This window comes from Nicotiana tabacum, chromosome 11 (assembly GCF_000715075.1).
Source record: "Nicotiana tabacum cultivar K326 chromosome 11, ASM71507v2, whole genome shotgun sequence".
Taxonomy (NCBI): domain Eukaryota; kingdom Viridiplantae; phylum Streptophyta; class Magnoliopsida; order Solanales; family Solanaceae; genus Nicotiana; species Nicotiana tabacum.
Window position 1 is genome coordinate 71,014,195 of NC_134090.1, and position 72,089 is coordinate 71,086,283.

At 40.3% G+C, this 72,089-nt stretch overlaps 2 protein-coding genes across 4 annotated transcripts; one reads left to right on the plus strand and one right to left on the minus strand.

Moving 5' to 3' along the window:
- Positions 1–22,070: 22,070 nt before the first annotated feature.
- On the minus strand, positions 22,071–25,090 carry LOC107759278 (uncharacterized). 3 transcript variants are annotated; one of them, XM_016577164.2, is made up of 4 exons: positions 24,894–25,090; positions 24,346–24,386; positions 23,162–23,829; positions 22,071–22,678 (listed from the first exon to the last, which is right to left on the minus strand). In XM_016577164.2, the coding sequence occupies exons 3-4, from the start codon at positions 23,721–23,723 to the stop codon at positions 22,305–22,307; spliced, it is 936 nt and encodes a 311-aa protein (XP_016432650.1). In that variant the 5' UTR covers positions 23,724–23,829; positions 24,346–24,386; positions 24,894–25,090; the 3' UTR covers positions 22,071–22,304. The 3 variants fall into 3 exon arrangements, with proteins under 3 accessions (XP_016432650.1, XP_016432649.1, XP_016432647.1); XM_016577163.2 differs by having other exon boundaries at positions 24,346–24,542; XM_016577161.2 differs by lacking the exon at positions 24,346–24,386 and having other exon boundaries at positions 24,894–25,087.
- A 4,356-nt stretch (positions 25,091–29,446) lies between these two features.
- Positions 29,447–29,797, plus strand: LOC107814072 (uncharacterized). The gene has a single exon (XM_016639402.2). The coding sequence runs from the start codon at positions 29,447–29,449 to the stop codon at positions 29,795–29,797; it is 351 nt and encodes a 116-aa protein (XP_016494888.1).
- Positions 29,798–72,089: the final 42,292 nt, after the last annotated feature.

A 72,089-nucleotide genomic window follows, 5' to 3' on the forward strand; every position in this document is an offset into this window, starting at 1 on the left:
TATAAAAATAAATGATAATAATAAAAGCGGTTTAAACTTAATAAAAGCACGTAAGTCGTAACATGTATTTAAATCAGATATTTAGCCATTATAACAATTTAAGCGACCGTGCTAGAACCACGGGATTCGAGGGTGCCTAACACCTTCCCTCGGGTCAACAGAATTCCTTACTTAGAATTTCTGGTTCGCAGACTTCATTTGGAAAAGTCGAAAATTTCCTCTATTTGGGATTCAAGATAAACCGGTGACTTGGGACACCAAAAGTCAAACCTTTCCCAAGTGGCGACTCTAAATTAAATAAATAATCCCATTTCGAATATTGTCACTTAAATTGGAAAAACTCCACCCGCGCATCTTACCCTTCGGGCGGGGCGCGCAAAAAGGAGGTGTGACAGCTCTGGCGACTCTGCTGGGGATTTGTGACCCAGAACCACTGGTTCAGGGTCCAAGAATTCGAGCTTAGAATAATTGTTATATTTGGCTTTATTATCTGATCTTTATTACATGTTTTGCATAAAGTGCTAAATGTTGTCTTTTACCGCTTTTGATATTATCTGAACTGTATATAAACTGTGCCGAAACCCTTCTTTTCTTACCTCCGGGGAGAAGCTCGCTGGTCGAGACTCCCTATTCTGTTAGTGTCAATACCTGAAATAAGAAAGAGGTCGGACAAGTTACAAAGCCGGACGATCTCGCGGGTCCCCGGTACGTAGCCCCCTCCTCGACTCGAGTTGTCCGCTCGGGTACACAGTCTAGAACAAATACCAAGGTATAAACCTAGTATAACGAAACTTCATGCCGGATCCCTAGTAGGAACGCTTATTTGCATCATATTGCATTTGACTTAGGGGACTCAACACAGGGGTTGGGTCCGTCTAGGACAGGCAACCTGAAATGGAAAAGACCATCATGCTGCATTCCTATCTGTGTTATGCATTTATTTGCTTCGGTTCCGCATGTCGACCGGTTCCTAAAAAAAAAAAGAGGAAAATAGCAGCGTATGGGAGATAATTGCTTATTTTTGGAAAATAAAACCAATGTCCAAGTAGTGTCAAAACCTCGCCGGAATTTTTCTAAAAAAAAAAACTGTCTTGTTTATTGAGAATTATTAAAAAAAATATATAAAATTTTTCTTTTATCACTTTCAAAAAAAAGGGGTATTTATTTTAAAAGTAAAAAAAAAAATCGAAAATTCATAAAAAAAAATGTGTTGTTTCTTTCGTAGTACCCCTTTTATGAATTCAGACTAAATAGTCCAAATTTTTCCAAAAAAAAAATAATATAAAAAAATAAATAGTTTCTTTTAATCTTTATCTCTTTTCAAAAAAAAATGTAAAAATACGCATTCCTGATTTCTAGGTTTATTCAATTTTTTCCTATATGCCCGAACTACGCCGGTTTGATTCTCACTGGATGCGAGATACGTAGGCAACCCTCGTCGGGTTCAACCCCATTTTTCTAAAATAGCCAAAAATCAAAAATATGTTTCAAATTTTTAAAGAGTCATAAATAAGTCAGGTGATGCTGTTTTGTCATAAATAGCCGAATGTTCCCGAAAGGGACGCCGGAAGGCTGACTTTGCATAAATAGCCACTTTTGGGTTTTGTTTAGCATTTTTAGACCCACACAGCCTTAAAAGCTTCGTCTTCGAAGTGCTTAAAGGCCGCGTTCAAAACTTGGTCCCCTCTGTAAAATATTTTGAGTCAGTCATTTTTGTTAAAATCACCTTAATAAATGTGCAGGATGAGCACGATGCAAAGTGAACATTTTTCGATAATGACCAAAATCCCTGTCAAGTTACGGCTATGGTGGAACGATCTAGGTGTTGAAGGACAAAATGAGGTTAAGAAATATCTGAAAGGTCTTGTGGGTCTGTTGGAAATCCAGCCTCGGGGAGATATCATAAGAGCTTTGGTTACCTATTGGGACCCGGCGCACAATGTTTTCCATTTCTCTGATTTTGAGCTCACCCCAACTTTGGAAGAAATGGCCGGATACATCGGGAATACTGAACTTCCATTAAAGGAAAAATACTTGGTCGCCCCAAGAGTCGTTACGGTACATCGGTTCCTAGATTCATTGAAAATACCTAGAACAGTCCACAACCCGGATCTAGCAACCGGATTCTGTACTCCATGCTTCATATATGATAGGTATGGTCATGAGGGGGGATTCAATAATCCAATCAACAAACTGTGCAGCAAAGGGGTTCGTCAGAAGTGGGACGAGCACAGACGGGTAGCATTCATGATGATGTTCCTGGGCCTTCTGGTATTTCCAAGGAAAGATGGAAACATCGATTTGAAGATATCTGGGGTCGTCAGCACTTTACTCACGCAAAATGACAGTACTCTCGCGCCAATGGTGGTATCTGACATCTTTCGAGCTCTCACAGCTTGTAAAGCTGGGGGAAATTTCTTCGAAGGTTGTAATTTGCTCCTGCAGATATGGATGACCGAGCACCTCTGCCATCATTCCGAGATTTTGAGCCATGGTTCCCCGGGAAAGACCCGCATAGAAGAATCTTACACGAAAACCAAAGAGATCATTTGGCCCAAAGGAGTCCTGGCATGGACCTCGTTCTTGCAAGCTCTTCCTGTCAGCCAAATACAATGGACGTTGGGATGGTTGGCTGTTGATGAGATCTTATATATGTCGGCGGCTAAAACTCATTTCTTGCTGATGGGGCTTAAGAGCATTCAACCTTACGCACCCGGCCGAGTTTTGAGACAATTCGGAAGATGCCAGACAGTACCTCATGAGGAAGATCTTAGCGCTCAAACAGTTGAGATAAGTCCTAACGGACAGTTCCCAGAAGTAAAGATTCACCAAATCTGGAATGAGGGTCAACTTTTGAAATCAGATACTTGCGTACGGGATCGAGCCAAAGGAGAAACGGCGCCAGGTTACCTTGCATGGTATAGAAGGGAACTCGAGCATGAAAGGCCAGCTAAGAGACCCCACATCCGGGATTTCACCGAGTCATCGCAAAGGCATTGGGATTGGTTAGCAAAGGAAAGAGGTTATTATGCCGAAATCAGCAGATTAAAGCAACAAGTAGAAGGCATGAAATACGAGCACAGCGTGCAAATTGCTACCGATCTGGGAGAGCGGAACAGGTTAATTCAAGAAAATGAAATGCTCAGAGCCCAGATCAAACAGATAAGGTTGGATGCAGATAGACAACCAAGGCGTCGATCGGACGAGCAGCTGATAAAAGGGCTAAAAGGTGAAATCAGGGAATGGCGAGATGGTTTGGAGAAATCTGAAAACATCGTAGCAGAGCTCAGGGCACAGTGGGATACAAGAGCAGATAAGCATCGTCGATACCTGAATCAATTGGAAGGCGACCACGAGAAAACTGTTGCTAAAATAAAGAGAGAGATGGCTGCACTTGAGATCAAAGCAGTTAATCAGGCCAAGGATTTCCAAATTGAGAGCAGATACTGGTACGACTCGATAGCCCAGATGAAGTTGGAAGTACGGCGACTGAAGCATCAGCATGTACAAGATACTCAAGTCTTCAAGATATGCAGCGATCAGATAAAACGCCTGCTCGCAGAGAAGAAGCAAACCAGAGATAGGATCAAGGCCATTGCCCATGCCATCACCAGACGATGTCTACGATGTGAGAACATGTCCAGTGTTACCTTCCTCTCAGCAGTAATGGGTTATGTCAAGCAGACTATGCACGAGCTGGAGCAACTTGAGAGGGATCTCACGCCTAGGACCGCGGCGAGGCCGAACGATGCCCCGCGGAAACCAATTTTTAAAACCATAATGCTTTCATAGGTCAAATCTGTATTTTAGCATCTTCTGCCTGTTTTTTCATCAAGGTGATTTTCAGTCTATTTTGAGTCTAGGTTCATTTTCCAAGTTTGCTCTTTCTTTTGCAAAATGTAGCTTGTAATAGAACGTTTCAACAATAAAGAGGTTGTTTCTTTTACGCCCATTTGTGTTTTTCGAACTACGTAATGATCTGATTCACGTAGGCATCGTGATACGTAGGCAATCCTCATCGGATCCGGTCGCATTTCTTTTACTACAAAAAAAAAATATATATAATATAAAAGGAAAACAAAAGAGAAAAGGAAAAGAAAAGAAAAAAAAAGGGAAAAGAAAAGAAAAAAAAGGGGGGGGGAAACTAATAAGAGAAAAATGCCGGAATGACGCATGCTCTCGTAGAAAATATATAGTAATCCACTTAACTGTATAGGTGCATCATGCCCAACGTGAGATTAACTATCTGTTCTTTGCTACAAATTAACCGTGCGTTTGTCATTGAGCATTTTTCCAGGGTTTTGAAAGGACGGTTGGTTTGGTAAAAGTCTGGCCTCGCACTCATATTTCACGAGGTCAAGGAGAAGTGTTCAACTACCTGTTGTTAGGGCCAGAAGCAGTACTCACACTTACTTCACCAGGTCAAAAGGAAGTGTGGAAATGTCTTCAGAAATTCCATTGCAAACGATCCCTGTTTCTGAGGAAAGCTCAATCTCAGCCGTCCTCACACCTGAATCCGCAACCGCGGAGGAAAATAGAATCCTACGGCTCCGCGTGTTGGAAATGCTGGACGACTGGAACAATGGGAAAGAACCGCCAAGTGTCGTCCCCGGATTCCCTGAATTATTCTCCAGGTCAAGTGGGACTTCTAATGTCCCCATAAATTACCCTGCTACCCCATTCGGGTACCCAGCCACCTCGGCCTTCGCTGCTGAATCGCCTTCTGAGCCTCATCCCCGAATGTCGGCCACTGATGCAAGCATGAACATTTTTACTGCATCGCCTTGCCCGGTTACAGCACAGCCTACCACGTACAAGCCAAGCTTTGACTCATCCTCTTTTACATTCCAAGCACCATCGTTCTCAATGGAACCAACTAGGTTCGCTACCAGCACTAATCCTCTACCGCCTCAGTGCGAGCTCACACCAGGGCAGGATCAGAACCCCAGAGTTGTAGAACAAAATGAGATGGCCAAAAGGATGAGAAGCCTTGAGCAAAGTCTGAAGAATATGCAAGGATTGAGCGGGCAAAAGAGCGTCTCTTACGCCGACCTATGCATGTTTCCTCACGTACACCTGCCAACGGGTTCCAAGACCCCCAAGTTTGAGAAATACGATGGGCACGGTGACCCCATTGCACATCTTAAGAAATACTGCAACCAATTGCAGGGAGCCGGCGGAAAAGAAGAACTGCTAATGGCATACTTTGGGGAAAGTTTAGTAGGGATAGCTTCGGAATGGTATATGGATCAAGAAATGTCCCGATGGCATATATGGGATGATCTCGCCAGAGATTTTGTAAAACAATTCCAGTATAACATCGACATTGCACCAGACCGAAACTCTCTGTCGAATTTGAAGAAGAAGCCTTCGGAAAGCTTTAGAGAGTATGCTATTAAGTGGCGTGAACAGGCGTCGAGAGTGAAGCCTCCCATGGATGAAGTGGAAATGGTTACTACTTTTCTCCAGGCTCAAGAGTCTGACTATTTCCAAAACATGATGTCGGCCATGGGTAAGCCATTCGCGGAAGCGATCAAGATTGGAGAGATGGTGGAAAATGGGTTGAAAACAGGAAGGATTTTGAGTCAAGCAGCCATAAGGGCAACCTCTCAGGCTGTCCAAAGCGGGTCTGGAGGAACGACAAGGGGGAAGAAGAAGGAAGAAACGGCTATGGCAGCCTCTGAAGCAAGGGAGTATCGTCATCCCAGGCCCCATTTTCCGGAAAGGGCCCCACAACACTACTACCCCCACTCAAATTTGGCATGTGCTCATCAACCTTATATGGTCATGAATGCCCAACCTTATAACCATCCACCGCAACAAGCCAACCGAGGCCCAGCTCCACTTCCCAGAAATCAGCCTCCTTACCGCAACCGCTATAACCCGCAACCCCCGCAGAATAACTACCGCCCCCAGGAGCCACCTCAACGGCGGACTTTCACGCCCATCGGTGAGCAATACTCTACTTTGTTCCCTAAGCTAGTCCAATTGGGTTTCTTGCAACCAATTCCCCAAACAAGGCAAAACCCAACATCGCCTTCTTACAAAGCCGGAGTCAGATGCGCCTATCATTCAGGGGCTGAGGGGCATGATACAAACGACTGCTGGTCATTGAAAAGAGTGGTCGAAAATTTGATAGAGCAGGGGAAAATAGTGCTAAGGGACGAAGAGATCCCAAATGTGACTAACAATCCATTGCCCGCTCACAATAATGGGCCGCTGATCGGCATGATTTGTGAAGACAAAGAGTTCGACCCTGCTTTGAAAGCCATAATTGCCATTGTCGACACAGGGAAGAGGCCTGAAATAGACCAGAAATCAGAAAAAGGGGAGGAGGCCAAGGTTGCAGAGAGCAAGCCTGAAAAGAAGGTGGAGAAGAAAGTGGTACCAGCAAAGGGTGGAGTTCTTTACATACCACGAGGTCGAGCTGAGAAGACACAGAACTTCGGGATCAAAAAGACAAAACCTATGTACGTACCAAAAGGGGCCTATGTGGTCCGGGGGAGATTCAACCACCTCGGCTGAATGAGCCAGTGGTTATCGGACGCGTGCCACAAAAGCCAATGACCAACCCGTCCACAGTGCCGTGGAATTATCCAAAGACTTTGGTAATGTACAAAGGTAAGGAGGTCATGGAAGAACTTCCAGAAAATAATTTCGTTGGAGGGTACTCAAATACCCAAGAACTGAACAACGCCACGCAAAGGCGCTTCCCTCCAAAGAAGCCCGTGAGTGTTGAAGAAGCGGAAGTGTTCTTCCAACAAATGAAGATGCCGGATTACGAAGTGATAGATCAGCTGCGCAAGCACCCTGAGCAAGTATCCATGCTGTCATTATTAATGAGGTCAACCGAGCATCAAAAGATCCTGCTGAAAACCCTGAATGAAGCATATGTACCGGTCGAAACCTCGGCGGAGCAACTAGAGCGGATGACAGAAAGATTCTTCGCCGTCAACCAAATCTCTTTCAGCAAGAATGATTTACCCCCGGAAGGAGCAGCACACAACAAGGCCTTGCACTTAACAGTTAAATGCGAGGATTACTACGTCAAGCGGGTAATGCTGGATGGGGGATCAGGTGTTGACATTTGCCCGCTCTCCACGCTACAAAGAATGGAAATTGGGGCAGGAAGAATCTGACCCAACAATGTCTGTGTGAGAGCTTTCGACGGCATCAAGAGAGATACCATGGGAGAAATAGACCTGTTGTTGGTCATAGGACCAGTCGAATTTCGAGTAACCTTCCATGTGATCGACATGGACACATCCTACAATTTCCTCCTTGGCAGACCTTGGATCCATGCGGCAGGAGCCGTGCCTTCCACTCTTCACCAGATGGTGAAATTCGAGTACGAAGACCAAGAAATCGTGGTCCATGGGGAAGACGAACATGCCATTTACCGGGACCCATCCATCTCGTATCTTGAACCGAGAGAAGGGAGCGAACATACGGTCTATCAAGCTTTCGAGGTGGTACTGGCAGAGCAGCACGAAGAGGGAGTACCTTGCCCCCAGCCTTTCTTGTCTAACGCTTCGATCATGGTGGCAAAAGAGATGATCAGGCACGGATTTAGGCCAGGGAAGGGACTTGGACGAACCCTTCAGGGAATAACAGAACCCATTACTTTACCAGTCATCAAGAAACCTTTTGGACTAGGTTTCAAACCTACTCCAGCAGACGAAAAATGGGCAAAGAAAAGGAGAAATGAGGGCTGGAAGCTGCCTCAACCACTGCCGGATTTATATGCGACTTTCATCGGACCAAGGTACGCTGAAGAAGAAGATGATGAAGTCTTCGCAGCTGAGGAAATCGAGGAAATATGTGGGGCGATGAGAAAAATGCTTTACGAGGTCCATATGGTTCAACCAGGCGAAGGCACAAGCACTGCTGAGATGATGTACATGGGGCCAAACGCCAAACTCCAAAACTGGGAGGCCACGCCATTCCCGACTAGACGGAAGTCCGGGTAGACCTGTCCTACCACCTTTCCTGTATCACAAGTTATCTCCGGGACATAACTTGAACGTTTTCTTCTTTTCAATTGTTGTTTTGAATTCCTAGTTGTAAACATTGTTGTCTTCCAACTTTCCAAAGAAAATATACAAAAAAAAAAACTCTCATCATTGCTTTCCTATTCTTTCTTTTGTTCTGATTTTTATTACTTTTCCTTTTATCTTCCTTTTCAGTCCTAATAATGCGGCTTTAAATATGACATGCTTGCGGATTTCACGCCCAGATCACAACGAGTTATTTAACTGCGAATTAACGAACCCAGAACCAGAATACGATGCGGAAGAGGCTTTTAGGGAGATAAACCGAGAGTTGGAATATTTCGAGAATAAACCTAAGCCAAATCTGAATGACACTGAACCGGTAAATTTAGGAACCCCGGAAGAAATCCGGGAGACCAAGATAAGCATTCACACGGACAAGAAAACGCGAGAGGCGATAATTCAACTTCTTTTCGAATTCAAAGATGTGTTTGCTTGGTCATATGATGACATGCCGGGACTAGGTGTTGATCTGGTGGTTCATAAATTGCCGATTCATCCTGATTGTCCCCCAGTTCAACAAAAGCAACGAAAGTTCAAAACTGAGGTCAGTGACAAGATTAAGGAGGAGATCACCAAGCAACTGAAAACAGGAGTGATCCGGGTAGTCCAATATACAACATGGTTGGCAAACGTGGTGCCAGTACCAAAAAAGGATGGGAAAACTCGGGTATGTGTAGATTACCGAGATCTGAACAGAGCAAGTCCCAAAGATAACTTCCCGCTGCCCAACATCCACATCCTCGTCGACAATTGTGCCAAACACGAGATACAGTCTTTCGTAGATTGTTATGCTGGGTATCACCAGGTATTGATGGATGAAGAAGACGCCGAGAAAACTGCCTTCACCACGCCTTGGGGCACCTACTGTTACCGGGTCATGCCATTTGGTCTGAAGAATGTTGGGGCTACTTACATGAGGGCCATGACTGCCATTTTCCATGACATGATGCATCAGGAAATAGAGGTGTACGTGGACGATGTGATAGCCAAGTCCAGGACGCAGGATAACCACATCCAAGACTTGAGGAAATTCTTCGAGAGGCTAAGGAAGTATGACTTAAAGCTAAATCCAGCCAAATGCGCTTTCGGAGTTCCGTCGGGCAAACTTTTGGGCTTCATTGTAAGCAGGAGAGGTATCGAGCTAGATCCAACTAAGATAAAATCCATCAGAGAGCTGCCTCCCCCGAGAACAAAGAAAGACGTGATGAGTCTGTTGGGCAGGTTGAATTACATCAGTCGGTTCATTGCCCAGCTGACAAGCACGTGTGAGCCCATATTCAAGCTGTTAAGGAAAGATGCGGCGATCAAATGGACACCTGAGTGTCAAGAAGCCTTTGATAAAGTCAAAGAATACCTTTCGAATCCCCCAGTCTTGGTCCCTCCAGAACCAGGGAGGCCACTTTTCTTGTATCTGACAGTCTTGGAGAACTCTTTCGGTTGCGTCCTCGGGCAACACGACATAACCGGAAAGAAGGAACAAGCAATCTACTACCTGAGCAAGAAATTCACCAGCTACGAGGCCAAATACACTCTGCTGGAAAGGACATGCTGCGCTCTCACATGGGTTGCTCAAAAGCTGAGACATTATCTCCAAGCCCACACTACATTCCTCATAAGCAGGTTGGATCCCTTGAAGTATATATTTCAGAAACCAATGCCTACTGGGAGACTGGCTAAATGGCAAATCTTGCTTACGGAATTCGACATAGTTTATGTCACTCGCACGGCAATGAAAGCCCAGGCGTTAGCAGATCATTTGGCCGAAAACCCGGTCGATGAGGAATACCAGCCATTGGATACCTACTTTCCAGATGAAGAGGTAAACACCGTAGAAGTGATCTCGGAAGAAGCTCATGTTTGGAAGATGTTCTTTGACGGAGCCGTGAACGCCAAGGGTATAGGGATTGGGGCAATTTTGATCTCGCCTGCCGGTCAGCATTATCCCGCCACAGCTAGACTTCGTTTCTTCTGCACAAATAATACAGCTGAATACGAAGCCTGCATTATGGGCATGCATATGGAAATCGATCAGGATGTCAAAGACTTACTGATTATGGGAGATTCTGACCTGATCATCCGGCAAGTTCAAGGCGAGTGGGAAACTCGGGATGTCAAACTTATCCCATACCGACAACATGTGGAGGACCTCAGCAAGCGCTTTATCTCAATAGAGTTCAGGTATATTCCGAGGTGTCACAATGAATTGGCAGATGCACTTGCTACTCTGGCTTCTATGCTACCCTACCCGGGCGACGCCCACGTCGATCCTTTGGAAATCCAAATCAAGGAAAGACACGGTTACTGCAGTGTAATCGAGGCGGGATCAAATACGCAGCCTTGGTACCATGACATCAAGAGGTTCCTGAAGACGCAAGAATACCCAGAGCATGCTACTAGAGATCAGAAGAAGACCATTAGGCGACATGCAAGTGGTTTCTTTCTAAGCGGTGAATTGTTATATAAGAGGACCCCGGACCTCAATCTCTTACGATGCGTCGATATCGAGGAGGCAAGAAAGATCATGCACGAAGTACACGCAGGTGTGTGTGGACCTCACATGAACGGGTATGTCTTGGCGAAGAAAATCCTTCGAGCAGGTTATTACTGGATGACCATGGAAAAGGATTGCTTTAGTTTCGTTCGGAAGTGTCATCAGTGTCAGGTGCACGGTGATTTGATTCATGCACCTCCCACGGAACTGCATCTCATGTCCGCACCATGGCCATTTGTCGCCTGGGGCATGGACGTCATTGGACCAATTGAACCAAAGGCCTCAAACGGACACAGGTTTATACTAGTTGCCATAGACTACTTTACGAAATGGGTAGAGGCTGTCACTCTCAAGTCGGTCACCAAGAAAGCTGTAGTGGATTTTGTACACTCAAATCTTATCTGTCGCTTCGGTATTCCTGCGACTATCATTACAGATAATGCGGCAAACTTGAACAGTCACTTGATGGGAGATGTGTGCGAGCAATTCAAGATAACACACAGGAATTCCACTCCTTATCGGCCAAAAGCCAATGGTGCTGTGGAAGCTGCAAATAAAAACATCAAGAAGATTTTGAGGAAAACAATACAAAGTTCCCGACAGTGGCATGAGCAGTTACCTTTTGCATTATTGGGGTACCGCACTACGGTACGCACATCGGTGGGAGCGACTCCTTATCTTTTGGTTTATGGGACCGAGGCTGTAATACCGGCAGAGGTAGAGATTCCTTCGCTTCGAATCATTGTCGAAGCAGAAATCGAAGACAGCGAGTGGGTTAAGGCTCGACTGGAGCAATTGACGTTGATTGATGAAAAGCGAATGGCCGCAGTTTGTCACGGACAGCTGTACCAACAAAGGATGGCCCGTGCTTACAACAAGAAAGTCCGACCCCGGAATTTCGAAGTAGGTCAGCTGGTACTGAGGCGTATTCTGCCGCATCATGAAGAAGCAAAAGGGAAGTTTGCCCCAAATTGGAAAGGCCCATACATCGTAAGGAAAATATTGCCAAGAGGAGCATTGTATTTAGGTGATATCGAAGGAAATGACCCCGACACAGCAGTAAATGCAGATGCGGTCAAGAGGTACTACGTCTAAATCATACTCCAATAGTCCTGACACGTTGAAAATGGCGAAGGTGTTTATTCCCCACTACTCCCCAAAAACTACCCAATTCTCTTTACCAACTTTTGAGCCGCTTACAAAACAAAACAAAAAAAAAAGAAGAAAACAAAACAAAACATTGATTGAGGCCTGAACTACGTTTGACTTGATTCTGAAAGGATACGTAGGCAGCCTCTCCCTGAGGTTCAGTCACACCAACAATAAAATCCCATTCACCCTGAAATTGAAACCGGGGCACGTCGAGCAGTTTAGAAGTTAGTATCATCTACCTTTTCTTTACCAAGCACAAGCCTTCAAATCAATTACCAAATATGGTGGGGAATCAATAAGCGTCACAAATGAAGACCATCACACTCTGAATTGAGAGAGATAAAATGAGAGAGCCTCGGCGGTGAAAACCTTCGGGCACCACGAGGCGACGGGAATAGAGAAACCAAAATGAGAGAGCTTGATTAGTAAAAACTCGCAAAGAGTGCTATCAAGCGATGACAGGAAGAGAAATGAGAGAGGTCAGCCAGCGAAAACCCGTAAAAGGGCGCTGTTGGCCGAAAAGAATGACTCCATCCCAAGAAAGTTTCAGCAGAGTGCCACCAGTTTGGAATCACAGATCCGTTCTGGTTCAGGAAAACGCAAGCCCTTAGAAGGTCAGACGTCCAGTCCAAAGAGCATGTCATGTCATTTAAAGCCAGCGTTTATCTTCCTCAGATAAGTCTTTCTCATCCCGAAAAGGGTATTCCTTTTCTGATTTGTTTTCCCTTTCTTTGTTTCTTTTCGAATCCCTTTCGCATTTTAACCCCAAGTTCAGGACACACCGAAAAGGACAGGTGGCAGGTTTGTTTGCACGGAATCCCGTCTCATGAAGGAAAGCACCTCATCTCGTTGATATGATTACCCAAGCATGATGAATCATGACGTTTGATGGTGTTCCGGAGTAAAGGAAAAAGAGAGAAATCTTGAAATCTTCCCCAGCAAGTCCACCTTCGGACAAATCCCCACAGAGTCTCCCCCTGTACAGAACCCCACAGAGTTTCTCTTTTGTACAATCTCCCACAAAGTCTCCCCAGTATAAAAAATAAAAAAAATAAAAAAAATCCCCGTTGGAATTTCATCAGCACATCCCCAGCGAGTCCTTTTGTAAATATTCCCCAACAAGCTTACCCCAACAAACCCTGGGAAACTCATTTTGAGATAAATCCCCAACCCCATTGTACAAAAATCCACACAAAGAATCCACTTTATAAATATTCCCCACAGAGCTTCCTTTGTTGTACAAATTCCCACAAAATACTTCCAATAAAATCCCCGTTAAGAACCTCCAAGCAAAACGGGACACACAAAAAAAAAAAGCCTTACGAAGCAAGTCATCACAGAATCCGGAAATACAAGCCTGTGCAGTCTAAAGGTTTCGCCATTCGAATCAAATCAATGGCGGGACTTCGCAACAGAAGTAAAGACGCAACGAAGCAATTGGGAACGATCAAGGTCACCGAACCAACCGTCATTTCCGAACTAACAATTGTTCTTTGTCTGAGAAGTTGAAACAGGTGTTAATCCAAGACAACCGTGCAAGAAGCAGGTGTCGCCCAAAGAAGAAGGTACACGGGTACAAGAAACATTTTGGCAATAAGGAATTCACTCAAAAGGTAAGTTCCCGCAAAACTCCCTTTTTATCTTCTATTAAAACAAGAAAACTCAAAAATAGATCGTGTAGTATTCTCGAGCTTTATCCCCAGCCAATCAGCATTAGGGTTTTAAACCCTAAACTGAATTTTCCTTTTAGTCAGCATTAGGGTTTTAAACCCTAAACTAAACTTTTTCCTTTCAGCCAGCATTAGAGTTTTAAACTCTAAACTGAGCTTTTTCATGCAATCAGCATTAGGGTTTTAAACCCTAAACTGAATTTTCCTTTCAGCCAGCATTAGAGTTTTAAACTCTAAACTGAGCTTTTTCATGCAATCAGCATTAGGGTTTTAAACCCTAAACTGAATTTTCCTTTCAGCCAGCATTAGAGTTTTAAACTCTAAACTAAGCTTTTTCATGCAATCAGCATTAGGGTTTTAAACCCTAAACTGAATTTTCCTTTCAGCCAGCATTAGAGTTTTAAACTCTAAACTGAGTTTTTCATGCAATCAGCATTAGGGTTTTAAACCCTAAACTGAACTTTTTCCTTTCAGCCAGCATTAGAGTTTTAAGCTCTAAACTGAGCTTTTCCATGCAATCAGCATTAGGGTTTTTAACCCTAAACTGAATTTTCCTTTTAGTCAGCATTAGGGTTTTAAACCCTAAACTGAACTTTTCCCTTTCAGCCAGCATTAGAGTTTTAAACTCTAAACTGAGCTTTTTCATGCAATCAGCATTAGGGTTTTAAACCCTAAACTGAATTTTCTTTTCAGCCAGCATTAGAGTTTTAAACTCTAAACTGAGCTTTTTCATGCAATCAGCATTAGGGTTTTAAACCCTAAACTGAATTTTCCTTTCAGCCAGCATTAGAGTTTTAAACTCTAAACTGAGCTTTTTCATGCAATCAGCATTAGGGTTTTAAACCCTAAACTGAATTTTCCTTTCAGCCAGCATTAGAGTTTTAAACTCTAAACTGAGCTTTTTCATGCAATCAGCATTAGGGTTTTAAACCCTAAACTGAACTTTTTCCTTTCAGCCAGCATTAGAGTTTTAAACTCTAAACTGAGCTTTTTCCATGCAATCAGCATTAGGGTTTTTAACCCTAAACTGAATTTTTCTTTTAGTCAGCATTAGGGTTTTAAACCCTAAACTGAACTTTTCCCTTTCAGCCAGCATTAGAGTTTTAAACTCTAAACTGAGCTTTTCCGTGCAATCAGCATTAGGGTTTTAAACCCTAAACTGAATTTTCCTTTTAGTCAGCATTAGGGTTTTAAAACCCTAAACTAAATTTTTCCTTTCAGCCAGCATTAGAGTTTTAAACTCTAAACTGAGCTTTTCCATGCAATCAGCATTAGGGTTTTAAACCCTAAACTGAATTTTCCTTTTAGTCAGCATTAGGGTTTTAAACCCTAAACTGAACTTTTCCCTTTCAGCCAGCATTAGAGTTTTAAACTCTAAACTGAGCTTTTCCGTGCAATCAGCATTAGGGTTTTAAACCCTAAACTGAATTTTCCTTTTAGTCAGCATTAGGGTTTTAAAACCCTAAACTAAATTTTTCCTTTTCAGCCAGCATTAGAGTTTTAAACTCTAAACTGAGCTTTTCCATGCAATCAGCATTAGGGTTTTAAACCCTAAACTGAATTCTTCCTTTGTTCGGCGTTAGGGTTTTAAACCCCAAACCGAACCTCTCCCCAGCTAGCCGGTGTTAGGGCTCCAGCCCTGAACTGAGCATGCATATCCTCTTTCATCAATTTTATGAACTTCCTGGTGAATAATTAACGAAATTTTCCTAGTGAAACTGGGGCAGAAAATTTCGTTCGTTTGTTTGTTTTTTCCCGCAGGTCTAACCTCGAGCCACACGGATCGAAATGACCCGCGAGATGAGTCTCAACTCAAAATCAAAGAAGAAAAAGAGGTGTCCCAAGATTCGGAGTAAATGGAAGGCGGATTGACTCCAGCATTTAATTAAGGTCCTGAACCCTGCCAGTCGCGCCTCACTCAGTATCCTAGAGATTAAACAGGTCACCACAACTCGCAAGCATCAAGATTCAGATCGGAGTCTACAAGCAGAATCAGCTAAGACCCAAGATCAAGTCGTAAAAGAATCATAGATAGGAATCTTGTAACTAGCAGTTGACATACATATAAGTAGTTAGTTCAGTTTCTAATTTTTGTTTGGTTGTAATAAGGCGGTCAGTGACGTAGCAGTGACAACAGCAGCAGCAGTAGCAGCAAGCATTGCAGTCCCATGGTAGTCCCAGCTACCAAAACTTCTCGAACTACATTGACCTGATTCCTGTTTAGCCCAGGATATGTAGGAAATCTTTGAAGCAAGATTCGGTCAGATCTTTCAAAAAAAATGCTTCATACGGAGTGGTCCATAGGCAAAAATCGCTCATACACGCTCACTTTATCTTTGCACGAAAACTCTTCGTGTTTCTGAACAAAGAGGGGCAGCTGTGAGCACGTGATTTTTGTTTCGCACGACAATCGCTCCAAAAAGAAATAAGAAAAAAAAATAACAATTAGCCCTGCTGCACAATTTTTGGATTTCTGTGCGGCACCTTGTTGATTTGTTTGTAACTTCGGCCCGTTTTTATTTATTTACTTTATTAAAACAAAATTTAAAAAAATATGTGTCCTGCATAATTCGAACCGTAATCCGGTCGTTAAATAGAAAATCATGAATAGGCATCTTCGTCCGTGATTTTATTTTGTTTGACTTTACCTGTTTTGAAATATTTTAGTGTGTGTGCAAATAATTGTATTGAGTGTGTATTTAATTTTAATTTGATTTTTTGGCTTAGTTTTGTTTTAAAATAAATGAGAAAAAAAAGAGAAAAAGAAATAAATAAATAAATAAAAAAAAGGACCCCTTCCCTTCCGGACTTGGGCCAATTTTGTTAAAATTGGCCCAAACGAACAGCCCCAAGACCCAGGCCTGCCCGGTCCAGACCACCTGATACCCAGGGTGTCCAAACGGCGTCGTTTGAGTCGTGCCTGATCTGGGCCGTTGATCTCAAATTGATCAACGGTAAAGATCAATTCCCCATAACCCACCAATAAACCCGACCCGTCTCACCCGGACCGACCCCAACCCTCAACCCTCAAAACGACACCGTTTCATTTAAGACCATCAGATCCAAACCGTAGATCTAGATTGATCTAATGGTTGAGATCAACCCACCACTAACTATATAAGCCTAGATCCTTACCCTGCCCCCCTAGCCAACACCCCCGCCTTCGTCTTCACCAAACCCATCCCCTTCAAACCCTAGCCGCCCCTGCACACCTTCACCAGAAACCCGGCGGCCTGAACGCCGGTGACCTCCACCTGAACACCATAGAACCCCCATGCCATCCTGAACCTAAATCTACCAACCACACACTTCGAATCACCCCCAGGTCCTCGAATCTTCATTTGAAGATTCGAGTCAAAACTCGATCTACACCAACCAACCCCAGCTTCATACCAGACACTCCCCGGACCCTCCTCGTGACCGAACCATACTTGGTTTGGTCCGAATCTAACCAGGGAAGCACGAATATTAGATCTGAGTTTTGAAACCACAAGGTCCCTCGTCACTGGTTCAAAACGGTTCAAACCAAAGAGATTAAGGTCTAATGGACCTTAATCGAAGTGTTTCTCATCTGTGAAACACTTCGATTAAAGTCCGTTCAGCCTTAAGAAAGGTCTGTCCAAATCCGGGTTCAAACTTTTAACTTTTCAAGTTTAAGGTGAGTCTGCTTTCTTTTCTTTTATTTGTTTTTAGCCCGTGTGATTTGTTTTAAAAGACTGTTCATATTTGTTTTAATTTTATCAACTTTTGTTTGTCCACTTTGTTTGAACCTCCGTGTTTGTCTGAAGCCCTCCCCTCCTATTCTGATGAGGCATGTGTATTGGTTGTATTCCAAATTTGTACTGACTAACTAATTCCTCGAAGTACAATTTCTGTTTTAATCAGTATAAGTCGAGTCATGTGTCCCATACTTCTGAATGTCTGATTTTTGGCTACGATTGTGTATGTTAATGCTAATATAGTCGAGTCGACATGAGTCGTCAATTAGTTTCAACTGTCTGAGCATAGTAAATCAACTTGCTTCTGTTGAACATTTGTTGAACCAATTAAAAACCAAATTTGTTTACTTATAGCTGTTGATTTGGATCAGTAATGTAAAAGGGATGTTTGGTTTAAATGCTGAATTGGAGGGCATGTGCACTCTTGCACAGCATGTGCATTGGTGCACCTCATGTGCATTGGTGCACCTCATGTGCATTGGTGCACAGCCTGTGGCCTGCATAAAGGTTTTTGTTTAATTTTAAAATGGTTTGACAGCATATGCTGTCAACATATCCTACTGCCCATACTTGCTTTTAGTTAAATAAAATGGAAAAGTTAAATCTACCAGGGAATGATGGGGTTTTTATACCTAATTAACTAAAGTGGAACTGAAAAAGGTTAAAGGCACATGGGAGGGGTATGGTAATAGTCTAAACAGGCTGTTTAGAAAGGGGTAAGGAAGGCTTATAAAGAGGAGGGACAGACATACAGAAAAGAGGACTGACTTTCAAGGTTAAAAAAGAAAAACACACTGTGAGGAGTTTGGACAGGAGAGCTGAAATACATACAAAATAGATACACATAGATAGAAAGAGTTTAAGGGATAGAAGGGATACAACCAACAATCAGAAGCTTTTTCCTCCTATTATTACTGGGTTTCAGTTGTTCAACCTGTTCAAATCAATTCTGATTCTTTGAAATTCCAGTTGTGTCTATTAGTCGAGTGTTTTCATTGGTTTACTACTGGTTTGGTCTATCTGGATTTCTGATTCTATTCCACTGGGTGTTGCTGCTATTTGGCTATTGCTTTCTATTGGCCATAGTTGCATCTCTGCACTCGAGCCTGTTTCTGGCTGTATTGTTTTGCCTGCTGCTATTCTGCCTTGTTGCTACTGATAGTGCTGTTACTGCTGCTGCATTTGTTCATTGTTACTCTACTGATTGCCCTCTTCTTCAATTGCAAATATTCCCAGGTACACAACCTTTGAACCTTGTATTGTTGAAAGTTTGAAGTTGAAGCAGAAATAAAGAAATGAACATCAGTTTATGTTATAGCATTGGTGTAAAAAGATAGTTCGAATGTTAGTTGGGCCTGTATTTTTACTGCGAACTGCAAATATTCTGTATAAACTAGCATACATTCTGTTTAAGATGAACTGTTAGATAGCATGGTTCAACAGTAATGACAGCATGACATAGACAGCATGTTCTGATTTAGTATATATTCAGTTCAGTATAACACTTGTTTGGTTTAGTTATGACTGTATAACATAGAGTCATGGTAAGCACTTGTATGTATTTTGCCTAGACCACTGAATTGACAAAACTGTGGAACTGGGTCCGGGATAAATGTATCCCAAACAAACTCCCATACAGTCACATTAAGAGTCTGGCTATGAATGCCAGTTCTCCTGTCAGTTTATTCGTTCCAATGCAGGTTCGATACTGGGTTTCGGTATAGATTCTTTGTTTCGAAATGATGTGATGATTGTTGAGAAAAACTAATAATCATTTTTGAGTTCAATTAGTAGTAATTTCCCTAATAAAACAGCCGATTTCGTTTTTTTATCAATTTCAAATAGGTTAGAGTGTTAAAAATAGAACTTGGAGGTCGTTAAACATAACTCAATATATGTTGTTAGTTTGTTTGCAATCTCACTTAGCGAATTAATAAGCATATTCACTCGATGAAGACAAAGCATGCGGTAACCCTCACCTCATGAACAATCAATCAGGTAATCAAACAAGTTTAGGTTCGGCAAACATAATAAGGATTCAGTCCGTATTTGTCCAAACCAGCAAAATTCGGCATCATCCTTCTCTTTAAAGATAAATGTAGTAGAAATGTAGTCATTATAGGGTACCCTTCTAAAATAATGAGACGAGCCTCGCCGAATAAAAAATGCAAATTGCGGGGCCCTCAATAATTGATCATAATAAATACTTAGAATTTGGGACGGGCTGTTTAGTGAATTCCACTGCCCTCCCCAAAGACAATAACGCGTTAGATTCTTTAGGCGCGACTTAATTAAATTACATTCTTAAATTCGGGTGCGCATTTATGTGACCCAAATTCAAATCTCAACGGAGTCGAAATGTGTTAACAACTACGGGTGCATTGATTGTGACGTGGTTCGAGATGCATTTTCACGACGTTGCAATTCTATAAAAATAAATGATAATAATAAAAGCGGTTTAAACTTAATAAAAGCACGTAAGTCGTAACATGTATTTAAATCAGATATTTAGCCATTATAACAATTTAAGCGACCGTGCTAGAACCACGGGATTCGAGGGTGCCTAACACCTTCCCTCGGGTCAACAGAATTCCTTACTTAGAATTTCTGGTTCGCAGACTTCATTTGGAAAAGTCGAAAATTTCCTCGATTTGGGATTCAAGATAAACCGGTGACTTGGGACACCAAAAGTCAAACCTTTCCCAAGTGGCGACTCTGAATTAAATAAATAATCCCATTTCGAATATTGTCACTTAAATTGGAAAAACTCCACCCGCGCATCTTACCCCTCGGGGCGGGGCGCGCAAAAAGGAGGTGTGACATTAATAACCAAGTGTTCAGGAAGAACCAAATCATCTTTTATTGGTTGCTCTTCTTTGTTTCCAATACGAAGCAAGAAGACACTGAATACTGAATCTGTTCTTACTTTATATTTCTTGTTAATTGAATCTTTTTCATTTGATACTAGAAGTATAACTTTGGCAAGCAAGCTTTTACATTCTCTACTTTTGTCAATTTTGAAACTACTGGTAGTACTTGACATACATTACCTCTCAAACCATTAATTTCCACCAAACATTTCATTAATATCCAATATATCTCTAGAACTCCGGATAATTATTTCGATCGTTTGACACTTAGCCATAAGTGTTTCATTCCATATTATCAATTTTAATTTCCTTATAAATTTAGCACTATTGCTTTGCTTTGATATATTTGTGATGGTTATTTAAGTTGTTTGAAGAGGTATATCAAATCTAAAGTGGGTGTCCTCACAATAAAATCGTTGTTGGTATACCACTTGCTATTATAATAGTGTCATGCCTCGTGATATGATATTTGCAAGTAATGCATGACATAGAAATATTATTTCAATTTCGTCGGAGGCATCTATAAAGAATAATCTTGTTATAGCAGAGCCGACTCTTTGTATTATAGTCTTAAAAGTTTATTCTTGATTAGGATTTAGCTTTGATTGTGCTTCCTCAGACACTTGTATATCATTTTGATTCTTAATAATATACTAACTTTTTTACTTTGTGTTCTAACGCTCTTTATATTGAATAAATTATGTATCCTAAGATTTTTTTTTTAACTTGAATAAGAATTTTACTCATATGATGAATTTAAAAAATAATTAAATTGGATTCTCTTGTTAAATAATTAATTAAAAAATTTAATTATTTGGTTTTAACATAAAAATAATCTATTCTATGTTGATTTAGATCTTAATATTAGTTCATCTCTTGTTTTGAATATTTAGTCTTAGTTATAATTTTATCCATCATAAATTTTATTTTCAAAGAGTAAAAAATTATATATGACATTTAACTTCTAGATCTTTATGTCTATAGAATCATTAGTGGTATTGACTCTTACCAACCTTTTTTTTCCTCTTTCTCATACATTTATATTCTTAAATATTTTCTTAATTGTTTAATAATTGGGTATTTTTTTAATATTAGACAAAAAATTGATTAAAAAATATTATTTGAGTAGAAAAATAATTCAAACATAATATAAAAATATATTATTGTGGGGTATTTTTTTCTCAATTTCAACTCTTTATACAGTCCATTCAATATTACTTTTCCTTTTCTTGGTATTGGACATTATGGAGTAGTAATGTATTGCCAATACGGAGGACTCTTATGAAATTGACTTTATTAAACCTTCCTACATATTTTTAATAAAAAATTAATAGATAAATTTTATTAATTTTTAAATCTTAAATTTTAAAAATTAGCATAGAAGGTATTGTATTGAAAAAAAAAGGTTATTGCAGTAATGTCCTTTCCCTATGAGCTCTTCCGTTTAATCTTTTTGGGCTATTTTGGTATATTAATATTGTATTTATGCTTTTATAATAATTTAGGCTCTCCTTTTTCTAAATGGATTTGGACAATATAATATATTCTCAAATTAAATTAGTAATAGGACATTATATTACTTTTCAAATTAAATTAGTAATAGGAATTCTTAAGAAGTATATCCTGAAAGTAATGAGATTGCATGACTAAAGATATTTACTTGTTCATTTTTATATGAATTAGCCAGCCGAAAGTAATTATACTAATAGTATTCCTAAAGGTAATCATGTAAGATTCCTAACATGTAGTATTATGTCCTAAAACTAATAGGATTATAATGCTAATATCTAGAATTCCGGTTATGTCCTTTTATTATGAGTTATAATGCTTAATATTATAAGGTTATTTTTATAAACCGACATTGTATTCATAATGTTATAATAATATAGATATATAGTCAAACTCTAGTTTCCTTCCAAAACCTCTCTCAAAATATTCAAACCATATAAGACTTTTTTCTATTTTTCCAGTGAGGGAAAAGTTTCCTCCTCTTGAAGCTAACCCATCAACATTAACTGATCTACCAGGTTGATCTTCAGTGCCCCAGCTACTACAAGGAGGTCAAGCAAAGTGTTACACCAAACCACCTGAAAAACCTCAACTCACAGAGTCAGTATGTAGAAAGGGTTATGCACAAATCACTGGAAATTCTCCACTTACAGAAACAGCATGTAGAAAGTTGCACTATCAAAGCCATCAGCTAAGTAAAACATAAAAAAGAACACAAATCACTACGTCTGGATCACTTCAATTGCGTCAGAATGTATTAGTTAGGAATGACTATGCCTAAAAGATGTTTGCTTGTTACATGACTTCTGGTTCTGCTCTAGCAAACAAGCAAAACATCTTCAGAATCTAAATGTTGAAGAAGGGACATGGCTTCTAATTCTGCTTGAGCGCCTTACGGGGATGATGGCATTTTCCGTTCCACTTGCATGCTTGCTAGGAACCCTCTCGTATGTAGTGATACTTCCATAAGAAGGTGAACCCATTGAGTACTCATCAGACGCAGCCAAGGACTCTCTCCTATTACTCTTTCTTGGTTTCTTCTCTATGCTCTGAGCTTCGTCATCATTTACTGATTCGGGATATTTCTCTTTATAAGTTGAACTCATCTGAAAGCTGCAGCTCATTTCTGAAGTACAAGAGTACTCCCCTGAGACATCAACCTCTGTTGGCCAGTTTTGAGAGGAATATTCTTTCTCTTTGACAACATTATGTTCTGTCACATTAGGAGGAACAATTATTGGAGAGCCTGACGAGAGTCCGACCTTGGACAAAGAAAATCACATGTATAGAAGGAAGCCTTTATGTGTAAAATGATAGGGGTAAATTTGTCATTTCAATATTTTATCCATGTATGACTAATACATGTATTAGTTATTTCATCTTCTACCCCGCATAAAATAATACACAGATTGACTCGTAACTTATACATGTACTATTTATGTAGAATTGTAAAATGACAACCAAACATGGTATTAGTTATGCTGAATTTTGTACAAAATAACTAATGGCTACCAAACATTGTATAAGTTATGTTGCCCCCAATACATAGATAACTTTTCTCCTAACCAGCTACAAAGCGACCTCTTACTGTATGATTTCGCTAGTATATCTACATATAATATTCTATCAACTATCAATTTGATAATAAGCGCAGGCAGATGCTGGTGAATTTGAAGTTCATCTACAATATTCTTACTTGAGACTTCATCTACGGGATGAAGAATGATCTTATCACATCTCCTCTTTAGATAGAGCTGGAGAACTGTCGCAGCTAGCAAACCCAGGACAAGTGAGGATGAGGAAATTCCCAGGATATGGAATGCTCCAACATTACCTCCATTTCTATCAATCGGAGATCTCTGCAGCATTTTCAAAGGTTGGGCATCTTCAGAAGCAAAATCGTCTTTCACAGAGCTTAAGCTTTCAGTATTAATGTGGTTCACTGACTCAAGTACAGAATCAAAACTCATAGTCGTTTCAGCCAACTCAAGCTGAAGATATGAAGCTGTAAGATGCCCTTGGTCTAGATCCCTTTCTGAACTATCAGAGTATTGATTCCCCTCAGCTAGGATAACTAAAGAAACATGTTCAATCTCCAAGTCATACTGTCCTTGTTCTAGATCGTTTTCTGAGCTATCAGCCTCATTTACCTCAGCTAATGGAGAATCAGTAATCGATACAACAAAAGCAATCATGAGCATGATCAACAGCAGAGAAAAGAACTTCGATATAGTTGAGGACTTTAGTTTTGTTCTCATTTTTGCTTCATCTATTTCTTCAACGACAGGTATTCTGACAGGTATTGAGGTTCAAAAATTTTAGGCTCCTTCTATTCGTCTTGATGAACTGATCTCAGGCATGAACCTGAAATTTATATCTTTCAAAACAAACTTCCGTTGTATACACACCTCTTATGAGTGGGAAAATTAAAATGCGGTCCACTAACTAATGCAAGTTTCATGAGATGATTGGCAAAATCCTAACAGAAACCGTGTAAGTAAAGCACACATGTTCAGGGCCGGCCTTAAGTGATATATGAAGATGACAGAGGGCTCGGAAGGATTGCTTGCTTTCCCAAAATATTTGCTATCATAGTTGGTTCATATATGTAATCCTTCAAATTCTATACACACATACACAGAGACAATAATTCGTGAAAATATAGATTTATAGTACATTTTTATTAACTTCAAATGTAATTCAAAGAATCGATACCTCATTAGTTGATTCCAAATTCTCTTATTATGATATTAAGTTTTAATTTCAAATTCTCTTGTTATGGTATCAGGATTTAAAGGGTTGGGGTTTCCAACCAAAAGACAAAAATGAAACACAAGATAGATAGGCTAACGATACTGTCCATTTTAAGTAATAATGTACCTTGTATTTCCTGAATGATAGATGAGCATATCATGGAACACCTGGAAAAAATTGGTATTCTACTGTTTCAGGCATACCATCAAACACCTTGAACCAGATTGGCATACCAGACAGACTTCTTTCAAGTGGACGATCAAATACCAGGTGACAGTTGTGTCTTTAGCTATTACGTAAAACTTTCTGTTTCTTTCTGATACCTAAGCAAATTAAATAACTTGAATTGTGCAAGTTCTTTTCCCAATAACTCCTACTTTTTGATTGCAAGACCAAAAAAACAAAACATAGCAACTCGCACACTTGATAGGCAGTTTTGAAAACACACCATTTGACCATCAACAAAGAGAAAAAAGAAGAGAAACATCGGGAAAAAGGAGTTAAAGTTTGATTTTTCAAAAAAATCAGATTTGTATCCTCAAAATCATGCAATTGGGTATCTATTTCGAAACATGCATGTGTAAATCAGATGCGATTACTGACATACGTTGGATTAAAAACAGAAACCAGCAAAATCCCATTAGCAACAATCGGGATGGAGCAAAAATACTCACCAGAATGGAGAAGTACAACACACATATCGAGCCCAAGCAGGAGCTAGATGGAGAAACTTTGAGAGGAAAACAGGCAAGACCAACAGAGGAGAAGAAATTGAGTGAGAGACGGAGGAGCAGGGCGAGAGAGCAGCTTCTGAATGTTTCGCCACAATTACTAATTTATCCTCGTGACAGAACATATATAAGGGTATAATAGACAATCCATTCAGATGCGGACTGGTTTCGTCTTGCCTCAACTTGGGCCTAAGACTGTATTCTGGTCCGGGCCCGGGCCTAAATGGGCTAAACGGGCCGGGCCAAACGGTCCCGGGCTCTGGCGGGTCGGTCTCTGGCGATTCCGAGCCAAATGGTCCTGGGCTTAGCGGTCCTGGAGGGTGGAACTGGCCCACTACGGGCCTAAACCCATATGGTCCCGGGCCTAAGTGTTCCGGGCTATTTTTTTTGAATTTTTTTTTATCTAAAGCAATTTCTTGTAAATTATATATATATATATATATATATATATATATATATAAAGATTCGGTATTAAAACGGCAAATTAAAGTTTACATTTAATAATTCAAATTAAAGTTCAATATCTTCAACATAATACTTCAAATTAATCTAACAAAACTAAAACGTTAAGCATAATACGTCTAATAATTTTAAAATAACACAGATTGTCTCAAATTACTTAAAATCTTAAATACGAATGTTTGAAGAACGCGCAAGACAACTCTTTATATGCTTCCTTAAACAGCATGTGCCCTCCAATTTTGGACGATGAGTGTAGACTCGACCACAGTTCTTGCACTTTATTATGTAAACTTCTTCATTTCTTTCTACCACATTAAAGTGTTCCAAAACAAATGGGCGCAATCTAGAATCACCGGGCATGATTTAACTTGAATTAAGAATTTGAGTTTGAGAAATGAGAGATGAGTGAAGACTTGAATGCTTCAATTTGAGTTTGAGAAATGAGAGAGATTGATGAATTTGTGAGTAAAAATGAAAGAATGAGGGGTATTTATAGTTGAGAATAGAGAAAAAGTGTAATTATAAAAAGTTTGGTTAAAACAAAGTTTGGGGGCCAAATAACTATTTATTAAAAATCTAAACAGCTAAATTGGCAGGCCAACGACTAGTTTTTAAATATAAAATCATTGCCCAATTTCTAATTTTTTTTTTTTTTGAAAATAGTCGTTTGGCTCGTTTGGCTCAGTTAAACTGGCCCAGGCCCGCCTGCCGATCCCGGGCTAAACGGTCCCGGGCTCGCGGTCTATTTGGTGAGGACCGGCCCACAGTGGGCTTTTAGGACCGGTAGGGACCGACCCGTTTGAACCGGCCCGTTTGCTAATGGTCCCGGGCTAGGCCCGACCCACAATACAGCCTTACTTGGGTCGTGGGTCGATTGTAAACGTACTGCAAAGTTTACGTCTTCGGATATCAGAAAGAAGTCAAAGTAGCACGGACTTGTCAATTTTCGGACAGGTAATTAAAAAAGAGATTTTTACATTTCTATGTCATATAGTAAACTCTATTACCCTCCATGCTTAACTTTTAATATAATTACCTTTTATATACCTAATTATCATTTATGTATATTTTATGTATTTTAATGGTATTAATTAGTCTCCTAATTTAACTCTACCGTATATTCTCATTTCCCCAAGTTTCTCTCTCCAAATCCCACTCCTCACCCACGTATCAAACCACACCCCACGATTTCCTCTTCAATCACCCACTATTTCCTCTTCTAAAACCTGCGAAAATCTGTAACCCCTCAACCATTGACAACCATTAAAAAGTTTTGAATTCGAATTTGGGTTTTCAAAAGACATTGTTTGTTTGGATTGAATGTTGTTGCAAAGAATTGAGAATTCTCTCTACGTCTCTCTCTATCTCGCAATCTTAAATTTCAGTAATGTAAAGCAAAGGAAAAGAGAGGAGCAATTCCACCATTGACAGCCATTAAAAAGCTTTGAAGCTTTGAATTCGAATTTGGGTTTTCAAAAATCATTATTTGTTTGGATTGGGTGTTGTTGCAAATAATTGGGAATATGATTTGAAGTTTATATCTCAATTTTGAGGGGTTTTGGTGAAGATTAGACTTGATTTTGGCTGAATTTCAGATTGAAAGAAGATGATGATGAAGAAGAAGAAGAAGAAGAAGGCATGACATACATTATATTGCAGAAATTGTAGTAAAATTATGGAAAAATTGTAGAAAAATTGTATTTTGTTGTTTATTTATTTTTCTTTTATTCATTTAACTATTGTATGAAAGTTGTACAACATTGTATAAAAAATATATTTAAGTTGTATATAACTGAGTAGAAATAATGTATGAAAATTCTAGATAAATTGTAGATAAGTTGTATAATATATAATTAGTTGTAAGTCCTTCATTCTTATGTATAAATTAGATACAAAATATACAAAAGACATATTGTATAAAGTTTGTATAAAATTTGTACTTAAGTTGTATGTTATTGTAATTGTATTTAACTGGGTAGAAATAATGTGTGAAAGTTGTAAATAAGACGTATAATATATAATTAGTTGTATGAAATTTATTTTTACTATGTATAAATCAGATACAAAATATACAAAAGACATATTGTATAAAGTTTGTATAAAATTTATATTTAAGTTGTATGTTATTGTAGTTGTACTTGACTGGGTAGAAATAATGTGTGAAAGTTGTATAATATATAATTAGTTGTAAGTCCTTCATTCCTATGTATAAATCAGATACAAAATATACAAAAGACATATTGTATAAAGTTTGTATAAAATTTGTATTTAAGTTGTATGTTATTGTAGTTGTATTTAACTGGATAGAAATAATGTGTGAAAGATGTAGATAAGTTGTATAATATATAATTAGTTGTATGAAATTTATTTTTACTATGTATAAATCAGATACAAAATGTACAAAAGATGTATTTTATAAAATTGTATACAAATTGTATTTGTGTAATAAGGAATAGTGTCAAGAACAGAGAAGTGGTTGAATCTGAAGCTATTTTCATCTATTTTCTTATAAAATTGAAATTGCTTTTGTAAACTTTTAAAAGGGTGTATTGGTACTGATTTTTGACTTGTTTATTTATAGAGAAAATATGAAGATGCGAACAGACTAATTTTAAGTGTGAAATTGAGGCGCTGCAATTAAGAGTATGTTAAAAAAATTAGGCTTTTTCGGTATATATAATTAGTTATATGAAATTTGTGCTTACTATGTATAAATCAGATACAAAATATACAAAAGACATATTATATAAAATTTGTATAAAAATTATATTTAAGTGGTATGATATTGTAGTTGTATATAACTGGGTAGAAGATGGAGAGCACCATCACAAGGACGAAGATGAGAAGAAGAAGAAAAAGGACAAGAAAGACAAAAATGAGAAGAAGCACGATGGGCATGACAACAGCAACAATGACATCGATAGTGATTAGATCTAATCCCCGATCACTAAATAAAGCTCCTTCCTAATTAGCCTTTCTCCAATGTATTTCATATTGCTTTCTGATATAGATCATTTATCTTCCTTACAACTTAGTAGTTGCTTGTGTGTTATAAATTCAGTGGAATTTAATTAATGTTTGAATCGCTTGATGTATACCTTCTTCGATTTTTCTTTTACTTTTTACTTGTTTTTGCAATTAAGAAAGTCACGACTAAGGTGTTTTCGTCAGCAAGAGGAGGGCTTATGGATTACTAGACAAATCTGTTCATGGATCCCAAGGTTTCAAAGCAACCGCAGGAGAGATCCCGTACCAATATTCTGGAGAGAAGAAAGAGAAGAGGGAGAAAAAAAAAAGAAGGAAAAGGGTTTAACTAAGTCCCTTGATTGAAGGCACTAATAATGAATTGGGAGCCCTTTAAGGTGAAATGTATATATTTTGTAAACAAAACTTGTCTAAGTCGGGTAAATACCAAAACATGAACATTTTTCGTAATAAAGTTTCAAATAGTGTATAGGAATGAAAAAATCCCATTAAAAAATAGATAGTATTTGCAAAGTTATTGAAAATAGTCACTATTTTGTGATAACACGGAAAGTTCCAGCATAATATACTGGGGATTGGAGCACCTGTGTATGAACTTCCAGCATATTATGATGGAACTCCAACACACAGAAAATTTCAGTATAATATACTAGAGATTGAAGCACTTGTGTATGGACTTCCAACACATTATGTTGGAACTCCAACAGATTATAAAATTCTAGCATAACTCCAACATATTATGCTGGAATATTTTTCGAATTTTGAACATTGTTTTTGTTCATATTTATCTTTTACATAAAAAATGGCTAAATTTCAATTACTTTTGAAACTGTGACTATTTTTTAATTACCACTTGTAACCAGCTATTTTTGAATTTCTCCCTAAAAAAAGGGTCCCACTAAAACAACTTATCAAGAACCAACCAATAAAAATTCGAATCCCAATTGCTTGATTATCCAAGCGCACCAAGACCACAGAAGAACATTTCGTCTTCTTGACTTGTAGAAATATATCAATTCATTTAGAAAGCAAACAGCCCAAGCAAAGTTATGGCTCAGTCATTGTCTCCAATTGCAGCAGCTACGACATTGGCCTCAATATCAACCAAGAAGAGTATCCCTTTGGCTTTTCATGATAAAAAATTGGATACAACTCTTCTCTCTCGCAGGAGTCTTGCCTTGGGCTTGGCCGGAGTTGCGCTAAATGCAGGTAACAACAATGCAAATGCTGCTGCAAGAAGGCCTCCACCACCCCCACCCACATCAGAGGAGAAAAAGGACCCAAATATGAATGGTGTCATGGCAAAAGTATTAGCTAGCAAGAGAAGAAAGGAAGCTATGAAAGAATCCATAGCCAAGCTAAGGGAGAAAGGGAAGCCTGTCAAAGAACCATCTCAATAGTAATTTGTAACCAATATTATGTATTAAGACAATTGATGTGTTGCATGCTTGCTCTTCTTTACATTCTTGAAATTATTAGAAGTCAAATGCAATCAATAATGAGATCAAAAAATAAGAAACGTACTTCATTCACTTTGTTTATACTAATGAAAATGAAAAAGAAGATTTTTGAATATTTTATCGGGAGAATAAGGGATCTTGTCCCTGGTACGAGTTGAGTAATGAAGGATTTTGCAATTATCCTATGCTAAACGTTGATCATTTAATTTTGGGTGAATATGCTAAATTATTCGATGTCCCAAAAACCTCCTAAACTTTATTCTCTTGTATATTTAAAAAAATACCCCTTTACTATATGAAATAGGATATGCTAGCCCTCTGTTAAAAGTTGGTCTCTATTCTGCCTTTGCCATCAACAAACGGGCTCGTATATGCCCTCCATCACTAACGGAAGACTCATAAAGCCACGTGGAATATATGTGAGGGCAAGTTAGACCTAGTTCGAATTGTACAGGGGCATATATGAGTCAGTTATAATAGCCATTTCTCAAACACTTCACAACTCCATATCAGTTTACTTAGACACCTATTTGACAACACCAAACTAATTATCGCAGCAAATAAACTAAGTCATAGACACAAACATTCAAATGAACGACAATGACTTTATTAAATCCTAGTAGCTCAAATGGATCGAATCATAACAAAAGACAACAAAAGACAATGTCGGAATGCTCTAGTAGCTCAAATGGGTCGAATAGGAGGTGTCATTACGGATTTACTGCCAATTATTTCATGGCATGGACACCTTTAAATGCTAGGAGGAGGTTTTTCAAGTGCCCGAAGCATGAGGTAAGTAAATTTTTTGATGGGTTCTTAATTATTCCGATTTGCTTGTAAATTTATTTTATTTATTTTTGGTTTTTAGGATGAAAAATATTCCTATTGGGAATGGCAAGATGAAGAGCTTCCTCCTAGAGTTTCAAATCTCATATGTAGTTTAAAGAAGGAAAAGAAAGTTCTAATCCGTGAAAGAAATGCTAAAGAAAATTGATCTTGAGAATGTTATGATGCTCATCGATCATGGAGGAATAAAAGCCTTGGAATTGGAAAGAAATGTTCTAATAAAGAAAGTGACCAATTTAGAGTACTCATTATGCTTGATGCTAAATTTCGGAAGAAGATGTGAATTTTCATGTGTGTGGTATTGGGATGTCTTGTTATGTTCTTTCGATCAGTGCAAAATGATATGTAATGTTAGTGTTATTGTGACTTAATTGTTGTCTTTTATTATGTAATGAAGCTTTACGTTTTTATACAAAGATTTAATAAAGTCATTGCCATTCATTTGTTGTGTTCATGACTGGGTTTATTTGCTATGATAATTAATTTGGTGTTGTCAAATAGATGACTAAGTAAACTGATATGAAACTGTGAAGTGTTTGAGAAATGACTATTATAACTGACTCATATATGTCCCTGTACAATTCGAACTAGGTCTAACTTGCCCTCACATATATTCCACATGGATTTATGAGTCTTCCGTTAGTGATGGAGGGCATATACAAGCCCGTTTGTTGACGACAAGGGCAAAATAGAGACTATCTTTTAACGGAGGGCTAGCCTGTCCTATTTCATATAGTAAAAGGGCATTTTAGGCCCTTTTTCGTTAAAAAAAATCTTTCGTTGAATTCTTAGAGGTCCGTCTGATACACGCTCATATTAACTAAAAACTTTGACATGTGGCTATTTAACTCAGCCTAAACCCCACTTAAACTTATTTTAGTTATCAGCTTACTCTATCTTATGTCCTAAAAATTCTCCTGAACTATATTTTTGTATATATTAATAACCTTCGTTGGGTGTGACTGATAAATTATAGGTATTTTGGCCAAAATAGAATCTAATGCAATGTGTTATTTGTAATTTTAATTGTGATTATGTTTTTTGCTAGATTACAGTTGAATAAGCCCTTGCTTGCATTCACTTTGCAAGAAAAAAAATGAAGGTATATAGTGTTGCATTTTTAAAATCATCTTATAATATACAAATAAGATTACACAAAGCCATATTCTACAAACAAGAAACCAATCGTCCAGCAATAATATTCTCTAATTCTATATTACATAAACAAGTTTCAATCGATTTAACTTTATTCTCTATAAGGATTAGGTTTAATAAAAATATTTAAATGGGTGTTCTTTCAATAATATGGGTAAGAAATAAAAAATAACTAAAATAAGAAAGAGAATAAATAATTACAGAGAAAACAAGAGAGGAAGATTTAAGAGGGAACCAATATGGAGATCAGAAGAAAAACCTAGAACACACACACACACACACACACACATATACCCGACAGGTCGTTTTGATCATTTACATTTCCGTTCGGTGGTTCGGGACCTTGAGCAGTTTCATATGATATATTATGACTTGTGTGTATGGCCGATTTCGTTTTTCGAGCGGTTCGAGATTGATTTGGAAGAGGGATTCTCATTTTAGAAGCTTTAAGTTGGAAGAGTTGACTACATTTAACATTTTATGTATTCCATTAGGTTGGAATGGTGATTTTACACTTAGGTGTATGTCCGAATTTGAAAGTTCCTTGGTCATTTTGGCGTGGATTAGCAAAGGTTGGAGGGTTGAAGGTTGATAGGTTTGACCGAGAGTTAACTTTGTTGATATCGGGATAAGATTATGGTTCCGGGAGTTGGAATAGATCTATTATGTTATTTGGGACTTGCATACAAAATTTAAGGTCATTACTAGTTGATTTGATATGGTTCGGTACGATTTTTGAAAGTTGAGAATTCATTAGTTCCTTAGGTTTGAATTGGGGTGTGATTCGTAGTTTTGATATTGTTTAAGGTGATTTGAGATCTTGAACAGGTTCGTATTATGTTTTGGGATTAGTTGGTGTGATTGGATGGAGTCTCGGGGGCCCGGGTGCATTTCAATTTAATTGCGGACCATTTTGAGACTTGGTTGCATTGCTGAAGTTTCCTAAGTTATGGCGCTTCCGCACCTGCGATGGTTAGGCCGCAGGTGTGAGGCCACATAAGCGGCTGATTGGTCGAATATGCGTTGATTGGTTGGGGAAGGTTGGATCCGCAAGTGCTAACAAATGAGCGCTGATGCGCAATCACGAAAGCGAAGATTCCTTCGCATAAGCGGATTTGGGATGGTCGAGCAGGGACCGCAGGTGCGGTGAATTGTTAGCAAAAGCAGAAGTGCATGTTGAGCCACAAAAGCGGAAGGTCAGCGCTGAGAAGGGAATCACAAATGCGATGAGTTGACAGCGGAAGTGGCACCGCAGATGTGGTTAAGTGGGCACAAATACGGAATCACTGGGCAAACTTTATATTTCGAAAGGTTTGGTCATTTTTTATTTATTTAGAGTTGTGGAGATCGGTTGGAGGCAATTTTTGGAAGACTTTTCACTACAATTGAAGAGGTAAGTGAAGTTTATTTAATTTTGATGATAGATACTACTTACCCACAGATTATTACACCTAGTTTATGTGAATTTAAGAGAAAATTTAAGGATTTTTCACTATGATTTTGGAAAAGTGAGATTTGATGATTTGAAGGTCGATTGAGGTCAGAATTGTAATTACTCTATGCTAACATTGATCATTTAATTTGCGAGAATACTCTAAAATCCCCTAAACTATCACGTTTTTGTCAATCACTTAAATTATTCGGTATTTCCAAAATCCCTTATACTGTATTCTCCTATATATTAAAAATCTTGTCGTTAAATTCTTAGATGTGAATTTGGTACACACTCCTAATTAACTAAATTTTTTGATATGTGACACTATACGCAGCTATTTAACTCAGCGTAAATCCCTCTTAAACTATTTTTTTGTTAGTTACTAACTTAAAATATCTTGTATCATAGAAACTCCCTTGAATTATATTTTTCTATTTATATAAATAACCCTCATTGAATTTTTAAAAACATGTCTGTATATATAACTATATTAACTTATGGTTTGCACTAAGTTTTTGATGTAGTTTACTCGTGATATATTACTCTCGGATGACTGATGACAATGATACATTTTTAATATCTTCGGATAAAAAGAAGTTAAACATTATGTTAAAGCAAGGATAGATAATGATATATCACATGCGAGGAGCACAAATATAATATTTTTAGAGTAAATTCGACTTCACCTCCTTAACCTTTTAGTGTAGGAAAATAAAACCCCTTCATCTTTTGAATGGGAAAGGAACCTCCTTTGCCCAAAAATCAACCAACAAAATAAATTAATTGTATCCAGAGCCTAGAAACTATTGTCGAAATTTTTAACCACAACATTTCTTTTGAGCTCATTAAGATTATTGAAAACTTCAGCTTATGTTGTCCAAGTACAATATCAATGTGTAAGAGATGTAATCATAAGTTTGACGATGGAATTAATATATGCTTTAGGCATATATAAATATTCATCAAAACAGTAAAATATACCACAAATAATTCAACTAATACATCATACATCTTATATAAGCTTCTTGGTTTCTTACTACGTTGGCTTATAATAAGATTCTTTAAAATTCATGGAGGATATACCCTATATAAATTAGTATGCTGCAACTTCGCAGGTAACGGTTTAAACAAAAAACATAGTCATTCAAAAAAAGCTTAACTTCATGGCTTGTTTCATCTGACACTATTTTTATTTGGTTTGAAATAACGTGTTATTCTTTAATATATGTGAGAATCTTTTTGAAACCAAAATTTATAGAAGTCCGAATACAAGAGAGGGTTGAAGGAGAACAAAAACGGTCAAAAGAAAAGGAAAGAGGGGCACAAAGTAGAAAAGATTAATGAGACACTAATTTGCTAGAGGTCAACTAAGTGTGCCAAGAAGAACAACTTGTTATTAGAGTTTTAGTTGTTTTTTGGCATTAAAATTTTACGGAAGTGTGATTTTAATAGGGTCAGTGATATGTTAATAATGTTATTGGTTTAGCATAAAATCCTTGGTAACCTCCGTCAATCATTTATTAGTTTGTTGGTTGACTTTTGGTCAAAGGGGTGCCATTTCCCTTTCAAAAGGTGAAGGAGGTGTGTTTCCCTACACTAAAGGTTAAGGGGTAAAGTAGAATTTACTCTATCTTCTCCAACTAAAAATATTTATTGATTCATAAACTATACATAAAACATGATAACTAAGATTCCATACTGATATCATAAAGTTTTGACTCATTAGCCCTAAACAATTTTAAGAATTTATATAAAGTTAAAAAATATCGTGAAAGCTAATTTAATATAACAACATCATCCACAGTGTGCATGGGAAGCTTGTCGACCTGGGTTGGGTTATAGGCCATTTAGGGGTTTACATGTTCCCTGGACTCATTTTATTGTTGAGAATTTTGATTCAACCTCGACCTAATTAAAACTATGAAATAATGCTCATTTAAGCATTCAAATGCCTACTAATATTCATTTATTACTGTCATGACCAAAAACTAACCCTGTCGTGATGGCTCCTATCGGTGGTACTAGGCAAGCCGACACATTATCAAAACAAATCGATATTTTCATTTCAAAGATAGTTCCAAAGCTATTTAGTATAAAACCTTCATTAAAGAGTTCAAATTAAAACAAAGTGCGGAAAAAAGCCCGACATCAGAGTGTCACTAGTCATGAGCATCTACTACAATTTATCTGACAATATCAAGACTAACATAGTCTGAAAAATAACTAAATAAAACTAAAGGAAGATAAGAGGGCGAAGAGCAGGGCTGCGATCGCTAGGCAACTACCTTGCTATCTCCGAGAAAATCTGCAACTGGAATAGTCAACACCTTCTACCGTGTCTAGATACGCCTGGATTTGCACACAAGGTTCAGGGAGTAACGTGAGTACGCCAACTCAGTAAGTAACAAAAGTAAATAAAGGTTGAGAAGTAATGATGAGCAATAATGCATGTAGAGTTCATATCACAAAAACTCAGTAATAAATGCAGCGTGCCTTTAAAACCATAGTTCGAATCAAATCAACTTGTTTAATTCCAGTTCCCCTAAAATCAATTTGAAAACATCTTTCAACAATTTTAGAACAAGGTTCAATGCATACGTGAGTAAAATGATGAAATCATAAACAACCCCTTGGGAAAACATCACTCGTATACAACCCCTAGGGTAAATATTACTCGTATACAACCCCTCGGGTAAATATCGCTCATATACAGTCCCTCGGGCAAACCTCACCATCACTAATATACAGCCCCTTGGGCAAACCTCACCATCACTCAGATACAGCCCCTCGGCAAACCTCACCATCACTCATGCGTCTCAGTCACTCAGCACTCGGCACTCGCATTCAGTAGGTACCTACGCTCACTAGGGGTGTGCAGACTCCGGAGGGGCTCCCTCAGCCCAAGCGCTAAAACAAGCCAATCATGGCATAAATCAATCAGCTCTCGGCCTCACTCAGTCATGAATTAGTAAAACATGTTGCGGCGTGCAGCCCGATCCCATATATATCCTCACAAATCAGGCCCTCGATCTCACTCAGTCATAAATTAGTAAAACATGTTGCGGCGTGCAGCCCGATCCCATAAATATCCTCACAAATCAGGACCTCGGCCTCACTCAGCCATAAATTAGTAAAACAAGGCATTCAGCCCAAACAACATTTATATGATGCATCAAAACGGAGTAATAGAGACTGAGTTATGTAAATAAGTATAAACATGACTGAGTATAGAGTTCCAATCGAAAACAATGAGAGGATAGCAATAAAAGACCTCTAAGGGTCCAAACAACACTAGCATAAGCCCTAACGTGGCATCCTGCAATTTCAACAAAATGTTCAACTTTACAGTAAATATGGGACGGACCAAGTCACATTCCCCAACGGTGCACGTTCACACGCCCGTCACCTAGCATGTGCACCACCTCAAAATAGTCACATGACACAAAATCCGGGGTTTCATACCCTCAGGACTAGATTTACAATCGTTACTTACCTCGAACCGATCAAATCTCTACTCTGTGATGCTCTTGCCCCTCGACTCGGTCTTCAAATGCTCCGAATCTATTCAAAACCTGTACAATACCATCAATATGTGCTAATAGAATGAATTCCACAAGAAAAACTATCAAATTAGACCAAGAAACTGAAATTGGTTCAAACTCGGCCCCTGGGCCTACGTCTCAAAATCTGACAAAAGTCACAAAACTAGAAAGTCCATTCACTCACGAGTCCATACTTACGAAATTTATCAAAATCTGACTCCATGTGGCCCCTCCAATCCTCAAATCAAACTCTCCAATTTTCAAACCCTAAGTTCCCAAATTTCTAGCTAAAATTCCCAATTAGATGATGAATAAAGTCATAAATTCATGAAGTTTATACAATTATAGGTTATAATCACTTACCCCAACGTTTCCAAAATCGCCTCTCTCCGAGTTTTTCAAACCCAAAATCGAAAATGGAGAACAAAACCTCGAGCTGGGGTTTTCTGCCCAGTAAAACTGCACATGCGGTCCCATTTCCGCATTTGTTGGATCACATCTGCGAAGAGGGCTCCGCTTCTGCGAAATTTTATTAAAAAGTTTGCTTCCGCTTCTGCGGTTGCCTGACCACATCTGCGATACCAAGCCGCACCTGCGATGCAGCTGCGCACTTGCGCCTTAAATTCACTTCTGCGAACCTCGCATATGCAGTTCGAACTCTGCAGGTGCGGTTAAGACAGAACCAACAACTTCAGCTGCATTTTCCAAATTCTAAACTCTCTGTTAACCATCAGAAATCATCCCGAGCCCCTCGGGACCTCAATTTCAAATCACACAAACGACACCGAAACCTATCAAATCACGTCCGAATGACCTCAAATTTTACACAAAAGTCAGAAATGGCACCACGAACCTACTCCTACTTCCAAAATTCCATTCTAACCCTAATATCAAATTTTCAATTGCCGACCAATATCGCCAAATTTCCAACTTCCGCCCATTCAAGCCAAATTCTACTACGGACCTCCAAATCACATTCCGAACGCGCTCTTATGTCCAAAATCACCTAATTGAGCTAGCAAAATCATCAAAAATTTAAATCCGAGTTCAAATACTAAAAAGTCAAAACTTGGTTAAACATTTCAAATTTAAAGCTTCTAGTTGAGACCATTCTCAACTTTTAGGATTCTGAGCAATATGCTTCTTCTTCTTCTTCTTCTACCCTTTGGCTTCTATTTCATTAGCTTATAAAAAAAACAAAACACAAACCCAAATACAAAGAAACATTAATTAGCTTTGTGGAGTGGAGAGACCTTTGTCGCACCTCCTTTTCACCGCGCCCGCGGGGTGCGTGGGGAGTTTTCTCCAATTGAAGGACAGTCGAAACGGGATTTGTTTATTTGTTTTAGAGTCGCCACCTGGGAATTTTAAGGCGTCCCAAGTCACCAACTATAATCCCTGGATCGAGGAGAATATGACTCTGTTTATTATTCTGCGAACCAGAAATCCTGAGTAAGGAATTCTGTTAATCCGGAAGAAGGTGTTAGGCATTTCCGAATTCTGTGGTTCTAGCACGGTCGCTTAACTGTTTTTATTATTGGCTTAATTGTCTTGATTAAATACTTTTGTTACGTGATTTATACCGCTTTTACTTATTGTGATTAAGGACCCTTCTTTGAATCGAATTACGCGTACGTATATTCGTGTTATAAATTTTAAAAAAAATGCAGAATTGTGTCACGCGTACGTGTACACAATAATTTTTGATAATACATTTATTAAACAATCATTTTTTGAAATTATGTCGAATCAAGAATATTTGTTTTTCTTGAATAGTGAACCGTACATCTCAGTTTTTTTTTTTTGTGAAATTGATTTAACGCTTTTGGAAAAATCCTTTTATTAAATATTCGCTCGAAGTTGCGCGTACACATAATCCGAGTTTTTTTTAAAAAAAAAAAATATATAATCAGGGTACGCGAACGTATCCCTAATTACGCAAAATATTTGTAATGATATTAGGGATTTTCCACAAATTGTTTATTATATCTATACATTTTTATGTGAAAATCATGATAAATTCCCATTTAAGGTGCCCTTAAATTCTTTGAAAAGAATTTACAATTTATTAAATGTTGACCGTTGATTATATTTTCCGAATATAAGTTATATTCATTCCAACTATTCAATTTCAAAGGACAGAATAAAAATATGATTAATACTATTTTAAAAAAAACAAATATGACATATATATATATATATATCAAAGAATAAATTGCATATGAAACTGAAAATGAACGATTCATAAAGGAAGGAAATATTTTCCAAAAAAAAAATTTCATGATTTACTTAATGCAAATTCTATTTCTAATTACCATTGATATCAAGTGTTGCAATTGGTACTTATACATCTCGTTTCATTCTCATATACTCGCTTTTAATCTAATAAGCCTAATTATTTGATCAATTTGTCTTATGAAGGTAGATAGGCATCGAGTTTATAATGGCTGAATTATTATACAAGTTAATTCAATAAATTTTCCTTACATGCAACTTAACTGTATATCGTAAACATTCATAACGTTTTAACATTGTAATAAACTACATCATATCACCTTTCGCCAACTTTTATACACACATCTATTATCTTATAAAGATATACCAACAACACCATCTTAACCTTATTTAAGAATAAATATCCCTGCTGTAGTTTTCTTGGCACTTCTACATCACTTTTTACTTAACCAACAACAAAATTAAATAATGACCAACATTCATGCCATATTCCCTACTTTGACAATTTAATATGATTAAACTAATGAGATAATGAGCTAATATTATTACAAATCTTTATACGAACTTTCTAAGTAAGACAATTAGCTCATAGCTATCAAATTGAATTCACTACTAATTAACATAAAATAAAAAATGAAATTTAAATTGATGAACTTGGACAAATAGAAAACAGAATTTCAATTCAAACTTCATTGATGAGTCATGTTGAATCTCTTTCCAACTTAAAATTTAAAAGACATGTACCTGAAAATGAAGGTGGAAGGAGTAAATTTCAGCAGTAGCAGCAATAACAAAATCAGTAGAATATACCAATAACACAACAAGTCTGAACAAGACCCGTTGACCCAGATGAACAGTGACAGAGACTTAGGAAAAATTTCAGATTTGGACTGAACAACATTCACAAGCAAACAACAGATTCCAGAAAGAATGCATTTCAGATTTCATTTTCTTTCTGTTTCGGATTCCTTATTTCTGATTTTCTGTTTCTGCTTTTATATCTGTTTCAGATTGTGTGTGTGTGTGTGAATGTTCTCTTTTCTATTTCTCTTTCCGTTTTCTTCCTCTCTTTTCTTTTAAACAAAATCTGAGTTCTTTTCTTTTCTTCAAAATCTCAATCCTAAAAATCTCTCTCCCAATAATCTGTCCAGCTTCCTGTATTTATACAGGTCTGCCCCTTTCTTTTTAAGTGCTGCCTGGACCCCCTTTATCTTTTACAAACAGAAAATTTCCATTAAAAATTTGTTTTTCCACTTTAAATCCCATTAGGCTAACTTTTCCCTGATTTTCAACAACCCATTATCCCTTGTTCCCCATTAGTATCATTAACTAATAGCCATTAACACTCCATTATCAGCCCACTATTATATCATATTACCCTTACTGTTTTATCTGTTTCATACCTAGAAATGTCCCTGAAATCCTATTGTAATTACTGTTATTACTGCCTTAAATGCAAAAATCATAACAGAATTTACAAAACAGATTTAAAAATCTGTTCAAACTTAATTATCAAACTGATTTAACACAGCTATAACCAATTCTCTTAGGTTCTGGACTGAATCCTAAGAATGTAAACATTCTATCACAATTACATCTAATCATCATTTGTAAACTTGAACTCAAACTTGACAATATTACACTGGGTTCAGCACAATAATGCAAACTGAACTTATAATTGAACTAAGATCAAACATACACAGGAGCATTGTGAATATACTGACAATGCCCTGTTCAGAAAACAACATATACAGCATACATTTGAATTCACTGATTCACAAACAATCATGATTTAATTGACGAGCATTAATCAATTGACTATTTACAACATTTGTCAATAATTAGTCTAAAACAATAGAAGCAGACTGTTTTAGTTAACATTTTCAGAAATGAAAAATTCGTAATATAACTAATCGACGAACTTAATCGAGTCGATTACACACATTGTAAACAATCACAACCAACAGAAACAATTCACATTCGGATTAAGTAGATAGGTAGGAGACAGAAATGACAGAATTGATCAAAACAAATATGAAAAATTAAAAAGCTATTAAAACAGACAACAATACACGTAGAATACACAAAGAAATAGAAAATACCTCTGAATCTTCAATCAGACTCGAACTTAACTCGGCTTTCGGATTTTTTTGTTTGAAATCAAACAGACCTTAGTCGAAGTATTTTCCACTGAAAATACTTCGACTAAGGTCGATTAAACCTCAATCCTTTAATCAATTTGGACAAAAATCCAGAAGTTTGGTATTTCTAGGTTTCCTGAAGGTTCGATTTGGGACCTAATCATTTCTGGTTAGATTCGAAAGGAACCAAACATGATATAAGGGTGAGGGTAGCCTAGGGGTCATTTGGTGTTAGTTTGAAACGGATCTGAGTTCGTCCTTGTTTGGTCCGAATCTTCAAAAGAAGATTCGAGAAGTTCAGAACTGATTCGAGCCAAACAACCAACAGATCCATACTCAGGATGACTAGGGGAAGCTATGGTGTTAACTAGGTGTTGTTTGGTTTAGATCTGAACTTGGCTCGAATCTTCAAATGAAGATTCGAGAACCTTCAGGGAGATTCGAACCAAGCAGATAACATATTTGGATAGAGGAGGCTCAGGGGGTTCTGGGGTGTTACTTTGGTGACCGGCGGCGTTGATGCCGCCGGGTTTCAGGCGAAGGGGAATAGGGGCGGCTAGGGTTAGGGGTCTGTTTGAGAAGACGATGAACAGGAGAGGATGGGGGGTGTTTAGTTAGGGGCCGGGGTAAGGGTTTGGGATTTATATAGGGGTGGGGTGGATTGGTATCGTCCGTCCGATCAAGTAAGATGGAGGGCCAGGATCAATCCACTAATCCAAACGACGTCGTTTGGTTTAACGTTGGGGTCGGACTGAGTCGGGTCAATGGGTCGGGTTATGGGTTGCGGGTAAGGGCAGGGGATCTTGACCGTTGGTTGAATTTAATCCAACGGCCCTTGATGAGAGGTGACCAAACGACGTCGTTTGGTCTTAGCTTGGGACTGGGTCAGACTTGGGCTGTTCGGATTGGGCTGTGGGGGGGGGAATTAATGTTTTGGGCCTGGATTTTAATCCAGGTCCGATTTTGTACAACTTGTATTATTTTTTTTTATTTTCTAATTTCATTATTAAATAACAAAATCTTAATTAAAATTATAAAAACAAAATTACCCTTACAAAGATATTAATTACCTTTTTAACAACTATTAACACATAGACAACATTAATCACACAGTGGAAAAAAATAGAACAAAATGCATATTTTTATGATTTTATTTAAATTAACTTAATTAAATGCATACTTAAATCCTAGATATACATGAAACATGTATTTTTATTTTAATTTTGTTTAATTATAACAAAGCAAACATTTTACGGACATAAACAAATATTTAACACCACGCAAATTCAGAAATTACACAGTAAAAGAAATTTATTTTGATTTATTTTGGAGTAGTTTTTCGTAAGGCAAAAATCACGTGCTCACAACCTTTTATTGGTTAGTAGTTTGTTTTTTGCTTTCTACTTCTCTGTTTTTATATTCTTTTTTTCTGTTTGAATTGCTAAGCTCTTATTCAACTCATACTCTCCTCTCTCCACCTACAAAAGCCCTCTCAGGTTTCTCCTTCGGGTTTTCTAGCCATTTTATTTTTCATTTGAAGCTCTTTTTTGTTTCTGTACTTTGTATGATTTTTCTTCAGTTAATTTCGGCTGCTAGTTACTTTCGGTGCTACACCAGTGGTAGCGGTGATAGCCCTTTTTGGTCTTTGGGTCGTGGTATTTTCTGTGTTTTCAGGGAAATTCTCAAAGTGGTTGGAGACAAGTTGGACGCACGAGCACTAGCAAAGGAGAGCAACCTGGACGAGCGTCAGCAAAGGGCGGTGGGAAGCGGTGCGAGAGCTTGCAAGTATATCGAGGGCTGCAAATCATCACAGGTTTGGTTCTCGGGAATTGGTACCTCCCGTTCTACTGTTTTCCTTTTGGTGTTAGCTAAATTGATGTTACTTTAGTTCACAATAGTTAAATCATTCAATAGGTGTACAGGTAGTCACGTATTTCCTTCTAGTTTGATTCGTTGTCCGTTGTGCACTAGCGAGTCTTTTGTATATCTGTCGTAGGTGTAGTGGCGGCAGTCTGGGATGATAGATTAAAGGCATGTCCTCAGGTGGGGCAGAGTGTGGGGCAAAGAGTGGGCCCGGGGTCAGGGGGTGGGTCGGGAGGCAGGGGAGGTAGAGGGGGCAAGGGAGCCTATAGATTGAGAATCGGGTCATGGAACATAGGATCGCTAACGAGTAAGTCTATAGAGTTGGCGAAGATCCTTCAGAAGAGGAAGATTAATATAGCGTGTGTCCAGGAGACTAGGTGGGTCGGATCGAGGGCGAGAAACGCGGATGGGTATAAGTTGTGGTACTCTGGAGTCGTGAGGGGTAAGAATGGAGTGGGTATCCTAGTAGATAGCCATCTTAGGGAGTCGGTGGTAGAGGTCAGGCGTGTGAATGATAGACTAATGACTATTAAATTGGTGGTGGGTGAGTGTACTTTAAACGTCGTTAGTGCGTACGCACCGCAAGTAGGTTGTGATGAGGAGATTAAAAGGCGTTTTTGGGAAGGGTTGGATGACATTGTTCGTAGTATTCCACCTTCCAAGAGGTTATTCATAGGAGGGGATTTCAATGGCCATATTGGGTCGTCTGCAGGTGGTTATACTGAGGTGCATGGCGGCTTTGGTTTCGGGGAACGGAACGGAGGGGACATCTCACTGCTGGATTTTGCCAAGGCATTCGATCTAGTGATTGCAAACTCGAGTTTTCCGAAGCGAGAGGAGCATTTGGTTACTTACCAAAGTTCGGTGGCGAAGACTCAAATTGACTATCTCCTCCTCAGGAGATGCGACAGAAGGTTGTGCGAGGATTGCAAAGTTATCCCAGGTGAGACCCTTGCAACGCAACATAGGCTCTTGGTGATGGACGTTAGTATTATGATAAGAAGGAAATAGAGGTCAGTACGAGGCCGCCCGAGGATTAGGTGGGGCGCCTTGACTAAGGTTAAAGCCCAGGAGTTGGAAGGAAGGTTGTCGGCAATTGGAGCTTGGAGAAGTAGTGGGGACGCAAACACTATGTGGTCGACAACGGCGGACTATATAAGGAAGGCGGCGAGAGAGGTGTTAGGGGTATCTTCAGGCCGCACCGGTGGCCACAAAGGAGACTGGTGGTGGAATGCAGTTGTACAAGGTAAAGTGGAAGCGAAGAAGGTGGCTTACCTGCGGTTAGTGGGGAGCACTGGAGAGGAGGAGAAGAGAGCGAACATTGCGAGATATAAGGTAGCTAGGAAGGAGGCAAAGATGGCAGTGACAGAGGCAAAGACGACAACTTTTGCTCGTTTTTATGAGGAACTAGGGAACAAAGGCGGGGAGACGAAGTTACTCCGACTCGCTAAGGTGAGAGAGAGGACGGCTTGGGATTTGGACCAAGTGAGGTGCATAAAAGATGAGGACGACAAAGTTTTGTTGGGGGGATGACCAAATAAAGAGGAGATGGCAAACCTACTTTCATAAACTTCTAAGTGAGGAAGGGGATCAAGATATTGTACTAGATGAATTGAGGAATGCCGAAAGCCCCCATGTACTAAGTGATTGTCGGGACATTGAGGTCGATGAGGTCATGGAGGCAATGCATAAGATGAGAAGGGGCAGAGCTACCAGACCAGATGAAATTCCGGTTGAGCTTTGGAGGTGTGTGGGTAGAGCAGGCTTGGAATGGCTTACTAAGTTGCTTAATGTTATATCCAAGACTAATAGGATGCCCGAAGAGTGGAGGTGGAGTACAATGGTCCCGTTGTATAAGAACAAAGGCGATATCCAGATCTGTAACAACTATAGGGGTATTAAATTACTAAGTCATACCATGAAAGTCTGGGAGAGAGTGGTAGAAATGAGAGTGCGAAGGACGGTGTCTATTTCAGACAACCAGTTCGGGTTCATGCCGGGGCGATCTACCACAGAAGGTATCCACCTTATTAGGAGGATGGTGGAACAATACAGGGATAAGAAGAAGGATCTCCACATGGTGTTTATCGATCTAGAGAAAGCGTACGACAGGGTTCCTAGGGAGGTCTTATGGAGATGCTTAGAGACTAAAGGGGTCCCGGTTGCCTACATTAGGGCGATTAAGGACATGTATGATGGAGCTAAGACTCGGGTTAGGACAGTAGGAGGCGATTCAGATTATTTTCCGGTTATTACAGGGTTGCACCAAGGGTCTGCATTCAGCCCTTTCCTATTTGCCCTGGTGATGGATGCTATAACGCATCATATTCAGGGGGAGGTGCCATGGTGCATGCTATTTGCTGATGACATAGTCCTAATCGACGAGACACGACGCGGCGTCAGTGAGAGGTTAGAGGTTTGGAGACATACCCTTGAGTCCAAAGGTTTCAGGTTGAGCAGGACGAAGATGGAATACCTTGAGTGCAAATTTGGGGCAGAGCCGACGGAAGCGGGAGTGGAAGTGAGGCTTGATTCTCAAGTCATCCCTAAGAGGGGTAGTTTCAAGTACCTGGGGTCGTTTATTCAGGGGTCCGGGGAGATCGACGAGGATGTCACACACCGTATAGGGGTGGGGTGGATGAAATGGAGGTTAGCGACGGGAGTCCTGTGTGACAAGAAAGTGCCACTGTTACTGAAAGGTAAATTTTATAGGGCAGTGGTTAGGCCTGCTATGTTGTATGGGACCGAGTGTTGGTCGGTGAAGATCTCACACATCCAGAGGATGAAAGTTGCAGAGATGAGGATGTTGAGGTGGATGTGCGGGCATACAAGGAAGGATAAGATTAGAAATGAAGATATTCGAGAGAAGGTGGGGGTGGACCCCATGGAGGACAAGATGCGGGAAACAAGAATCAGATGGTTCAGGCACATTCAGAGGAGGAACACTGATGCACCGGTGAGAAGGTGTGAACGACTGGCGGTGGTGGGTACGAGGAGAGGTAGAGGGAGACCTAAGAAGTATTGGGGAGAGGTGATCAGGCAGGATATGGCGCGACTTAGGGTTACTGAGGACATGGCCCTAAACAGAGAATTGTGGAGATCGAGCATTAAGGTTGTAGGTTAGGGGAAATTGTGATGTCTTTTTTACAGCGCACTAGAGTGAGACTAGCCAGTTAGGAATTAGTCCTAGAATGCTATTGATCAACTACTGATGATGGGCTTTATCTTCTGTGTATTAATACCTACATCTTTCTCGTATTTCCTATATCTCTTATATTGCTGTTACTTTGTTTTTTATGGTATTTATGTTATGTTATGGATTTTATGTTTTTTTATTTTGAGTATATTGATAGTACTAATATAGTGTCTCTTGTTGCCTCTTCGAGCCGAGGGTCTCCTGGAAACAGTCTCTCTGCCCCTCGGGGTAGAGGTAAGGTCTGCGTACATATTACCCTCCCCAGACCCCACTTGTGGGATTACACTGGGTTGTTGTTGTTATGTTATTGTAGTTGAGACCATTCTCCCAAATCAATTCTGGAGAACCTAAAAACCAAAACCGATGATTCACATAAGTCATAATACATTATACGGAGATATTCATTCCCTCAAACAACCGAGCGAAGTGCAATTTAAGTCTTAGAACTCAATTTCAATATCCGAACTTTCTATCAGATCAGAATCTCGCATCTACACACTGCATAAGTCTGAACAAGCTGTATCGAGCCATGGTCATAACCCAAGTTGAAATCACATGAATACCACATTAGTCAAACACTCATAGCAAAAATTTCTAATAACAGAAACTACTCAAACAACCCAATACCGGTAATACACCTCTTAACAAACAAAACCTTGTTCTAACACATTCGCATATACGTTGATTGGTTGGGGAAGGTTGGGTCCGCAAGTGCTAACAAGGGAGCGCTAATGCGCAAGCGCGGATGTGGAGATTCCTTCGCATAAGCAGATTTGGGATGGTTAAGTAGGGACCACATGTGCGGTGAATTGTCAGCAAAGGCAGAAGCGCATGTTTAGCCGCAAAAACGGAAGGTCAGCCCTGAGAAGGGAATCCCAAATACGATGAGTTAACAACAAAAGTGGCACCGCAGATGCGATTAAGTGACCACAAATACGGAATCACTGGGCAAACCTTATATTTCAAAGGGTTTGATCATTTTTTTAATTATTTGGAGTTGTGGAGATCGGTTGGAGGCAATTTTTGGAAGACTTTTCATTACAATTGAAGAGGTAAGTGAAGTTTATTTAATTTTGATGATAGATACTATTTACCCACAGATTATTACACTTAGTTTATGTGAATTTAAGAGAAAATTTAAAGATTTTTCATTATGATTTTGGAAAAGTGAGATTTGATGATTTGAAGGTCGATTGAGGTCAGAATTGCAATTACTCTATGCTAACATTGTTCATTTAATTTGCGTGAATACTCTAAAATTCCCTAAACTATTATATTTTTGTCAATTACTTAAATTATTCGGTATTCCCAAAATCCCTTATACTGTATTCTCCTATATATTAAAAACCCTATCGTTAAATTCTTAGATGTGAATTTGGTACACGCTCCTAATTAACTAAAAGTGTTGATATGTGACACTATACACAGATATTTAACTCAGTGGAAAATCCCTCTTAAACTATTTTTTTGTTAGTTACTAACTTAAAATATCTTGTATCATAGAAACTCCCTTGAATTATATTTTTCTATTTATATAAATAACCCTCATTGAATTTTTAAAAACATGTCTATATATATAACTATATTAACTTATGGTTTGCACTAAGTTTTTGATGTAGTTTACTCGTGATATATTACTCTCGGATGATTGATCACAATGATACATTTTTAATATCTTCGGATAAAAAGAAGTTAAACATTATGTTAAAGCAAGGATAGATAATGATATATCGCGTGGGAGGAGCACAGATATAATATTTTTAGAGTAAATTTCACTTCACCTCCTTAACCTTTTATTGTAGGAAAATAATACCCCTTCATTTTTTGAACGTGAAAGGAACCTCCTTTGCCAAAAAATCAACCAACAAAATAAATTAATTGTGTCCAGAACCTAGAAACTATTGTCGAAATATACAGATTATTGCCAGAATTTTTAACTACAACATTTCTTTTGAGCTCATTAAGATTATTGAAAACTTTCTCATAGCTTAGGTTGTCCAAGTACAATATTAGTGTGTAAGAGATGTGTGACGACTCGACCAGTTGTCTCATGAGTTACCGCTCTGTTTTTACCATTTCTGCTTCCTTATACTTTGTTCATCTGTGTTATGTGGTATCGGGTTGGTCGGATCGAATCCGGAATGATTTTGGTAAGGTTTGAAACACCTAGTCTCTTTTGAGGAAGCTCAAGTTGGAAAAGTCAACCAGATGTTGACTTATGAGTTAGAGGGCTTGGATGTGAGTTCCGATGGTTCGGTTAGCTTTGGGAGGTGATTTGTGATTATGAGCGTGATCTGAATGAGTTTTGGAGGTTCAGAGTAGATTTAGGCTTGAATTGGCGAAGTTGGTATTTTGGCAATTTTCGGTTGGTAGGTGAGATTTTGATAGGGGTCAGAATGGAATTTTGAGAGTTGAAGTAGTTCCATTGGGTCATTTGGGATGTGTGTACAAAATTTCAGGTCATTCGGACGTGGTTTGGTTGGATTTTGATCAAAAGCGGAATTCAGAAGATTTTAGAAAGTTTGGCTTGAATCCAATGTGTTTTGGTCAATTTGATGTTGTTAGAGGCGTTTTGAAGATTGGTGCAAGTTTGAATAAGGTATTACGATATGTTCGTGCTTTTGGTTGAGGTCTCGGGGGCCTCGGGGTGATTTCGGATGGTTAACGGAGAAGTTTAGAATTTGTTGCAGCTGCTGAAATTGTTGCTCTTGGTATTTTTGCACCTGCGGATTAGAGACCGAAGGTGCGGCGTCGCATAAGCGGAAGTTTGGCCGCAAAAAGTAGATTTTGGTGAGGTTGTCCGGAACCACAGAAGCAGTTGGAATACCGCATCTGCGATGGCGCAGATGCGAAAAGTTTATCGTAGATGCGGAAAGGGGAGTTTAAGTGAGGACCGCAGATGCGGTGGTTTTGACTGCAGATACGGCACCGCAGAAGCGTAAATATAGCCGCAAATACAAAAATGTCTGGGCAGAAGGTATAAATTGTGGCCTTTGCGAATTTTGAGCTATTTCACTATTTTTTTATCTCGGCTTTGGGGCTTTTTGAACGATTTGAAAGAGGGATTTCAAGGGAACTTCTTTGAGGTAAGGAATTTGGACCTAAAACTCGTTCCTATGTTATTATTTCACGGATTAGAGCTAGAAATTACGGAAATTAAGGGTTAACATTTGGGGAAACTAGGGCTTGGAAACTTAGGCCTTTGATTGAGGATTTGGTGGACCCTTTGAGGTCAGATTTAAGAACTTTTGATATGCATGAACTCGTGGGGAGATAAGAAATCTATTGATGTAAAAATTATTGAATTCCGAGACGTGGGCCCGGGGTCGGATTTTGGTAATTTCGAGATTTGTGTCGTATTTTGATTATTTTTGCTTGGGCTTTGTTCCCTTAGTATATTTTGACGTCATCGTTCTAGTTTTGGATAGATTCGACGCAAGTGGAGGCCGATTCGAGGGGAAAAGGAGTCGCGAGCTAGATTTGACCGGTTCGAGGTGAGTAATGATTGTAAATGATGTTCTGAGGGTTCGAAACCCCGAATTGCACATCGTAGTGCTATATTGAAGTGACGCACATGCTTGATGATGAGCGTAGGGTCGTGCACTGCTGGGGATTGTGACTTAGTCCATCCTGAATGACTATTTTACCCCATATTTGACTGAAACTTATTTGCTATCATCATGATTTGGGTGAATGCCATATTTGGTCCTTGTGCCAACTATTTGAACCATTCGGGGAGTTTTACTGGTATTTTCTCACTGTTTTAACTTTATACTTGAACTCAGTCATGATATATTTCACTGTTTTTATACTCAGCTATGTTTACTCTGTTTTAAACACTTACATGATCTTTTAAATGATATTTGGGCTGAGAAACATGTTTTACTACTGCCCGAGTAGCTTGTGAGGATTTTTAACTGAGTAAGGTAGAGGGCCTATGTTGTGAGGAAACATTTGATACTGATTATGAGGCCGAGGGCTTGAGATATGTATACTACGAGGTGGATTGATTGATATGAGGGCGAGGGCATAGTGATGATGCCACGAGGTGGCTTGATATTGCGCTTGGGCTGTAAGGGGCCCCTCCAAGAGTCTGTACACCCCCAGTGAGTGCAGGTACCCATTGTGATGTGAGATTGAGCCCGAGGGGCTGGTACTGTTCTGAGATATTGCCTGAGGTGCAGATTTTTTGATACTGTGCCCGAGGGGCGAGCCTTTATGTGTTTACTTTTCATAATTGACTGTCAATTACCTACTTAATTATTGAAAAAGGCTTTCATGAAACTACATTTGAGTTAAAGGATTTTACCTATCTTTCACTAATTTACTGATTTTAAATAATTTTACTGCTTCATTATATAATGCTTTGTGCCTTACATGATTTCTTGCTTTCAATCTTTGTTTACATTTGTTACTCACTAAGTTGGAGTACTCACTTTACTCCCTGCACCCCGTGTGCAGATTCAGGCATTGCTGATCCTATCAGTGCGAGTTGAGAGCTCCCCGCGGACATTCGGAGTTCACGAGGTAGCTGTTTGACATCCGCAGACCCGTGTTTCTCCCTCTTTATCATTTCTATTTCTAATCAGACAATTGTAATAGTTTATAGACTTATCAAACATGTAATAGGATTTATAGATGCTCATGACTAGTGACACCCCGGTTTAGAGCTGTGTTGGGTTGTCCTTCTGCACATTTATGATATTATCTGCTACTTAGTATTATTAAATCATGTTTTAGACTGTTTTCTTGCTGTTTAACATCAAATTGGGAATAGTTGGATGGCCTTGTCTTCACGAGAGGCGCCATCACGATCGGGTCCGGGTTTAGGGTCGTGACAAGTTGGTATTAGAGCCTAGGTTACATAGGTCTCACGAGTCATAAGCAGGTTTAGTAGAGTCTCGTGGATCGGTAGAGAGACGTCTGTATTTATCCTCGAGAGGCTGCAGAACCTTTAGGAAAAACATCATATTCTTGAAATTCTTGTCGTGGGAACTTGTTGATTCGAATACTAAACTTCTGTTATTTCATTCTCTCACAGATGGTGAGGACACGTGCTATCGGGCAGGGTGGACGACCACTAATTCCACCAGCTGTGGCCACCAGAGGCCAAGGATGTGGCCGTGGTCATGGTAGGGGCAGAGCAGCTAGGGTAGCACCTACAGATCTACCAGCTGCCCCAGTTCAGGATCGGGTCCCAGTTATGGACGCTCCAGCAGCACCAGCTCAGGCACCACCTGTGCCCATTGTGATTCCGGGTCTTCAGGAGGCCTTGGCTCAGATCTTATCAGTTTGCACTGGCCTAGCTCAAGCGGTTTCAGCCACTACCACCGCAGCTACTTCTCAGGCCGGGGAGGCAATCAGACTCCTGCCGCTCACACACCTAAGCAGGTCGTGCAGGGACTTCAGACGCCGGGGGAACACCCAGCCCAGCCGGTTGTAGCTGCTTAGGACTATGTAGTTCCTGCTATGCCGGAGGATGAGCAACGTAGGTTGGAGAGGTTTGGTAGATTGCAGCCTCCGACCTTCAGTGGTACAGAGGGCAAGGATGCCTAGGGTTTCTTAGATAAGTGCCAGAGGATGCTTCATACAGCAGGTATTCTAGAGACCAGCGGGGTTGCTTTCACTACTTATCAGTTTTCTGGAGCTGCCTTTACTTGGTGGGAGGATTTTGAGAGGCGTAGGCCTGTTGGTGCAGCACCCCTTACCTGGAAATAGTTATTCGTTCTCTTCCTAGAGAAGTATGTGCCGCAGTCCCGCATAGAGGAACTGTGTAGGGAGTTTGAGTGGTTATGTCAGGGAGAGATGACTGTGACGCAGTATGAGATGAGGTTCTCCGAGTTAGTTCGTCATGCTATTTGGATGGTTCCGACAGATAGAGAGATGATTAGGAGGTTTGTTGATGGCCTCACTTATTAGCTTCGTATTCTCATGACCAGGGAGAGGGTGATTGGTGCTACTTTCGAGGAGAGCCCGTGAGATTGAGTCTGTTCGTCGCTAGGAGCGCGAGGAGAGGGAGGCCAAGAGGCCTTGAGGATCTGGTAGTTACAGTGGTGTTCCTTCGAGAGGTCAGTTTCAGCACAGTAGAGGCCGTCTATTCAAGCATGCTCAGCCAGCTCGCCCAGGTTATCATGGGGCGTCATTGGGTCATGGTTCTCGCAATTCACATCAGGGCCAGTCATCACTTAGTGCCTTTCCAGCTCAGAGTTCATCCCGTGCTCCACCAGTTCAGGGCTCTTCTATGCCGAGTGCATCTGCTAGTCACTCCGGTGCGAGGGGTTCCCTTTAGTCCCCTTCTCCAGCACTTGGGAGTTGTTATGAGTGTGGTGAGATGGGTCACATGTGGAGGCAGTGCCCTCGTCTCTTGCGAGTTCATCTCAGCAGAGGGGTTATCATCGGCTTCAACACCAATTACTTCACCACCACACCAACTAGGGGTTGCGGTCAGTCAGCTAGGGGTCTCCCCAGAGGGGGAGGTTGATCAGGTGGCGGTCAGGCCCGTTTCTATACACTTCCAGGCAGACCCGATGCTATTGCTTCAGATGATGTTATTACATGTATTATTTCAGTCTGCCACAAAGATTCCTCTGTATTATTTGATCCTGGTTCCACCTTTTCTTATGTGTCATCATACTTTGCTAGTTATTTTGGTACGCCCCATGAGTTTTTTGCTTCACCTGTTTATGTATCTACCCCGGTAGGTGATACTGTTGTTATAGACCGTGTGTACCAGTCGTGTGTGGTGACTATTGGGGGTCTGGAGACCCGTTTGGATCTTTTATTATTGTGTATGGTGGATTTCGATGTCATTTTGGGCATGGATTGGCTATCTCCGTATCGTGCTATTCTGGACTGTCATGCTAAGACAGTCACGTTGGCTATACCGGGTGTGCCACGGATCGAGTGGTGAGGCATGACTGATTATGTTCCTAGTAGAGTGATTTCATTCTTGAAAGCCCAGCGTATGGTTAGGAAGGGTTGCCTCTCGTATCTAACCTTTGTGAGGGATGTCGGTTCTAAGACTCCCAGTATTGATTCTATTCCAGTTGTGAGGGATTTTCCCGATGTGTTTCCTGCAGACCTACTGGGCATGCCACCGGATAGGTATATTGATTTTGGTATTGACCTGGTGCCGGGCACTCAGCCCATTTCTATTCCGCCATATCGTGTGGCACTTGCAGAGTTGAAGGAATTAAAGGAGCAGCTTTAGGAACTCCTTGATAAAGGGTTCATTCGGCCTAGTGTGTCACCTTGGGGTGTGCCGGTTCTATTTGTGAAGAAGAAAGATGGCACTATGAGGATGTGCATTAATTATAGGCAATTGAACAAAGTAACAATTAAGAACAAGTATCCTTTGCCTTGCATCGATGATTTATTCGACCAGCTTCAAGGAGCGAGAGTGTTCTCCAAGATTGATCTCCGTTCAGGTTGTCACTAGTTGAAGATCAGGGACTCAGATATTCTTAAGACAACTTTCAGGACCCGATATGGTCATTATGAGTTCTTGGTGATGTCTTTTGGGCTGACCAATGCCCCAACAGCGTTCATGCATTTGATGAACAATGTGTTTCGGCCTTATCTTGACTCGTTTGTCAAAGTCTTCATTGATGATATTCTAGTATATTCACGTAGTCAAGAGGAGCATGCAGAGCATTTGAGAGTTGTGTTGTAGAGATTGAGAGAGGAGAATCTTTATGCAAAATTCTCCAAGTGTGAGTTTTGGCTCAGTTCAGTGGCTTTCTTGGGGCACGTGGTGTCCAGCGAGGGTATTCAGGTTGATCCGAAGAAGATAGAGGTGGTATAGAGTTGGCCCAGATCGTCCTCAGCCACAGAGATTTGCAGCTTTCTTGGTTTGGCAGGCTATTATCACCGGTTTATTCAGGGATTCTCATCTATCGCATAACCCTTGACCAAGTTGACTCAGAAGGGTGTTTCATTCGTATGGTCGGACGAGTGTGAGGAGAGCTTTCAGAAGCTCAAGATAGCTTTGACCACAGCTCAGTGTTAGTTTTGCCATCAGCTTTAGGTTCATATACCGTGTATTGTGATGTTTCGAGAGTCGGTATTGGTTGTGTATTGATGCAGAATGGTAGAGTTATTGCTTATGCTTCTCGTCAGTTGAAGCCCCATGAGAAGAACTACCCCGTTCATGATTTGGAGCTGACTGCCATAGTTCACATGTTGAAGATTTGGAGGCATTACTTGTATGGTGTGTCCTGTGAGGTGTTTACTGATCATCATAACCTCCAGCACTTGTTCAAATAGAAGGATCTCAATTTGAGGCAACGGAGATGGTTGGAGTTGCTTAAGGATTATGATATCACTAATTGTACCATCTGGGAAAGGCCAATGTGGTGGCCAATGCTTTAAGCCGAAAGGTAGTGAGTATGGGGAGTTTGGCATATATTCCAGTTGGGGAGAGACATATTGCAGTTGATGTTCAGGCCTTGGCCAATCGGTTCATGAGATTAGATGTTTCGGAGCCCAGTCGGATATTGGCTTGTGTGGTTTCTCGGTCTTCCTTATATGATCGCATCAGAGGGCGCCAGTATGATGATCCGCATTTGCTTGTCCTTAAGGACAGAGTTCAGCATGATGATGCCAGAGATGTGACCATCGGTGATGATGGAGTGTTGAGGATACAAGGCCGGATTTGTGTGCCCAATATAGATGGGCTTCGGGAGTTGATCCTTGAGGAGGCCCATAGCTCACGGTATTCCATTCATCCGGGTGCCGTGAAGATGTATCAGGATCTGAGACAGCACTATTGGTGGCAGAGAATGAAGAAAGACATTGTGGGGTTTGTGGCTCAGTGTCTCAATTGTCAGCAGGTGAAATATGAGCACTAGAGACCGGGTGGCTTGCTTCAGCAGATGGATATTCCCGAGTGGAAGTGGGAGAGGATCACTATGGACTTTTTTGTTGGACTTCCACGGACTTTGAGGAATTTCGATGCTATTTGGGTGATTGTGGATTGGCTGACCAAGTCCGCGCACTTCATTCATGTGTGTACTACTTATTCTTCAGAGTAGTTGACAGAGATCTATATCCGGGAGATTGTTCAGTTGCATGGTGTCCCATTTTCTATCATTTCAGATAGGGGCACTCAGTGTACATCGCAGTTTTGGAGGTTCGTGCAGTGAGAGTTGGGTATTCAGGTTGAGTTGAGCACAACTTTTCATCCTCAAACGGATGGGCAGCCCGAGCGCACTATTCAGATATTGGAGGACATGTTGCGTGCTTGTGTCATTGATTTTGGAAGGTTATGGGATCAGTTTCTACCGCTTGCAGAGTTTGCTTATAACAACAGCTACTAGTTGAGTATTCAGATGGCTCTATATGAGGCTTTGTATAGGAGGCGGTGTAGATCTCCTGTTGGTTGGTTCGATCCAGGTGAGGCTAGGCTATTGGGGACAGACTTGGTGCAGGATACCTTAGAAAAGGTGAAGGTGATTCAGGTTAGGCTTCGTATAGCGTAGTCAAGGCAAAAGAATTATGCTGATAGAAAGGTTCGAGATGTGTCCTACATGGCTGGTAAGAAGGTTCTGTTGAAGGTTTCGCCCATGAAGGGTGTATGAGATTTGAAAAGAAAGGTAAATTGAGTCCTCAATTCATTGGGCCTTTTGAGGTGCTTCGGAGGATCGAGGAGGTGGATTATGAGCTTTCTTTGCCACCCAGCTTGTCGAGTATGCATCTGGTATTTCATGTTTCCATGATTCGGAATTATATTAGGGATCCGTTTCATGTTCTGGATTTCAGTACGGTTTAGTTGGATGATGATTTGACTTATTATGTGGAGCCAGTAGCTATTTTGGGTCGTCAGGTTCGAAAGTTGAGGTCAAAGGATATAGCTTCAGTGAAAGTGTAGTGGAGAGGTCGGCCCGTAGAGGAGGCTACCTGGGAGACCGAGCGGGAGATGCAGAGCAGATATCCTCACCTGTTTGAGGCTTCAGGTACGTTTCTTCACTCGTTCGAGGACAAACGTTTGTTTAAGTTGGGGAGGATGTGATGACCCGACCAGTCGTCTCATGAATTACCGCTCTGTTTTCCCTATTTTTGCTTCCTTATGCTTTGTTTATCCGTGTTATGTGGTATCGGGTTGGTCGGATCGAATCCGGAATGATTTTGGTAAGGTTTGAGATACTCAGTCTCTTTTGAGGAAGCTCAAGTTAGAAAAGTCAACTGGATGTTGACTTATGAGTTAGAGGGCTCGGATGTCAGTTTCGATGGGTCAGTTAGCTTCGGGAGGTGATTTGTGACTTAGGAGCGTGATCAGAATGCTTTTTGGAGGTTAGGAGTAGATTTAGGCTTGAATTGGCGAAGTTGGTATTTTGGCGATTTCCGGTTGGTAGGCGAGATTTTGATATAGGGGTCGGAATGAAATTCCGAGAGTTGAAATAGTTCCATTGAGTCATTTGGGATGTGTATGCAAAATTTAGGTCATTCGAACGTGTTTTTGTTGGTTTTTTGATCAAAAGCGGAATTCGGAAGATTTTAGAAAGTTTGGCTTGAATCCGATATGTTTTGGTCGATTTGATATTGTTTGAGGTGTTTTGAAGATTGGTGCAAGTTTGAATAAGGTATTAGGATATGTTCGTGCTTTTGGTTGAGGTCCCAGGGGCCTCGAGGTGATTTCGTATGGTTAACAGAGAAGTTTAGAATTTGTTGCAGCTGCTAAAATTGCTGCTTCTGTTATTTTCGCACCTGCGGATTGGGGACCGCAGGTGCGGCGCCGCATAAGCGAAAGGTTGGACACAGTAGCGGATTTTGGAGAGGTCGCGAGGAACCGCATAAGCGGTTGGAATACCGCATCTGCGATGGCGCAGATGCGGAAAGTTTATCGTAGATGCGGAAATGGGAGTTTAAGTGAGGACCGCAGATGCGGTACCACAGAAGAAGAAATATAGTCGCAGATGAGAAAATGACTGGGCAGAGGTATAAATTGTGGCCTTCGCGAATTATGAGCTATTTCCCCATTTTTTTAATCTTGGCTTTGGAGCTTTTTGAATGATCTGAAAGAGGGATTCCAAGGGAACTTCATTGAGGTAAGGAATTTGGACCTAAAACTCGTTTCTATGCTATTATTTCACTGATTAGAGCTAGAAATTATGGAAATTAAGGGTGAACATTTGGGGAAACTAGGGCTTGAAAACTTAGGCCTTTGATTGAGGATTTGGTGGACCCTTTGAGGTCGGATTTCAGAACTTTTGATATGCATGAACTCGTGGGGAGATAAGAAATCAATTGATGTAAAAATTATTGAATTCCGAGACGTGGGACCGGGGGTCGGGTTTTGATAATTTTGGGATTTGTGTCGTATTTTGATTATTTTCGCTTGGGCTTCGTTCCCTTAGCATATTTTGACGTCCTCATTCTAGTTTTGGATAGATTCGACGTGAGTGGAGGCCGATTCGAGGGGCAAAGGCGTCGCGAGCTAGAGATTTGACCGGTTCGAGGTGAGTAATGATTGTAAATGATGTTCTGAGGGTTCGAAACTCCAGATTGCACATCGTAGTGCTATATTGAAGTGACACACACGCTTGATGACGAGCGTGGGGTCGTGCACTGTTGGGGATTGTGACTTAGTCCATCCCGAATGACTATTTTACCGCCTATTTGACTGAAATCTATCTGTTATCATCATGATTTGGGCTGAATACCATATTTGGGCCTTGTGCCAACTATTTGAACCCTTCGGGGATTTTTACTGGTATTTCCTCATTGTTTTGACTTTATACTTGAACTTAGTCATGATATATTTCACTGTTTTCGTACTCAGCCATGTTTACTCCATTTTAAACACTTACATTATATTTGAAATGATATTTGGGCTGAGAAACATGTTTTACTTTTGCCCGAGTGGCTTGTGCGGATTTTGACTCAGTAAGACCGAGGGCCTATGTTGTGAGGAAATATTTGATACTAATTATGAGGCCGAGGGCCTGAGATATGTACGCCACGAGGTGGCTTGATTGATATGAGGCCGAGGGCCTAGTGATGATTCCACGAGGTGGCTTGATATTGTGCTTGAGCCGTAAGGGGCCCCTCCAAGAGTCTGTACACCCCCAGTGAGCGCAGGTACCCATTGTGATGTGAGATTGAGCCCGAGGGGCTGGTACTGTTCTGAGATATTGCCCGAGGTGCAGATTTTTTGATACTGTGCCCGAGAGGCGAGCCTTTATGTGTTTACTTTTCATAATTGACTGTCAATTACCTGCTTAATTATTGAAAAAGGCTTTTCATGAAACTACATTTGAGGTAAAGGATTTTACCAATCTTTCACTAATTTACTGGTTTTAAATGGTTTTACTGCTTCATTATAGAATGCTTTGTGCCTTACGTGATTTCTTGCTTTCAGTCTTTATTTACATTTGTTACTTACTGAGTTGGAGTACTCACTTTATTCCCTGCACCCCGTTTGCAGATTCAGGCATTGCTGATCCTGCCAGTGCGAGTTGAGAGCTCCCAGTGGACATTCGGAGTTCACGAGGTAGCTGCTTGACGTCCGCAGACCCGTGTTTCTCCCTCTTTATCATTTCTATTTCTAATCAGACAATTGTAATAGTTTATAGACTTATCAGACTTGTAATAGGATTTATAGATGCTCATGACTAGTGACACCCCGGTTTAGGGCTGTGTTGAGTTTTCCTTTCACATATTTATGATATTATCTGCTACTTAGTATTATTAAATCATGTTTTAGACTGTTTTCTTGTTGTTTAACTGTTTAACATCGAATTGGGAATAGTTGCTGGCCTTGTCTCCACGAGAGGCACCATCACGACCGGATCCGGGTTTAGGATCGTGACAAGATGTAATCATAAGTTTGACAATGCTATTAATATATGCTTTAGGCATATGTAAATATTCATCAAAACAGTAAAATATACCACAAATAATTCAACTAATACATCATACATCTTATATAAGCTTCTTGGTTTCTTACTGCTTTGGCTTATAATAAGATTCTTTAAAATTCGTGGAGGATATACTCTACATAAATTAGTATGCTGCAACTTCGTAGGTAACGGTTTAAACAAAAAACATAATCATTCAAAAAAGCTTAACTTCATGGCTTGTTTTATCCGACGCTATTTTTATTTGGTTTGAAATAACGTGTTATTCTTTAATATATGTGAGAATTTTTTTGAAACCAAAATTTATAGACGTCCGAATACAAGAGACGATTGAAGGAGAACAAAAAGAGTCAAAAGAAAAGAAAAGAGGGGCACATAGTAGAAAAGGTTAATGAGACACTAATTTGGAGTTTCAGTTGTTTTTTGGCCTTAAAATTTTACGAAAGTGTGATTTTAAATTGTTAATAGGGTCGGTGATATGTTATTGGTTTAGCATAAAATTTCGACAACCTCCGGTAATCATTTATTAATTTGCTGGTTGACTTTTGGTCAAAGGGGTGCCCTTTCCCTTTTAAAAAGTGAAGGAGATATTGTTTCCCTACGCTAAAATGTTAGAGGGGGTAAAGTAGAATTTACTTTATTTTCTTATTATTCTTCAAAACTAGCAGAATGCTAAAAATATTTATTGATTCATAAACTATACATAAAGCATGATAATTAAGATTTCATACTCGATATCATAAAGTTTTTGACTCATTAGCCCCAAAATATTTTAAGAATTTATATAAAGTTATAAAATACCGTGAAAGTTAATTTGATATAACAACATCATCCACAGTGTGCATGGAAGCTTGTCTGATCTGGGTTGGATTATGAGCCATTTAGGAGTTTACATGTTCCCTGGACTCATTTTATTGTTGAGAATTTGGATAACTCAACCTTGACCTATTAAACTATGAAATAATGCTCATTTAAGCATTCAAATGTCTACTAATTTTCATTTAGTACACATTCTTATATTAAAATTTAGGCGAAATACATAACTATGTACTTAATTAAGTAATTATGTGTGTCTTTTATTTTATTTTGGACTACATAATACGTAAAAATGAAACACTAAACAAAACTAGCCTCTTTATCTCTGTGAAGGCCAAATAGAATATTTATACCGTATAACTGCTCACCGAAATATATATATATATATATGCGAAAGTAAATACTTTTTGTTTGATCCAAAAGATATTGAAACATTTTTGATTAAATCAATTAAAGAAGATGAAGAGGTAAATCTCAACTAAGTATAATAAACTCTAGATTGAAATATGCAAGGGAAGAACAAGATGAATAATGTTTCTTAATATCTCAAAACCGAACGATTAAGCGTAAGTATGATAACTTTGAATGTAAAAAGATTTCGCAATGGATGCTCTAAGCCAAATGTAAAAATCATATATAGTTCTTAGAACTGTGATAAGTAAAAGTTGTCCCCCCTTGTATTAACTTTTTCCTCTATTTATAAGGGACAATCCCCTCTTGAACCCTAAAAGGTATACATAAAGAATAATCGAAAGTACATTCCTACTGCCTTTTGTTGCGGCTACACCACTACAAATGTCGTGCATTTTCTAACGGCTATCAGTCGTCACCTTCTTCAACAACCAAAGGATGCTGTGCTGTAAAGGTCTCGTCCCTTGTCGTATTCGTCAGTGACCGTGGTCGTCCAAATTTGGACCTATACAGTTAGTCCCTCCACTTGTCGAGATTGCAGCTTGATGCGTCCTCGATAAGTCGACATCACCCACACCTGCAGAGAAATCTGGCTTACGAATCGTAATGGTTTGGCCAACAACGGAAGGTTAGCGTGCTCAACGATATCCTGGGTGGTGTGTCTTGTAGGGAAATGCGTCACTTCCACATGCGTCATCATTATGCGTATTTTCGAGACAAAGGTTGATGGTTTGTCGCTTCGATTTTGGTGCCATTTTGCAGCCTTCCGCTTTGATTCTGGAGCCACCCAATCCTATAAATAGATGGAGGGTTTGTTTTTTCAAAAACTCTTGGCCATTTCTTCTTTGATTATTCCTTCTCATCCCTTTCTCTTTTGCCCTAGCAATTTCTTTGCTTTCTCTCCTCCATTCTCCGTTCTTAGCTTTTTCTATTTTATCAACACACCTACCGCCATAGATATGCCTAGAACACATCGATCTCGTGAGGGGATTTCTGACGCCACCCCGCTATCCATGGCGCTCCCCTCCGGTGGTGAAAACATGACGGTGGAGGAAGGGGATAGTTTTCTTACCGTGGAAGAGTTACTACCGAGACACCCTATGTCTCGAAGCAACTTTCTTAAAGAACCTGCTCCTACTCCCACTTCGGTAGTATCTTAAACTGAGCAGGTCCATATAGATTCCCTCCAAGCTAAATACAAAATTCCCCCTAATATTGAGATAGTTCCGATAGGAAGGGTCTTCGTAGAGGTCCATAGACGGGGGTACTGTGCTTTTTATGAATACCCTTTGTGATTGGTCATTCCTTCCCCCTTCTCCCGTTAGCAGAGGACTTCTATCAATTCTATCAGGTTTTCCCGGTGTAACTTTCCTCGTACACATGCAAAATACTTCTAGTGTTGACAAAATACGGGGAGTTGACGGGGTGCGAAGTTATCGTTCACCACCTCCTACACTTGTTTTCTCCTAGCTTTCATAGGGGTACTAGGTGCATCTGAGGCACCGTGGGACAAAAGGGCCGGTGATCGGAACTGACGATCGGGCGAGTCGCAAATTTTGGCATAAGTACTTCTTTGTCAGAACTGAACACATTTTGTCTGATCCTGCTAGATTCCCGGAGCAGTGGAATGAGAATCGTAGGTGCCACAACTTGTTTACTCTCTCCCTCCCTTTTTCTTACGTCCAACTTTGCGTTTATTTGCGATTCTCTTTGCAGCTATGGGGCATCCACCCCATCCCATTGCCGGTATAAGGGATTGGGTAGCCCGTTTGCTGCTTCATGCAGTGGAGACTCGAGACTGGCCCACTTTTGTAAAATGCTTTGGGCCGAAGGTTTCATCTGGTAAGTGTCTTCTTCTGTGCCACTCTTCGGCTGTTTGCCCTTGTCTACTGATACGACTCTTTGTGATGACAGGTCGTGGGGCTTCTAGGTGGAGGGCCCCAGTCCCTGCATTTCATTAGGCCATCGCCTCTACAAGAATACAATTCACTTTGGATGAGTCTGCCCGAGAGGGTCGTGCTCAACCGGTACAATTGAGAGACTCGTCTCGAGATATGGTTGTGAGGGAAGAGATCTCTTCTTTACCAGTCCATCACCTTGTGGATGAGTCCTCTAATGGGGACAAATCTTCATTGAGAGAAAAAGGAGGGTAGAGCTCGAGAAGTGTGTGGCCGTTGATACTGGTAAAAGTGGGTACGGGTGTATCGGAGATGGCACCGGTGCCCGCATTTATGGCCGATGCCATCTTGGCGGGGAGGTATCCCCAAACAGATGGGATTTACCAAGGAGGGGGTTTTGTGCGCTCCGCTAAGGGTGGCACATCATATACTGTGCCGAGGGAGACAGCATGCCGAGGGCGATGGCTCAGGCTCGGACGTCGACCCAGGGGATGTTCGCGAGTTTGTGGAGCGTCACACTCACGTAGAGGTCAGAATGGAGGGTTTTGAGCGACACACAGTCGTCCTTGGGGACTTCGAATTGCTATTAAAATGTGATTAGGTGGCGTCTATTTTTGTCCCTTTATATGCTGCCCTTGAGAGTGAGGCACTTAGAGCGATGAGTGATGCGGAGTTGTCTTGGAGCTTTTTTGGCATGGCTCTGCGGGTAAATATCTTTCTTTTCATTTTGTCGTTGGACCTGTGTTACTATTTTTGGCCCATCCTTTCATTTTAACTTTACTTTTCATGCTAGACCCTCATCATGGAGAATGAGCGTGAGCGTTGGTAAAGGAGTAGGACGACCATCTATGGAAAGATATTTTCCAAGTAGCAAGAATATCGTACCAAGCATCGTGCAATGGTCGACATCTACAATCAGGATTGCGACTTCCAACTATTCCGCGAAGGGCTCAAGTAGAGGGAGGATCAATTAGCGCATAAGGTCGAAGAGTTGAAGGAACGAGATGAGGACCTTATGAAGGCCGTGTCCCGTAGTAGTGAGCTCGAGGCAGCCCTTAAAGTCAGGGAAGATGAGCTTGAGCTAAGTAGGGGGTAGTGGCCAAAAATGCCGACCTCCAAGCAAAGGTGGCCAATTTAACTGCCGAACTGGATAAGGAGATGGCGGAGGTCGATGAGCTTAAGGGTGAACTGAGCGTGAAATCTGATAGATTGGCCCACACCGAGAGAGAGAGAGAGGGAGACTTCCATCTTTGAGGCGACGGGTTTAAAAGGCTCCCTCAGTGTTTGTAGGTTGGAGGGGACAGCAGATGGAGGCATCTGTGCTTAAGATAGCGGGACTTGAGGGGTGTATTCAAGGGTTGGAGGCGGAATTGTCCGCATTAAATGAGCAAGTGGCTTCTTTGAAAATGGAGGACGCACGATGAGGCCACAACCTTCTACATCTCATGCTTTGGCTGACCCTGTCGTGCCTCGACATTTGTATGAGTTGTGGGTTCACACTGAAGCCCAGCTTGATGTGTACAAGGCTCTTCATGTTGACGGGAGGGTGTCTGAGGTAGAGCTTTAGGATATGTGTGCCAAGGCCCATGCATCTCGTGAGGCATGCGGGTACGACCCTCTCATGCCTGATGGGGATGATATTAATTCTGATGATGCGAACAGACTTGCCTTCGACTACCAAGACGTGTATGCCACCGAAGATGATGTGTAGTATTTGGTTTGTATTTACTTTTGCTTCACAATTTTTGTAAAGGCGTCTTAGAGCCCTTTGTAAAGATATGCACTTGTAATATTTTTATTGTAATGAAAAAATATTTTGTCGATTCGGTGGTAACCTTTGCTGCATTCATGTTATTCCGAACCTTTGCCGAAATATTTAAACCTGTTGTGTTTCGAGTGAATTCGAACTAATTTCTTTAACGATGGCCTTAGCCAATGGGATGTTACTTTCGAGATGGTGCCGAAGTAGTATCCCATCGTGGTTCGAATGATGTCGAACTCATTCTTTTGATGATAGCCTTAGCCATTGGGATGTTACTTTCGAGATGGTGCCGAAGTAGTATCTCGTCGTGGTTCGAATGATGTCGAACTTAATCTTTTGTCGATGTCCTTAGCCATTGGGATGTTACTTTCGAGCTGGTGCCAAAGTAGTATCCCGTCGTGGTTCGAATGATGTCGACCCCATTCTTTTGTCGATGGCCTTATCAATTAGGATGTTACTTTCGAGCTGGTGCCGAAGTAGTATCCCATCGTGGTTCGAATGATATCGAACTCATTCTTTTGTTGATTGCCTTAGCCATTGGGATGTTACTTTCGAGATGATGCCAAAGTAGTATCCCGTCGTGGTTCGAATGATGTCGAACTCATTCTTTTGTCAATGGCCTTAGCCACTGGGATGTTACTTTCGAGCTGGTGCCGAAGTAGTATCCCGTCGTGAGGGTGGCATTCTATTTTGTTTGTTGGAGTATCGTAGATGCCAGTTTCATTCATATATTAGAGGCGCGTGTTGATTTATTATACATAATGGAGTGATTTTATTCATATGTCGGATATACTTCATTCGTACAGTGGTGGTACATGTCGATTTCGTACATATAATGGAGATTCTTTATATCTAGTCCCATCATTGCTCGGCCTGGAGATGTAATCAGTAGGCGAGGTAATGAACAATACTTCGAACCTCGAGACGTACCCCTCATCGCCTCATTAAAAACCTCCCCGAGAAAACCCGATTGGGACAAAACTCAGGCGAGGGAAAAGGAGTACGACTTGGGCGGCGTCTCTTTTCAAAAGTGGAAGTACTTGAGGTGGGCGATATTCCAGTTATTTTGTATTAGTTTTCCTTCCATTGTTTCTAATTGGAATGTTCCTTTACTTGCTGCTGCTGTGATTTTATATGGCCCGTCCCAGTTTGTTCCCAATTTCCATTCATTTGGGTTTTTCGCTGCTTGTGTTTTGGCTTTTAGCACGTAGTCCCAAACTCTGAGTGGTTGTACTTTGGCCTTCTTGTTATAGTACCTTTCTGCTTGTTGTTTTTGGGCCACCATTCTTATGTGTGCCATATCCCTTCGTTTTTCGACCTCGTCTAGGTCCTGTAATCTGCTTTCATCGTTTCTTGATCCACTCTCATTGGAGTATCTCAGGCTAGGTTCACCGACCTCAACGGCTATGATTGCGCCAGTGTCTTAGACCAGTGAATACGGTGTCTCATCCGTACTAGTTTTTAGCATTGTGCGGTAGGCCAATAGCACCTCCGGTAACAGTTTCGGCTATAGCCCTTTGGCGTCTTCAAGATTTTTCTTTAATATGTCCAATATTGTTTTATTAGAGGATTCCGCTTGACCGTTGCCGGCAGGATGATATGGCGTGGAGATTATCCGCTTGATATGCCATTTTTCGAAGAACTCAGCCGTCTTTTTCTTGATGAACTGGGGTCTGTTGTCGCAACTGATTTCTTTGGGGATGCCGAAGCGGCATACGATGTTTTTCCAAATGAATGCGATGACTTCTTGTTCGCGTATTTGAGCAAACGCACCTGCTTCCACCCATTTGGAAAGGTAGTCAGTTAAAACCAAAATAAAGCATATCTTACCTCACCCTGCTGGGAGGGGCCCGACGATATCCATCCCCCATTTTATAAACGACCATGGAGAAGTGACAGAATGCAGGAGTTCCCCCGCCTGGTGTATCATAGGGGTGTATTTTTGGCATTGCTCACATTTCTTGACGTACTCCGCGACCTCTTTTTTCATAGTGGGCCAGTAGTATCCTGCATGAATAAGACACCTAACGAGGGCTCGGTTGCCTGTATGGGCACCGCAATGGCCTTCATATACCTCTTTGAGCACACGCCTTGTCTGATTTGGTCCAAGGCATTTGGCTAATGGGTCGCCGAATGTCCTTTTATAAAGGTCGTGGTTTATGAGACTGTATCTGGCCGCTTGTATTCGTAGTTTTTTGGCTTCTTTCTTATCTTGTGAGAGTGTCCCTTCCTGCGGATACGTTATGATGCGATTACGCTAGTACCAAGTTAAATTTATAGGGTGTACCTAGATTGGTCTATTGATGAGTGGAGGAGGGTGACCACGTTCTCCTTGGTGATGTTTTTAGTTGCTGCTGCCAGCTTGGTGAGACCATCTGCTTCGATGTTTTGTGCTCGGGGTATTTGGTCGAGTTGGCATTCACTAAATTCTGGTAGTAGTTTGTAGATTTCGTCCTGGTATTTATACAACCTCTACTCCTTAATCTGGAAAGTCCTAGTAACTTGATTTACAATAAGTTGAGAGTCGCAGCGGAGGATGACTAGTTGAGCACCATACTTGAGGGCTAATTTCAGTCCTATAATTATAGCCTCATATTCAGCCTCGTTGTTAGTCATTTTATGGCATCGTATAGATTGGTGAATTACTTCGCCCGTCGGGACTTTGAGTACGAGTCCTAGCCCTGATCCCGACACATTGGACGCGCCATCGGTGTAGAGGACCCAGAGGTCGGGTCGTTCAGAAGAAGTTCAAACCGCTTCTTGCTTGACTTCAGGTAGTATCTCTACGCTAAAATCGGCGACGAAATCGGCGAGCACTTGCGACTTTATTGCGGTTCACGATTGATATGTTACATCATGATCACTCAGTTCTCTGGCCCATTTGGCCAACCTGCCCGATAATTCGAGTTTGTGCAGGATACTCCTGAGAGGAAAGGTTGTCACCACCTTTATGGGGTGGCACTGAAAATACAGTCTAAGCTTTCGTAAAGCTACGACTAGTGCTAGGGCCAGTTTTTCAAGGTGGGGGTACCTTGTTTCGGCGTTAATTAAGGTTTTGCTGATATAGTAAATTGGAGATTACGTACCTTTGTTCTCTCAGACTCGAGCTGCACTTACCGCAACTTCAGATACGGCTAGGTAGACTAGGAGGCACTCGCCTAGATCTGCCTTGGCGAGTAAGGGTGGTGAATACAAGTATGCTTTTAGTTTCCTTAGGGCGTCGACACATTCCAAATTCCACTGAAGTCCATTGTCTTTCCTTAATACATTAAAAAATTTATGGCAACTATCCGACGACCGTGAGATGAACCTCGACAAGGTGGCTATCCGTCTCGTCAATTTTTGTACCTGTTTTTTACTGGTCAGTGTTTCGGGTATTCCTTCGATGGCCTTAATCTGTTCTGGGTTGATCTCGATGACTCTTTGCGATACCAGGAAACTGAGGAACTTTCCCGAGCTTACGCTGAAGGCGCATTTTTCGGGGTTCAATTTCATGCCGTACCGTCTTAATATGTCGAAGGCTTCCTTCAGATGATCTATATGATCTTCTTTCTTTTTCGACTTAACCAGCATGTCGTCAATGTAGACTTCCATTATTTTACCGAGTTGGTTTTTGAACATTTTGGTGACCAATCTCTGATAGGTCGCCCCTACATTTTTTAGTCCGAACGGCATAACCTTATAGCAGTACGTTCCTTGGTGAGTGATGAAAGTGGTTTTCTCCTGGTCTTCTTCTTCCATGAGGATCTGGTTGTAACCCGAGTAGACATCCAAGAAGCTTTGCAACTCGTGTCCTGCTATTGCGTCGATGAACTAGTCGATGTGTGGAAATGGAAAAGAATCTTTTGGACATGCCTTGTTTAGGTCTGTGAAATCTACACACATCCGCCACTTTCCGTTCTTCTTTTTCACCATGACCACATTGGCGACCCACTGAGGTTATTTGGACTCTCGGATGGAGCCGTTTGCGAGCAGCTTATCGACTTCTTTGTTGATGGCTTCGTTGATCGCGATGTTGAACTTCCTTTTTATTTGCCGTACTGGTGGGTATATGGGTCAACATTTATCTTGTGTGTGGCGATATCATTTGGGATACCTGGCATAACTGCATGGGAGAAGGCAAATAGATCAACATGGTCAGTCATGAACTTATGAAACTTACCTGGTTCTAAGAGGTTGTGCCCGATATAAGCCTTTTTTGTGCTATCTTTGCCATCTAGAAGGACGTGATCAAGATTTTCTATCGTCGAGTTAGATGCTTCCACGATGTTGGGGTCCTTGATAACGTCTGTCTGTATCTCAAGTTTGACTCCCGACATCGCTGATTGCTATGCTTCCGCATTTGCTCCTTTGAGTTGTTGGGTGTTGCGCAGTCTTGGGCGATGCGATAGCATTCTTGTGCGGTGCGTTGCTCGCCTCGAATGATGAATACTCCCCGTGGGGTAGGAAATTTGATCACTTGATAGAGACTGGAAGGGACCGCTCGCATGGTGTGTATCCACGGGTGCCCTATGATGGCGTTGTAGGTTGTTTCCTGGTTGATGATGTGAAACGTCATTTCCAGGATGACTCCTCTGGCTAGGATGGGCAGCACTATCTCTCCAGAAGTCCGTTCAACTGCATTATTAAAACCTGTTAGCGTTATGCAGCGCAATATTATTTTATCTTCGAGTCTTATCTGCACGAGGACTCGAGGATGGATAATACACGTGTTGCTCCCGTCATCTACCATTATTCTTTTTACATCAGTATCTGCTATACGTAAACTGACAACAAGAGCATCATAGTGAGGGAAAGACAAATCGTCGGCATCTGAGTTATCGAAGATGATACTGTTATCGAGGTCATCATACCATTCATGGATGATTGATCGTTTGAGTTTATGTGTGGTGGTGAACTTGACATGATCGATTGTTGTGCCATCGCCCCCACCGATGATCATCTGTATAGTGCGAACGGGAGAAGGTGGTTTTGGAGGTCCCTGGGGCTGTTCGCGTCTGCGGGCGAAGTTAGCCCGTCCTCGATCGCTCAGCAACTCTTTCAAGTGTCCCTAGCTTAGCATCCGTACTACCTCCTGTTGCCGTCCTATGCAATCTTCGGTTTTGTGACCCCTTTCTTGGTGAAATTCGTAGAAAGTGCTCGACTTTCGAGTGCTGGGGTCTAACCTCATCTTTTAAGGCCATTGCACTTTTGGACCGAGTTTCTTTAGTGCGTACACTATTTTTGAAGGAGAAACACAAATATAATGAGCGGATAGGAGTGGAGGCATACCTCTCTCGTGTCAATATGATGCTTTATTTCGAGGAGGAGCATCCTTGTGCCATGATGAAGGTGGGGCGGACATCCTAACGTAAGGCTGATGCCTTTCCCGGCCGAGGCGGGGCCCCAACTGATCTCTTTGATCGTCATTGCGGCGATCTTTCCTTGCTTCAGTTTGAAACGTCAACCATTATTTTGGACCGGTAAGGTCGTCCTCGTCGGCTCGTACCTCAGCGCAGTAGGCGTTATGGATTTCTTCTCAAGTAGTTGGAATGTATTTCATGAGCCTGCTTAGCAATATTCTAGTTGCTCTTGACCCATTTCTATTTAATCTGTTCTGGAAGGCTGCTACTGCCATTCATTCTAACACATTCAACAAGCTCATTCTCACTCTGTTGAACCGAGCTAAGAAATCCCTGAGTCCCTCGCCGTGCATCTGTCTTACGCATTTACCCTAGCTTCTGCCTTTTTGGCTGCTACATGGGCGGTGACGAATTTGTCTGGCATTTCCTCGAACGTTGCTATCGAGCGTTCCGGTATTTGAGAGTACCATGTAAAGGCTCCTCCTGTTAGGGTTTTGCCGAACTTTTTCATTAGCACCGGTGGTACCTGCTCTTTTAAAAGATCGTTACCTTTTATGGTTGTAACGTAGTGGATGATATGATCTTCTGGATCGGTAGTACCGTCATATATCTTTAAGTAGTGCGGAATTTTGAAGGTCTTTGGAATGGCGTAGGGGGTTGCTTCTTCACTATATGGTTGCTCGATGAATCGACCAACATCCTTTTTTGGCAACAACTTTGGGGAGCCTGGTATTTTGTCAACCCTCTCTTGGTGTTCCTTCATTTGGTCACGGAGTGCCTTATTCTCATTCTCCATATCCTCCATTTTCTTTAAAACGGCTGCAAGCGTATCACTACCTGCGTCATTAACAACATGAGTGTTACTTGTATGGAGGGCGTCTTGCTCATCTGCGTTTATCGTGACATCTTTATGCGCGTCATTTCTGTTATCCCTTTGGGCGGGTTTATCAAGTATGGCGTTTAGAGTGCTTGTTAGCCATTCTTCCAGCAGTCTTCTTACTGCCGGTGGTGCCTATCCTCTAGTAGATGTGGAGGCTGTTGATGCCCAATTTTTCCCTGAATATTTTTCATATATACAAAATATTTTCAAAATAACATATGTACACATATATAAGCATGCCCAAGTGTTTTAGTATTTTTTTCAATTTTTAAAATATTATTAAAACCAATTTATTGACCATTTTAGCAGTACAAAATCAATAATTACTCCCAAAATTATCAATTTTAGTGAATAATTTATTTTATTCCCATATTTATACCAAAATATAGTTAAGGTAATTTTATATGTTTTTACAAATTTATTTGGTATTTTTAAAGCTAAATTGCATATAATTGCAATTCTAGCCTACTTTAAGATTTAATAGCATTTTTATAATCATAAAATTGGTTCCAGTATTTTTAAATTAATATTTATGTGTTATTAACTAATCCAGTGCTTTTAGTTTGTTTTCAAAATCATTTTTACTATTTTTTGTAAAATAAAAGGGAAAAACTGGCTATGTAAATTTTAGCCTCATTTCGTTTCAATTTTAGCCCCATTACATTTCACTTTTAGCCTCCAATTGACCCAATCTTAACCCCCAATTGGACCAGCCCAATTTTAATTTTAACCCGACCCCCTTAACCCGTTCACTAACCCGCTCGGCCTTTCTTTTAATCTAGGCCGTTGATCGTTTTGATCAACGGCCACGATCATCCCTTACCATTTTAATTCACTTAACCCTACCCTAATCCCCCATTTCATTCTGATAGCCGCCTTTGGATACTCTCCTCTCCCAAAACTCTCTCGAAGGTTCCTCGGAACCCTAGTCATCTTCTACCCTTTTCAACCACACTTTCACCGGAATCCATGGCTTCTCAGGCCATAGATGGCCTGTACTCACCCTCCTCCACCATTAAACCCTGGGTGTTCGAAGTTTTGAGGTATGACCTCGATGGTGTCCTTTGAGATCTCTACAGATCCAAGGTTCTATGGCCTCTCCGGCCAGGCTCCGGTGTATTCAAGCATCAAAAGCCTATTTCTGACCTCTGCGACTCAAGATCGGACCTTCTTCCAAGCCTTTCTCATTTCTAGGGTTTCTTTGAAACCCTAAGATATTCGAGGTTATTCTCTGGATGTTTTCTTATATCTATGCTACATCTGTGTTCTACTGGAGTTTTGAAATGTTTTCCCCAATCTTTTCTTTCAAAATTTGTTTCTCTTCGATTTAGGGTTTTTGAAAAAAAAATCTTAAAATGTTTTCTGACTCTTCTTCTTCTTCTTTTCTTTGTGTGAATCTGTCTATGCTATGTTTGTATGTTCTCTTTTCCTACATAGCATGTTCTTCTCTTGTTTTTATGTTTGCCTTATTATGCATGTTGTTCTATTGTGCTTCGTTCTTCCTTCTACTGTTTCCTATATCATGCACTCACATGTCTATCTTATGTGTTCCTTTACTGTATTTTTCTACTAAGCTTTTAATCCTTTGTTTGCCTTTACTAGACCTTTGTTTGAGTTCTAAACATGTTTCATCTACTGTTTCTTAAATTTATATCACCTCTTTTCTCTTTTGAACTTGCTTAAGTTCCGAGCTTTTCTTAAAACATGTTCTTTATGCTTCAACTCAGTTCTGCATTCTATTTGCCTCGAACCTGCTATTCTATCTGTTTTTTTCTCATGAGTCCCTGAAAGAGATCTCTGAGCCTGTTTCAGTCATTTGTCTTCTCGTCTCTGCATCTGATTCGAGTTGGGAA

What these genes read in the sequence shown, in the direction of transcription:
- LOC107814072 (XM_016639402.2), top strand. Translation starts at nt 29,447, where the DNA reads ATGGCTCAGTCATTGTCTCCAATTGCAGCAGCTACGACATTGGCCTCA.
- LOC107759278 (XM_016577164.2), bottom strand. Translation starts at nt 23,723, where the DNA reads ATGAGAACAAAACTAAAGTCCTCAACTATATCGAAGTTCTTTTCTCTG. An exon ending in TCCCGTAGATGAAGTCTCAA is followed by an intron (nt 22,679 to 23,161) that starts GTAAGAATATTG and finishes CTAATGTGACAG; the next exon opens with AACATAATGTTGTCAAAGAG.